Genomic DNA, 72,089 nt, shown 5'->3' with positions numbered 1-72,089 from the left:
GTGGGTTACCCCACTCCCTCGGCATGCATATAGTAGTAGGTGGCCACACCGTAGGTAGCCAGTAGTAGGTGGCTGCAGCATAAGTAGCCAGGGATAGGTGTAGCCAGTAGTAGATGGCCGCAGCATAGGTAGCCAGGGATACAGGGATAGGTGTAGCCAGTAGTAGGTGGCGGCAGCAGCATAGGTAGCCAGGGATACAGGGATAGGTGTAGCCAGTAGTAGGTGGCAGCAGCATAGGTAGCCAGGGATACAGGGATAGGTGTAGCCAGTAGTAGGTGGCAGCAGCATAGGTAGCCAGGGATACAGGGATAGGTGTAGCCAGTAGTAGGTGGCGGCAGCAGCATAGGTAGCCAGGGATACAGGGATAGGTGTAGCCAGTAGTAGGTGGCAGCAGCATAGGTAGCCAGGGATACAGGGATAGGTGTAGCCAGTAGTAGGTGGCAGCAGCATAGGTAAACAGGGATAGGTGGCCGCAGCATAGGTAGCCAGGGGTAGGTGCAGCCAGCCTACAGCATAGGTAGCTAGTGATAGGTGTAGGCAGGATAGGTGCCTGCAGTATAGAGAGCCTGGGGGGTTGGGTGACGCAGCAGCGGGGTACAAACACTCACTTGGCGGCGATTCCTGCACACTGTACTGGCTTCGTTCTTCTTCCTGTTCTTGCGTTTCATCTCCTTGTAACAGCACCCAGAGGGTCTGTGTGTCTCTGTGTTTTGAAATCACTTGTGTGCTGAGTTGTACAGCCCTGCAGCAAGCCCTTCAAGCTGCAGTGGCCTATTTTGTTAAAAATGGTCTGGTCACTAGGGAGGTTTAACACCGCGGTCCTTAAAGAAAACCTGTAATGAGAAAAAGTTCCCCTGGGGGGGGGTAACTTACCTCGGGTGGGGGAAGCCTCCGGATCATTTTGAAGCTTCCCATGGCGGTGGCGAAAATGTAAATATTTACCTTCCTGGCTCCAGCGAGCCTGCGCAGTATCGGCTCTCCGCTCGGAGATAGGCGGAAATAGACGATCGGTCGGGGCCCTCTACTGCACAAACGCAAGTCTCCTGCGCCTGCGTAGTAGAGCAGACCCGACAGAGATAGTCTATTTCAGCCTATCTCCGTGCTGAGAGCCGCAACAGCGCCCCCCGCTGGAGCCAGGAAGGTAAATATATCAAGCCTTGTCGGCTTGTCGAGCCAGGATTGCGGGACACTTCGAGGAAGTCAGCGCTGGAATTGCCTGCAGCTACATGGGAGGGGGAAGCCTTATTGGGACCATGAGGCTTCCGCCTCCCAAGGTGAGTAAACCCCCCAACCCCACCCCTGACATGTTTTTTTTTGTTACAGGTTCTCTTTAAGTGGTTAAGAAACTTGTCCAAGTCATGCAGTGGTAGAATTATATACGGTAGCTGTCATTTATGATAATCCGCACAGTAAGTCAGTACATAAAGAGCAGACACACGTGTAATCTGGTAGAGCATTATATTTATTAATCCATGCCAGATTGTCCAGTAAACACAGCAGGTTTAACATTCTTGAGAAAAATTCTGAAAAATGCACCAATATTATAAATACAAGCCGCCGGGCCGGGAGCTGCTGCTCCGAGGGCGGTACAAATCAATATCCCGCCTCCTCAAGCGGCTGCGGTCAGCAACTCCCAATCAGCACGTTTTATTCAACTTTTACAACATAACAAAAATAATACTCTATAGAACAGCTACAAAATGTAACAACGTTCCCCAAATGCCTGAAATGTCAGATTCAGTGTTAGCAAAAAAATTACAATCAAGCTGCATTTATAGCATTAGCCACACTTCAATGTAGAAAAGCAATAGTATGACTTATCAATAAGCTGTAATGGAAGAGGTCATTAGTTTCGCTCAGTATGGTGAATTGTATGACGTGTGCTTGCATGCTTCCCCCCCACCTTCTCGTGGTACGATCCAAAACACAATCCAAAAGGACCCCTGTCACTAGGCACCTTGTCTAGACTAGACACAGCTGTCGGTCCCACTTCTGGGATCAGAAATATGGATGTAAAGGGACCTGTCAGAATAGAATTATGGAAGCTGCAATTGTTTATAAAGGCATATATGATTCCACAGCTGCACTTAAAGTGGATCCGAGATGAAAAACTAACTATTAACAAGTAACTTGTCTCTATATATCTTATTAATGGTGCAGCACATGACAGGAAGGCCGAGTGAGAGAACAAAATGCCCTTAGTCTACACTCCGCCCCACAGATCCTTCACCAGTGGGGCTCAGAAGCTTCTGCACACATGCTTGATTCTCACAAGAGGCGCCTTGGCCAAGAATCATCTAGTGCAGGCATGGGCAAACTTGGCCCTCCAGCTGTTAAAGGCAAATGCATTGTGGGATTTGTAGTTCCTTATGAGTCATGACTGTGGCAGTCAGACTCCTGCAATGCATTGTGGGACTTATAGTTCCTCAACAGCTGGATGGCCAAGTTTGCCCATGCCTGATCTAGTGTGTACAAGGCTTTAGAACGTATCCATTTAAAGCACACCTGAAGTGAGACTATGGAGGCTGACATCTATTCCATTTTAAACAATACCAGTTGCCTGGCTGTCCCGCTTATCTAATTTCTCTAATACGTTTAGCCAAAGACCCTGAACAAGCATGCAGATTAGGTGCTCTGACTGAAGTCTGGCTGGATTAGCTGCATGTTTGTTTTAGGTATGATTCAGACACTACTAACAGTTCTTACAGGCAGTTGGGTTCAGTGGTAGCCAGACAATGACCTACCACGTTGTTCAAATCTGCTGAAGGTCTGTCAGGCAGACAACTGCTGGCCAAACTGTACCACTGCTCCACCTTAGCCGCCTACTGGAAAACCACCAACCTGCAGTAAATCCACCACCTGTCAGCAGCAGCTTGATGCTGGCCGTACAATGTCCAAATAATGTTAGATCAGGTAAACACTCAAAATGATCCTGATTGTTGATAGTTCATCTGGTCTACCACCTTACACCTCTCACTGGTGCTCTTAAAGCTTGAGATAAGGAATGGACACGTCATAATGTTCCATTAATAAAAACAACCAAACATCAACTGACATCCATATTCCTTTAAACTTAAAGGACAACTGAGGTGGCGTGTGACGCTATGAGATAGACATATATATGTATAGTGCCAAGCACACTAAAAACTAGGCTGTGTTCCTTTTTTTCTTTCTCTGCCTGAAAGAGTTAAACATCAAGTATACAAGTGACAGTTTCTATCCAGGTTGGACTGGGTCAGACTATAGCATAACCCTCACTGATAAGTAATTACAGTCATAAAATACTTTCCTGGCACTAAATGGCTTCCTGGTGCAGGAAAGAGATAAAAAGGATCAATAATTCATATATTTTGCTCTGGCATTCTTAAATAAAGGTGTCATGGAGCAAAGACAATGAAACAGTAAAAACTTAAAAACTAGATTTAAATATAAAACTGTGGGATATCTAAAAAAAAAAAAAAAGTTATTTTTAGGAGAAGGAGGATGGATACAAGTGTTTTTCTCATCAGTTTATTTTCACCTCGGATGTCCTTTAAAGGATACGTGAACTGACATGTGACATGATGAGATAGACATGTGTATGTACAGTTCCTAGCACACAAATAACTGCCTGATAGAGTTAAATATCAGGTATGCTAGTAGCTGACTCAGTTCTGACTCAGACAGGAAGTGACTACAGTGTGACCCTCACTGATAAGAAATTCCAACTATAAAACACTTTCCTAGCAGAAAATGGCTTCCGAGAGCAAGAAAGAGGTAAAAAAAAAAGGGGGAATTTCTTATCAGTGAGGGTCACACTGTAGTCACTTCCTGTCTGAGTCAGGACCGAGTCAGCCACTTGCATACCTGATATTTAACGCTTTCAGGCAGAGAAAGAAAAAAAGGAACACAGCATAGTTATTTGTGTGCTTGGCACTGTACATACACATGTCTATCTCATGTCACATGTCATTTTGGGTATCCTTAGTTTAAATAAATGTTTTTTTTAGATTCTATGTTTATATTGAATCGAACGTCTATTAAAAAATGTCTAACGGTGTATGGCAGCCTTTACACAGCACAGTATGCAGGTTTACCAGAAGTGCAGCGATCCCACTACAAAGCAGCGTGTAGTCTGGTAGGCTGAATTACCTACTACCTCCTGTAGTAGCCTCCAGTGGGTGTCATTTGCTTGTGAAAATGAGTAGTAAAGTTATTCTAGGATCTCACAAACATTCAATCTGCTGCAAAAGATCTCAAAGGGAATGGAAAAGAATATCTCTGCACAGGAGTATGTTTAAGTGAGCACAAATGCAGCTTCACAGTGTTTCTAATAAATCAACCCCCCACGCAGCTCAGAATCCAGATCTCTCCTCTGGAACTGCTGGCTTTGTCCCCAACCACTTTAGATGCTCCCACTGCTTAGTTTCACTAGACATGCTTATAATACAGAACATAAAATAAGTTAAAGGGAAATCTGAAGTGAAAATAAAGTTATGATATAATGAATTGTACATGTTGGTACAGCTAAGAAAAAAAGAACATTAGTAACATAGATGAGTATCAGGGGCGTAACTAGAAATCATTGTGCCCCAATGCAAAAATTCAGTAGTTATCTATGCTAAAAGTTTCTCTAAGCTCTCCGACCAAACTTGGTCAGGCTACAGTGCTATTTTCTGAGGCACTTATATATCTAAGAAACAGTGAAAGACAACTTCAGATAAGATATTACTACAAAAAAGGTCAAAGGGTCATTAGCGCTAATCTGTTGCAAAGTATATATATATATATATATATATATATATATATATATATATATATATATATATATATATATATATATATATATATATATATATATATATATATATATCTGAAAATAAAAGTATGTTTTTTTTCTTTTTTACTAATGTTAGCCATACTACACATACAATTCATTATATAATACGTTTTTTGTTTCCCTTCAGTGACACTTTAAGAGTGTAAGTGGTCTGTATTGCCCTCATCATTGGTAAGGCAGACCTAGGAAACCCAGCCACAAGCCTCCTGCCACTGGAATCCTCATGAGACGAGCACATGGTTTATAGCGCAGGAGATTTGGGCGCGGCCGGCGGCACCATAGACCGTAATATGAATTACGGCAATAGCGGCGCACAGCGAATAACTTCAGCGCTGTCAGAAGACGGAGCTGAAGTTACTTTTAAAACACTGTAATTTGGCCGCCAGCAATAGCTGGAAGCTGAATTACATCATTCCCCACCATCCACGTGGACCTGGAGGGGGAATAGTAATTACCGCCGCCAGGACTTGTGCAGGAGCAGGGTAAGCCGTATATTGGCTGTATCCTGCGCCCAAGTCTCCCGGCTAGTTCTCTTGTATGCCTCATGAGACCCAAGGCAAATCTATCATCTTATTTTCAGGTGGCACTGATATTAAAGTAGTCAGTGGTAGTCAGCTGCATTATCAACCTATCCACAAAAATGGGGATATGAATAAGAATAAATATCACACATAACAATACAAATAAAGTGCACCACTTGGCACAAATAAGGTTTCCTACCAGTTAAAAACAGGATAACACCTGCTGGTTGTTGAAGGTCGGCCATCCATCGCTGATTGCCCTCAAATATGTATTTACCACCAATCATTGCTACGCACAGACAGCGCTAAACAATGACTTGGACAGGAAATGTACCTTTCCTTAAAGTTACTTTGTAGTGGGTCACAGCCCCATCTACCCACAGGGCTGTACAATGAACAGACGTACGACTGATAGCATGGGCTGCGGTTACAAACAGGGCTTCCTGTAACCTGCTAAACACTTCAGCTGGATTATAATCCAACAAGACTATCATCTCCCTCCCAACAGGACACCTGCATGACCTCAGTAATGGTGGAGAAGCCACATGATGATGTCACCAGACAGCTGGGTTCATGGCTTGGGTACGTGGGATGTGCCAGGCGTAGGAGTGGCTACGGTTCACCCAGAAGTCCAACCAACCTCATGCACTCCTGGAGGTTCAACAAGCCTCATTTGCAAGAGTGCAAATGCCTCAGTGGTAGTAAGGCTACTATACAGTCTTACTGTCTTACTGCCACCTACGAAGGTAGTGACTTCACTTTAAGTGCCTGATACACTTCAAACTAGTATTTTTGAGAGAGACCGGCTGGTTGGGCATTCATAGAAATTAAAAATTCTGTTTAGAATCTTAACTTACAAAATGACTGGTGGGTGTGAAGTGGAAGAACTTCAGTGCCAAAACAAGCCATTGCTGGGAAACTGCAGCACCGCGTCTGAGTTTTGACAGTGGTGAAAGCAGCACATGTGTAAATACCCAACTCCCATAGGCCTAGTCTATGTACATATCATGATTTCTGAAAAGATCTGCCTTGGCGAATTTTGTACTCACACAGGCAATGCACTCTCCCCTGCAGGAACCAATGGTGCAGGTGCCTGGCAACCGCCAGACTGGCCCCTAAATTTAAGATAGTTTAACAGACATAACTGTATATACTCTCATATAAGCCTTCCCTCGTATAAGCTGAGGTACCAACTTTTCCCTCAAAAAACAGGAAAAAGTGATTGACTCACGTATAAGCCTCCTCCACAGTAGTCAGATGTGCCCCCAATACAAGTAAGCCACCCTCCCCATAGCCAGATGTGCCCCAAGGATGATACAGCTGTGTCTCTAGATGAAGAATCCTCGATCACTGCACTACTGACACATTGCTTGCAAGCTCCGCTTCACAAGCCTTGAGCAGCACACTCTGCACACCATGTTGCAGGGGATGCAGGGTAAAGACACAGCAGGATGCCAGCTGGCAAGAGCAGGATCACTATTGCCATATCCTTACTCTCCTTTTGCTAGTAACAAAACCTTCTCCACCATCCGTTCTGCTCCACTGACTCGCATATAAGCTGAGGAAGTAACTTTTCAGCACCCTTTTTGCGCTGAAAAATTAGGCTTATATGCAAGTATATAAGGTACTTTCAAGTTTATTATACTGATAGCTCTTATTGTGCTTTGTAAAGCGCTGCGGAATATGTTATGCTATATAAATAAAATAAAAAAAATAATAATAATAGCTGGTACTAGACATTTACTAAGCATTTTAAACAAAGTTTTTTGGAAGAATTTCACTTTCAGCAGAAAGACCTGCTTGGTAGGTTACCATACCCAAATTAATTTCCCTAGGAGGCCACATAAGGCAAGGAAGGCCCACTCTCCAATTGGGTCAGAAGGACACAATTATTCTACAGAATCTCCGCTAATATTTTTTTCACCTTATCTACAGCGTTTCAGTTAAAGCCCCCCGTAAGCAAAAAAGTAAGGCAAGGTAAATAAGGCAAGAAAAGTAATGTGGACGTTCAACCAGAAAAATTAGTTGTGATCTTTTTGTATTTGCTCACAATGTGCTGAAGTTATCTAATAGATAAGGACAGACAACTGTCTAAAAGCCTTATACGCATGCCAGATAATCTATAAACGAGAACGTAGTCATTCACCGTCTAGTGTGTCCAGCTTCCTTCCTACTCCCCTTTCCACTGACAGTACATGCTTCTTGGCTATAGCTCAGAAGTCATACTTAGGTGGAGTCACCTTAGCCAAGACACAGAACTAGTGGTGGATGACAGCCCACTCCCCCCCCCCCCCCCCCCCCCCAAGCCTCAGCCTATACCCAATGTTAAGTTCAAAATCTTGTTCATGAGAGGCCATCAAAACTGAAAAGCGGTGTCCAACAGCCAAAGCTTCCAGTAAAAATAATACCCGTAATTATCTCACATTGTAACCTATATCAGGTAATGGTATGTTTGGTCATAACTGGCTAGTGAGCACTGTAGTATTTAGATGGAAAGAAGAGGAAGAAGGGGCGGCTGGAAGTGAGGCAGGCATGTATAGTGTGTATGGTAAGACATGGAACACTAGGCCAGCATGGTGTGGCTACCAGCTATATTATTGGGTGTTTTTTTTTTTTTTTTTCAAAGTGAGCCCCTTAGGGTCCAGGTGGTGTTTGTTAACTATTAAGAAGCGCCTGCAGACACAGGATCCTCAATTGTCCCACTTTACGGGGTCACAAAAAAAGGACAATAACGCTTTAGGTCATCTTACATTTGTAAGTGCACCTGTAATGAAACTTAAAGGGTATCTGAAGCCAAAAATAAAATTTCATTTTTTATAAATACCGGTGTAAAGGGAAGGCTCTGCATACCATAGAGCTTTTCCAGTCCTCCATTCCTGCACATTCCCTGGTGGAAGCTATTTGCCCTCCTAGGTTGAAAAACGTTTCCACGCTTCTCATGCAGCCTTCAAAAGTACTTGTGTCCCCGAGGACTTCTGAGGATGAACGCATCGCCATGCTGCGCATGCTAAGACTTGCATGTTCACACTGAGTGTGCTCGTTTCAGAATTGCTCGAGCTCTCTGCTGATCAGCACAGGGAGAGGGAAGAATGAGTGGGCCCAACGGCAAGGGAAATACAACAGCAAATAGATGGATAAATTCAACACAACTGTATGATTTTTACCCAAAGCAGGGCTGGTATAAAGGGCAAACTTAAAGAGGAACTCCAGTGAAAATAACATTAAAAAGTGCTTAATTTTTACAATAATTATGTATAAATAATTTAGTCAGTGTTTGCTCATTGTAAAATATTTCCTCTCCCTGATTTACATTCTGACATTTATCACATGGTGACATTTTTACTGCTGGTAGGTGATGTCAGTGGAAGGAGATGCTGCTTGCTTTTTTTAGCAGTTGTAAACTGCTGTTATTTCCCACAATGCAACAAGGCTCCCACAGTGTGATGTCAGGACCTCAGTGCCGTGAGGCACTGACATCACACCATGGGAGAGGTTCCACCACAAACTCAGCCATGCAAAGCCCCCTGATGATCCGTTTGAGAAAAGGTAAATATTTCTCATGGGAAAGGGGGCATCAGCTACTGATTGGGATGAACTTTAATCCTTGGTTACAGTTTCTCTTTAAGCTGGAGGCCCCCTACCCTCTCCCCCCCACCCCTCCGGTATACGTAGGCAGAGTCCCCCCACCCAGTATAGGTAGTCAGAGTCCCCTCCAGGATAGGTTCACAGAGGTGTTTATTCACTAATGTCTACTCTGGTGTGTTGCCTCTTGTACAGGTAGATCCCGGTTAACGAATGAGATAGGGACTATGGAATCTGTCCATAAATCAAAACACTGTGCCATCTCTGTCCTCTGTATCTCCTCTATGCCCCACTGTTCCTCCAGTGTTCCCGTTACCTCTGTTCCCCCATGACTTAATCAGTTTAACCTCCTTGGCGGTATTGACGAGCTCAGCTCGTCCATAACCGCCGGAGGGCACCGCTCAGGCCCTGCTGGGCCGATTTTCTTAATTTTTTAAAAAAAAAATTACGCAGCTAGTACTGTGCTAGCTGCGTGTTGGTGACGATCACCACCGCTCGCCGCCGATGCGCCGTGTTACAGGGCCCCCCCAAGACCCCGTGCGCAGCCTGGCCAATCAGTGCCAGGCAGCGCCGAGAGGTGGATCGGGACTCCCTGTGACGTCTCGACGTTGATGTCATTCCGTTTGTCGCCATGGCGACGGGGGAAGCCCTAAAGCAAATCCCGTTCAGAACGGGATTTCGTTATGGGCATACGAGCCGGCGGCGATCGGAGGGGTGGGAGGGACGCCGCAGGGAGGGGGGCATCATGTAGCTAGCGCTAGGCTAGCTACATGATTTTAAAAAAAAAATATACTGCGCAGCAGCCACCCTGGCGCATTTAATAGAACGCCAGGGTGGTTAAAATCATTTTTTCTTTGTAATTTTGAACATTGATTTTCTCAAAAACTACAAGGTCTTTTTTGGAAAAAAATAAATAAAAAAACCTTTCCCACGGCATCAAATTTCACGCCGTTCATATCAGCGGGTCATTCGTAAATCGGAAATATTGGTACTGTTAATAAGACTATTAAGGTATGAGCTGTCCAATCAGATCCTGGTGCTGACTGGAGGAAGCCCTCAACACACTGCCTCTTTATCTCAATTAACAAGGATTCCAGTTGTAAAGGTTGGATGTTAGAATTCTGTCAGCGGTGGCTTAGGGTGATTTAATAATATGTAGGTTAGTTTATACTCATCTTATCAACAATTCATAAAGGGTGACAAGCAAAAAAAAAAAAAATGTATTTCCCCACCAATACCCCCCCCCCCCCCCCTTTACCCCAATATAATATTTATGCTTTTATATAAAGCAATAGCTAAAGTGAAAACAATCAACATACAACTCAAACCACAGGGCAGGTGCAATAATAAAAAAATAATAAGTAAAAATACAGCAGCATTCAATGCCTGCATCAAGGCCAGCCTAGAGATTACACTTAGAAAAGAGTTCCGTCTGACTCTAAGAATCTTCCATGACAACATACCTGGGGCCAGATGCAATTCACTTTTTCTAGAGTTTTCTCCAATGTGATATGTTCCCATCATATCAATAAAGTGCCTTTTATTCCACCAGCAAACAAGAAATGACACAAATTTTGACTGTACATTTTCACTTACTTTTTGGTGCTTTTTCCATTGTAAAATGCTAAAAAGTTATTTTAAACTGAAGATGAAAAATGATCTCCTAGGGCAGTGATCTGCAAACTTGGCTCTCCAGCTGTTAATTAACGAACTACAAGTCCCACAATGCATTTGCCTTTATGAATCATTACTTTGTCTGTCAGACTCCTGCAATGCATTGTGGGACTTGCAGTCCATTAACAGCTGGAGAGCCAAGTTTGCAGATCACTGTCCTAAGGTAGGGGTGTCAAACTTAAAGGAATACTATCGATTCACATATTTTTTTCAATTGACACAGGAATTGTTTGGGAAGTGCTGCTAAGTACTGGTGTATACATTTTAGTAGCAACTTCTTTGTTTACTGTTATCTATATACATTCAAACTTTACTGACGCCAAAACTGACGGCTGACTGAGCCATGAGGAGAGGGGAAATTCCCCTCACACTTGATCAGTGTAGCTCTGTGTGTGACAGAGAGAGAGAGCTCCTGACAGCTGCAGCTCCTGTGTCCTGTGTTTCTGACTGACTGTCTGAAGAGAGCAGAGGAAATGTAACTAATTGTCACAGCATTTCATACTGTTTTTGCTTTCAGAGTTTAATATGTTTGATATTTGCTTTCTGTAGTCTGATATGCAACGCTGGCTGTGCATTGAAGCAGACACCCCTTCTGCAATTGATTTGTCCCAATATAGCTAAATCCTACCCTCAATAAATTACAGCTTTTGCCTCTGATATTTAACATGAAAAGTAGGAAAATGTTTACACAGCTACTTAGACATTATTTGCACAGTCATTTTAAAACACTTGGGTATCGATAGTATTCCTTTAAATACAAAGCAGGCCAAAATTCAACACAAGACCTAGTTGCGGCCCAACCTCAATGTCTACTGGCCACCTTCCTCCCTTATAAAATTCCCTGGTGTCTCATGGTTCCCCTCCCTCCCATATACAGTTCCCTGTTGTCTAGTGGTCCTCCCTCCCCTATCCAGTTCCCCGGTGTCTAGAGGCCCTCCCCCTCCCCTATACAGTTTCCTGTTATCTAGTTGTCATCCCTCCCCTATACAGTTCCCTGGTGTCTAGTGCCTCCCACCCATCCTCTATTCAGTCCCCTAGTGTTTATTGCTAACTCCCCCATATGGCTTCCCTGGTGTTCTAGGGCTTCACCTCCAATATAGCTTTCCTGGTGGTCTTGAGTGGGCCAAACATAATGCAAAGTGGTGAAACCACTTGGGGGCTAAATGTAATGGCTCTGAGGGCCAGATTTGGCCCACGAGCCAGTGTATGACATGGATGTCTTTGGAGAAAAAGTTAATTGCATATGGGCCCTGGACAGTGAGCAGCTTTCGTAAATGGAAATGAAACAGAATAGTTTCAAACCGCACTTTCCTGCCACACCTCCGCAGGTCACAAAACAACCCCACAATGAAAATGGGGACACTGATCCAACGTCATCATGGAGAATCCACCGAAAATTAATTTACAGGAACCCATTCTCTCTAAACACATTCTCCAAGAGTGGCAACTGGAGAGATTAACTTAAGTTAAAGGACACCCGAGGCGAAAATAAACAAATGAAATAAATGATTGTATCTATCTTCCTTCTAAAAATGACTTTTTAAGATATTCCACAGTTTTATTTTATGTTTAAATCAACTTTTTAAGTTTTAACTGTTTTATCGTTTTTGCTCAATGACACATTCATTGTAGTATGCCAGAGCTAAAATCAATGAACTATTGAGCATTTTTATCGCTTTCCTGCTCTCAGAAGCCATTTTCTGCTAGGAAAGTGTTTTATAGTTGGAATTTCTTAATGAGGGTCACACTGTAGTCACTTCCTGACTGAGTCAGCCACTTACATACCTGATATTTAACTCTTTCAGGCAGAGAAAGAAAAAAAGGAACACAGCCTAGTTATTTGTGTGCTAAGCACTGTACATACCTATGTCTATCTCATCATGTCACCTCGGGTATCCTTTAAACAATAACTGCAAAAACAGCTACTCCAGACAGACTTGCACACACAATAGATAAAAGTAGCTTAAAACATCAGACGGACAGATTTCCCCGTTTCGGACAACAATCACTGTAAAAAATGTAGCTAAATAATAATGATGAGCAACCGATGCTGTCGGATTAATTCAGACAACTATTGGGCAGACATCATGTAGTTGCCCGTGGTGTACAAGTCGTTATAAACGCCACTGTTCCAGAGCATGCGCGCATGTCGTGTGACTTGTCAGTTTGGCTTGCGCATGCAGTTTTCGACCGACATAATTGTTTGAAATATTGGTGTGTGTGAACGTTGTTGTTCAACTACTTGTCATTTCTTTTTGCCAGGTAATGTCGATTGACGGCTCACCCGGCTGCCACTCAAAATTTCCGGCGGCACTAAATACTAATCCCCCTCCGAGTCTTAGCAACCTGGAAGGAAAAGTAATTCAGGGCATTACCCTTGTGCTGGGTGCGTAGTATAGCACTAGTGCTATAGTAGCTGAAACCACCTGCTTCCCTGCAGAAACCACCTTCTTAGACAGCACTCCACGCTCGCTATTGTCGTGCAGGGTCTAGTCTATCTGGCTTCGACAGACTTCTTCAATTCCAAACAAATCGCATGACCAGCATGGACGATTCAAGTAGTAGTATTTAGTCATTTCCAAGATGTGAAGAAATAAAGCCAGGACATCCGACAGCTCAATCAGGATGTAACTACAGCTACTTACAGCTTAATGCCATCACTTGAGGTTTTTGTCCGCTCCAAAAGGCGACAGTCCGTTGTGCTGAGAAGACCTACACTGCAATGTACATGACTGGGTAAGGCTTATCCTCATTTACTATATTACTTCATATTTTTTCCATTTGTCTGGCGGTCTATACAATTATGTAAACTATAGAAGGTGTTTTTTTTTACTCCGCAGTACTAGTCTATACATTTGGTAATACCTGCACCTGAAAATCAACTTGGCTATTGTGCTTATATTATGGATTAGGGTTACACCTGCCATCCTGTGCACTGTATGGTTTTAATAGCTTTTATATATTTTTTTTGGATACATCCTCAATAAACTTGACATTAATCATTACTTGATGTTTTGGTGGCTTGAATATGTATAATGACTGCCTAGATAGACACTTTTTTGTATGTTACGGCCAGAACCGGAAGTGCGGCCACTTTGCGTTCTGGCCGGCCACTTTGGGTTCTGGCCGGTCAATGTGTGAAGTGGCTGCTGCGCTGCGGCCAATGTTAGAAATGGAGTGGTTCCTGTTAAGATTAATGTAATTTCTGGCCGTCTCTGGCCAAACGTAGCAAAAGTTAGTAAATTTAATGAAATTAAGCCGGCGGCATTGTAACGGATGAAACCGCCGGCTTCCGTTCTCTCTCCTCCCCCCCTCTCTCTCTCCTATGGGTAGCCGGGGGACACGCGTGTCCCCGAGAGTCGTTCGTGGTTGCAGGGAAAGCAGAGCGGGAAGGCTGCAGACATCGTTTCTGCCAGCACCCGATCTGCAGGGACGAACAGCAGGATTGCCTGCCGCGACGAACGACTCTGGGGGGACACGCATGTCCCCCCCCCCCCCCCGCTGCCAGTATTGGGGAGGAGAGCAGGCAGGGGGGAGGAGTGAGAACGAAGCCGGCGGTTTCATCCGTTACAATGCCGCCGGCTTCATTTCATTAAATTCACTAACTTTTGCTACACTTGGCCAGAGACGGCCAGAAAATACATTAATCTTACAGGAACCATTCCATTTCTAACATTGGCCGCAGCGCAGCAGCCAATTCGCACATTGACCGGCCAGAACGCGAAGTGGCCAAACTTCGGGTTCTGGCCGTAACATATACAATAGATACTACACTGCAATGTAGACATGGTCCCTGTTCCAAACATACCTTCCTGTCCACAGCCTGTAGCAAGAGCTATATGACAGAGCTGTAGTTACATCCTGATGGAGCTGTCGGATGTCCTGGCTTTATTTGTTCACATCTTGGAGGTGAATAAAACGTACTACTTGAATCGTCAGTGCTGGTCATGTGATTTGTTTGAAACCACCTGATCCTTTTCATTGTTTTTCACTGACCAAACTTGACGAGCAGCATCGGCATCTGCTTGAGATGTACGGTTACTGGGCGGAGCACCGTCCCTGTCTTAGGCCAATGTGACATGAATGGTCCACCTTCAGGGACAAGTTAACCGGCACTAATTATATATGTAGTAGTAACACACATCACTTTCTCTTTTTAGCCTTTTGTGATATTAATTTTAGTTTTCATTTAGTGGATTGTTTTGCACTATGAGGTTATTCTAGATGGGACACAACTTGGTTGTGTTGAGGTAAAAATAGAATCTGATGTTATAGGATTTAGATTTTTAAGAAGAATCCCCTTTGCACCCTCATGGGTGGTATATGTATTTTTCAACCTCATTGATATGTGTGTATTAGCAAATGGAAGGCTATTTAAGAGATTTCCAGCTGCGGATCCTGTCATGTGACATAAGCATTGAAGAAGAATTCCAGGCACATGACTACATCTAACCTGTGGGGAGGAAATACCATCCTCACCTCAACAGGACACCCCGCCTAGTGCTTGGCCCTACTTTCTTTGCTGACTCCCCCTTTTCCTCTTCTGTTACCGATCCCCTGCAAGCATTATTCAGGTCACCATATGGGCAGCACGGTCACTCTCGCCTTGCAGATTTGGGTCCCCGGTTCGTATCCCATCCCAGCCAGGGCACTATCTGCACAGAGTTTGTATGTTCTCCCTGTAGCTGTGTGGGTTTCCCCTGGGCACTCCAGTTTCTTCAGACATCCCCAGAACATACAGGTAAATGGCTTCCCCTAAATTGGCCCTAGATTACGATATATACACCACACGATACAAACATAGACATATGACTATGGTGGGTATTAGACTGTGAGCCTGTCTGAGGGACAGTTAAGTAACAAGACCATATACTCTGTATAGTGCCACGAAAGGGGTTGGCACTATATAAAAATACTAAAAAAATAATGTCCAAGATGGCCATCTGCCTTTTCTAGGATGTGACACAAAGGGGTGCCACTTTAATTGGCAGCAGGAACCCACTGAAGACAGTTTATGACTTGGCCAAGTGTAAAAGCCCAACCACGGGAGTAGAGGGGTCCCAAACAAGAAGAGCGCAGAGTTCCGGAGAGAGACCCCCTTCGGAGGAAACTTCATCTCCACAGGTTAGTTGTTTTAAAAGTTTGCCTGGAGATTAGCTTTCAGAAATATATTATAATCTATCTTAAAATCAATAAATAAATTACCATGGAGTTTAGAAACAATTCTGTTAAGTACAGGGAGCTAAATCTAGTCACAGAAAACAGCATAAGATTCAAAAGTTAGGCATAGACTGCAATATTTAAGGCTCCTTGGCTGCCATTTTCCAAAGACCAGCCCTGGTGTAAAGGGATCTTACCCTTCCAGCATAACACAGTAAACATTTCCCTCCCCAATACGGGATCAAGTGATTTAGGTGCACAGTGCGACTGACAGAAGAGAGCCAACTGGCTATTAGGATGGATAAGATGGAGGTAGTTTGAGAAGCAGATTTGTAGATGATCACTACTAGTCTCTACTACTAATAGCTGATGGGACCCTTGAGTGCCAGGGTTCACTGAATGGAAATAGGAGGGGAGGTTGGTGTTAGACACTAGGAAGTGGGTTAGTGTTAGAAATCAGGAGGGGGGGGGGGGTTAGTACTAGGCAGTAGGAGGAGAGAGTAAGTGTTAGGCAGCAGGAGGGGAGGTTAGGCACTAGGAAGGGGGGTTAGTGTTAGACATCAGGAGAGGTGGTTATTGTTAGGCAGCAGGAGGGGAGATTAGTGTTAGGCATTAGGAGGGCAGGTTAGCGTATAGGCAGCAGGAGGAAAGGTTAGTGCATAGGCAGCAGGAGGGAATGTTATAGTCTATAGTAAAATATTGGTTACATTACCAATATTTTAGCTATCAGAGAAGCAGTGGCGGTTCGATACATACTCCACCAATCCCGAGACTACAATAAGTTTCTGCACTGGCGGGCCACTTATTCCTTCCAACCTAAAGTTACCAGAGACTAGGAGCTTGTTTTCCCACCAGCAGTGAGAGATATCCATGTACTGGGAAGGAAGGGACGGACACAGTAGTGCTGGGTAGTCAGAATTCTCTGGGAGACCTACAATGCTCCACTAGATACAAGTGGAAGACCCTATATGGTGCAAACAGAACACCAAGCAAACATTAGTACTCAGCTAATTCATACCATTAATGTGACCATGGTATAGCTAGTAGAATAATCTTGTGGCAGCATATTGCTGTGCAACAACATTAACACCATACTATGGGCAGGTTCAGAAGAGCATGAAAATCCTCTGCATGCCTAAAGTAAGCGGCTGACATTCCACTTGCAGGTTTTTTTCAGTGCAGAATGGCAACAGAGATGGATTTCATTCTTTACATAAGGCCTTATCCCTTAAAGTGGACCTGAACTCAGAACTTACTCAAGGATCAAAAAGATAAGCAACAGCATAATAACCTTTCAAAAATGTTTACAGCTTAAATAACTTCTGCAATAAAGCTGCAGTGTGTCTATTTCCTACTTTCATGAAAGCAGACAAAGAGTTAACATCCTGTGTTTACATATTAGCTGTGTCTGCCGAGGGGGAGACTTCCTCCTGACACTTTTAGAAAAAATAATTTCTCCTGAAAACAGTCCAGGAACTAAAAAAAAATGATTTTGTCAAACAACTGAAGGTAATATAATTTAGTTTACCATCATGTGCTCGGTGTATAGAGCTCTATTATACTTATATAGGTATAAGTATATAGATATACTTTCCCGAAGCATGGTATGGGTGGCTACGTCCATTATAACGTGGACATATTATAGAAATCGCATGCATGGTCCACTACAATGTTCCCAGGCATGTTGCACTGCAACGCCCAGGAACGCGCTCTGTATTGGGGACATGTTCATAACTAACCCACCACCGACACCAGGTTTTATGGAGTGGCCATACACCCCATCCCTTGAACTAAAAGGGACACAAGGAGCGACAGCATCTGCCCTATTTCTCCATTATCTAAGTGTGAATCTGCCGACTAGAGAGAAGTGCCAGCAAGTTGTCACGTGACCACAGACAGACGAGCGGAATACTGACCCAGGTCCCATCTCCACACTGGTCATGGAGATCAGGTTCAGTTTTTTGGTGACAGTTTTCTGCAGGCCACCAGCAAGAACAGAAGAAAAATGTTGGCTATTGGAATACAAATGTGAGGCGTTTCATTAATCTCAGATCCTGCTCATATAATATGTTCCTGTTAATTAGGCAAAGGCTGAGTGGTTTTTTTATGGAAAGTGCAGCCATGCTAAACATAATCTATCTCATTTCACAAACCCAAATTTACTTCATAGTAAGAAAGTGAAAAATGAACTTACAAGTGGAGCTCCAGGAATGTATAACTTCCCACTCTAACTCCATCCACATTAAAGATGGCATACATAAGAAAAACAAAAAGGTAACATACAAAACACACAATTTTATTCACCCAGAGCCCACAGTTGTGTCCTTTACTGGGTGATTCCACCTTCCCCATCCCGAAATGGAAACAGAAGTAGTGATGGTCGTGTCTAGGAGAACTCATGGAGAAGCATGTGATCAGTTTGATAGATAATATAAGTCTCTGATTTGCTAGTCTTGATCATGTGCAATAGCAGGATTTGATTGCAGCAAATCAGAGCTTTGCAAATCAGCTGATCAAACAAATCACGCTTCTCCATGAGTTCTTCTAGACAGGACTATCACTAAACAGAAGATGCATTATCAGCTAATAATACAGATCACTGCCCGTGGAGTGTGGGGGGTAGTGGGTGGAAAGTTAGAAAGTCTCGAAATTCCACTTTTAAGGGGAACCAGAGAGGAACGATCATTAAAAATAGAAAAAGATTTTATACATACCTGGGGCTTCTTCCAGCCCCATAAGCCTGGATCACTCCCACGCCGCCATCCTCTGCTTCCTCTATCACCGGTCCCGGGTCCCGTCATTTCCAGCGGACGCGGCCAATAGTCCGCATCACAGGGGCTCCCTCCATACACCTACACATGCGGCTGCGCAGTAGGCAGCCGCACGCGTAGGTATATGGAGGGAGCCCCTGTGATGCGGACAATTGGCCGCATCCGCCGGCCGACTGGCCAACTGGCGGAAATTACGGGACCCGGTACAGGTGGATCCAGGCAGCGGAGGACGGCGGCGTGGGAGCGATCCGTGCGTATGGGGCTGGAGGAAGCCCCAGGTATGTATAAAAGCTTTTGTTTGAGTCATCTCTGGTTCTCTTTAAGCCAACTACAAAAAAAGCCAAATTAAGGTTATGCTCAACTGGATTTATATTCTGAAAATATTTTATCAGTTCTGCTGCAACGTTGACTAGATAATCCCCTTTAGGAATGTGTAAACATACATAAATCTGAGGGGGAAGCCAAAAATTAAAAAAGTAAGTAACTTAAAGCTCAATGAATCTTTGTAAGGACTACACATTCCACTCCCCCCCCCCCACCTTCCTACAATCATAAATTATATGCATGTTTGGATACAGGAAGACCTAATACTCCCATTCATCTGTTTTCATGTCCAGATAGCTGAGGATATTGTTGGCAAACTTCACCGCTTGTTTTCTTGCGGTTTTTGAACGGTCATCTCCTTGGGGATCGATAGCATCTAAAGCAAGCAGCTGTTTAGTGATAAATTCTTCCAGTCGCATGTAATTTTTATCCGATCGGTTGCCATCGAAAGAAAGGACTTCTTTCTGAAGCTCCGACAGATTCCAGAGAACTCTCCAAACAGAAGTGTGAGATGGATGTTCAGGGATGGACTGAGCACAGACATTCTGTCTCCTTTCAAGAGCTTCTCTGAGGTCAATGTAGGTGATGACTGTTTGGACCTCCACCACTGCTCTCCTTCTTGCCTCTCGTATGCAAGGATTCTTATCAACGCTCACTTCATCCAGCTGGGCAATGAGAACCTGAAGCTCAGACTTGGTTCCTGTATGACAGTCAGCCATACTTTGACCTCTCTCTATGATGCCAGACTTTATTTCTAAAGATCTTTTACGTATTTCCTCAATTTTGACGATGGACTGGTTTTTAGCCAAGTCATAAGCGCTGGTGAACTGGGCTTCCTCCTCGAGGTCCAGATATTTCAACAAGTTGTTTATTTCCTCCACTACCTCTTTTCTATAGTTCCTCACTTCTACATGACCAGAAACATCTAACGCATCCAGGTCGGCAAGGAGTCCAGAGAGAACGCAAGAGAGGTGTCTGTAGGTTTCACATTCATTTACACCAGCAAGAAGCCCGATGAGGCTGCCCCGGGCCTTATTTACCTCACACATAACAGCGTTAATTTTAGGGATGGATGGGTGAGCATCTGTAGAGAAGGGAAGTGCCAGGACCTGCTGCTTTAGACAGTTTTCTAAGATCTCTTGAATAGCAAGAACTTTAGTCAGGGTGCGATACCGGGCCTTTCTTAAGGAGGCTTTGCCTTCTGTTTTTACCTGTGTTAGTCTCATTAGAATGGTTTGAATTCCTTCCTCAAACTCCTCAGTAACACACCCTCTCCCGCCATGAAGAGGTGCTATTTGCTGGGCTACAAAACACTGAGCCTCCTTGAAGATCTTCTCGATCTCCAACCTGCAGGGATGATTTGCATTCTGCTCCATTTCCTTCATGAGCCTCTCCACCTCTTCTATTGCTCTCTTACGAGCCTGTACTATATTGCCTTTTCCTTCTGTATCAATAGATTCAATTTCAAAGAGCTGCTTGGTCAGGGCTTTCTCCAGCTTTTTGTACTCCGGGTCACTCTGGAGTCCACTGAAGGTCGCCACACTTTGCTCGAGCTCTTTGACTTTCCGTTGTATCTCCTGAAGGGCTGTGAGTGAAGCATGTTGATTGCCCATATCCATACTCATACAGACCTTCCTATAGAGACCGGAACTGAAAAGGAACAGAAAGATGTTAGACCCACGACTGGATGCATGTAAAACGCACATGTATGCGAAAAGCATGAGCAAGTAACTATCTTTTAACATGTATCACAGTTCCTCATCGCTGGATTTCCCACACTCTGGACCAGTAACCTACAGCAACCCAGTGCTCAACACATGATTAAGTGTCCACCACCATAATTAGGAACACAATCAGGTATTTCCAAAAAGGAGGACTCACACTAACCAATAGCTCCCCGCAGGGAAGTTTAGCAGCAGCAGGGAGAGCCGTCAGTTGGCTCTCCCAACACCCAACTCACCCGCGGCATACTAATATGTACTCGGAGGGTGGACCATTAGACACCAGGGAATTGTATAGGGGAGGAAGGGAGAACCACTAGAAACCAGGAAACTTTATAAGGGAGCGAGGTGGCCGCTAGACATTGAGGTTGGCCAGAAACTTGGCCCCAGTGTTCAATTTTGGTCCACTTTGTATTTGAGTTTGACACCCGTCTTATATGGAGATAAGACATACAAACAATTAGACACATGGAGGGACACAAGTTAAGCGTTGTGCACAGAGGCCAGTGTATCTCAGTTACCAAATAAGACACAGGCTAAGTGTTCTGTGCAGTGATCAGTATTACTACATAACAAAATGCAGGGTAGATCTTGTATACAGAGTTCTGTGCTGCTATGTAACAAGACACTGGGCAGGTGTAATGTACAGAGATCAACATTACTACATAACCAGACAAGATAAGTGGTGCATGGAGGTCAGCATTACCGCATAACCAGGCTCAGGATAAATGTCACGTATGAAGCACAGCAGACAGAAGTGTTCTGCTTTGCACGGGCCCTAAGTACTTGTACACACAATGCAGTATTCACTCGTAATTGATAAATGAAGCAGTAGACATTTATGTTAGCAAAACAATGCATCTCCTATTGATGTCCAGTGTATATAAAGCTGCCTGTTCTAACATCTTGTCAGCATACACAGGGCCGGCCCTAGACTTTTTGCCGCCTGAGGCAAAGTTAGAAAAAATTGCCGCCCCAAAAGCCCCCCCCCCCAAGCCGTGGGTGGGGGGGGCCGCTGAGCTGGAGGGGGTAGCGGACAGGAAGGGGGGATTGGGCCTAGCGGTGGAGAGGGAGGTCGGACTCCCCCTCCCTCGCCTGGGTCCCCCGATCTGCGCTCCACCTCCAGCTTTAAATAGCTCCGTAGCTGCCGATAGTAAGAGGGGCGGGGATCACTCACCTCTTCCGGTTCCAGCGTGCGCTCCACTGATGTCGCTTCCTGCAACACCGCCTGCTGAATTGTAAGTGGGCGGCGTTGCAGGAAGCGACGTCAGTGGAGCGCACGCTGGAACCGGAAGAGGTGAGTGGTCCCCGCCCGTCCCTCTTACTATCGGCAGCTATGGAGCTATTTAAAGCTGGAGTGCAGATCGGGGGACCCAGGCGAGGGAGAGGGGGGGGGGGGTCCGACCCCCCCTCCCCACCGCTAGGCCCAATCCCCCCTTCCTGCCTGCTACCCCTCCAGCTCGGTGGCCAAACCCCACACCCACGGACGGGCGGTTGCCGCCCCCCAAGAAGTGCCGCCTGAGGCAAACGTTTCACCCCGCCTCATGAGGGGGCCGGCCCTGAGCATACAGGTACTACTAAAGAAGGATTATTAGCCGAAAGCTTGCTGTTTTGCTTCTAAGTTAGCCAAATGGAATCATTCGGATTTAAAACTTCTTGAGTTTAATTAATAAATGATTGATCGTATGATGATTAGTAGAGAAATCAGCGGACCTGAACTCAGAACTCCTGTCTGCACTAAAAGATACACAACAGCATAATAACCCAAAAAAATGATTTGCTACAGGTGATACAAATCCTAAAATAAATCTGCAGAGTTTCTACTTCCTGATTCATGGAAGCAGCCATATTGTCTACAGCCAGTACTTTCAAATGTACTTATCTGCTTATCATGTGACAATGGGGAGATGAAATTACGACTAGTGATTAGACACAAAAAAAGTGGGCATTACACAGGCTAAACTCTTAATACATACATACAGGGTGCATTTCTGTTATGTTTTCCAGGTGTCCTGTGCAAGAGTTCAGGTCCACTTTGACCACTTGATACAATGGTACTGTAAATGTTCATAGGACCTGCACAGAACCTTTTACATGGAACTGATCTGTATGGTCCTGGTGTGGGCCGGATCCAAGGCTGTGGAGTCGGTACAAAAATCATCCAACTCAGACTCCTCAGTGTATGAAACCACTGACTCTAGGTACCCAAAATTGCTCCGACGACTCTGGCAGGATCTGTGCACCTGTTGAAGTCGCATCAATATCTGCTGCAAGCTAGTGACAGTTACATAACCTGAAAGGACTACCCACTAGAAATATGCTCACGTTCAGGTTTGGGTGGATTCACACCCTAATAAATGGAGTTTCCTGCATAGAAATTCTAATCTGCTGAATTAAGTGGGTTTTTTTTTTAAATTTTCGATTCCTGCTGATACACAGAAAGCAGAAACGGATGTGTCAATGGATTTTAAAGAGAAACTTAGACCAAGAATTGAATTTTATCCCAATCAGTAGCTGATACCCCCTTTTTTCATGAGAAATCTATTCCTTTTCACAAACAGACCATCAGGGGGCGCTGTATGGCTGATATTGTGGTGAAACCCCTCCCACAAGAAACTCTGAGGACCATGGTACTCATAGCAGTTTCCGGTCTGTGAATCTTGTTGCATTGTGGGAAATAGCTGTTTACAGCTGTTTCCAACTGCAGAAAAAGCATGCAGCAGCTACATCACCTGCCAACAGTAAAAAGGTCACCATGTAATAAATGTCTGAATGTAAATCAGGGATTTAAAAGATTTTACAATGGGCAAACACTGACTAAATCATTTATACATAATTATTGTAAAAATGAAACTTTTTTTATTACTTTTTTTTTACTGGAGTTCCTCTTTAAAGGGGCAGTACAGCAAAAATTAGGGTACTGGGATAACCGTAGTAGCATGTTTCTAATAGTATTAGGTAGCGTTTCTGTTTACAAAGGTCGGCTAAATAAGAAAATTTACAGCACATTTACAGATCCTAATGTCAGAAAAAAAAAAATGATGGTTACTGGGGTTATCCCAATAGCTTGAATTTCGCTATAGTGCCCATTTAAAGAGACAATGAAGCGGGAAAAAAATATGATATAATTAATTGGTTGTGTAGTATGGATAATTACAAGAACATTAGTAGCAAAGAAAATATTCTCATATTTTTATTTTCCGTTAGTTTTTTTTAGAACATTGCATCATTCTGTAATATTTGCAGTTTACACACTACTCAGCATCTATCGATATATATAATAGAGTAAGTGCCTCAACCTTCGAGCAAGAAGAAGAAGTACTTTGCATGAGAAAATGTATGCGTGCTCAAACACCAAGTTTTAGGCTTCTTTTCCACGGACTGTTGAGCTGTGTGCTCAGCAAGCAGTTACCAGGCAGCAGCAAGCAGTTACCAGGCAGCAGCAAGCAGTTACCAGGCAGCAGCAAGCAGTTACCAGGCGGCAGCAGCAAGCAGTTACCAGGCGGCAGCAGCAGGCAGTTACCAGGCGGCAGCAGCAGGCAGTTACCAGGCGGCAGCAGCAGGCAGTTACCAGGCGGCAGCAGCAGGCAGTTACCAGGCGGCAGCAGCAGGCAGTTACCAGGCGGCAGCAGCAGGCAGTTACCAGGCGGCAGCAGCAGGCAGTTACCAGGCGGCAGCAGCAGGCAGTTACCAGGCGGCAGCAGCAGGCAGTTACCAGGCGGCAGCAGCAGGCAGTTACCAGGCGGCAGCAGCAGGCAGTTACCAGGCGGCAGCAGCAGGCAGTTACCAGGCGGCAGCAGCAGGCAGTTACCAGGCGGCAGCAGCAGGCAGTTACCAGGCGGCAGCAGCAGGCAGTTACCAGGCGGCAGCAGCAGGCAGTTACCAGGCGGCAGCAGCAGGCAGTTACCAGGCGGCAGCAGCAGGCAGTTACCAGGCGGCAGCAGCAGGCAGTTACCAGGCGGCAGCAGCAGGCAGTTACCAGGCGGCAGCAGCAGGCAGTTACCAGGCGGCAGCAGCAGGCAGTTACCAGGCGGCAGCAGCAGGCAGTTACCAGGCGGCAGCAGCAGGCAGTTACCAGGCGGCAGCAGCAGGCAGTTACCAGGCGGCAGCAGCAGGCAGTTACCAGGCGGCAGCAGCAGGCAGTTACCAGGCGGCAGCAGCAGGCAGTTACCAGGCGGCAGCAGCAGGCAGTTACCAGGCGGCAGCAGCAGGCAGTTACCAGGCGGCAGCAGCAGGCAGTTACCAGGCGGCAGCAGCAGGCAGTTACCAGGCGGCAGCAGCAGGCAGTTACCAGGCGGCAGCAGCAGGCAGTTACCAGGCAGCAGCAAGCAGTTACCAGGCAGCAGCAAGCAGTTACCAGGCAGCAGCAAGCAGTTACCAGGCAGCAGCAAGCAGTTACCAGGCAGCAGCAAGCAGTTACCAGGCAGCAGCAAGCAGTTACCAGGCAGCAGCAAGCAGTTACCAGGCAGCAGCAAGCAGTTACCAGGCAGCAGCAAGCAGTTACCAGGCAGCAGCAAGCAGTTACCAGGCAGCAGCAAGCAGTTACCAGGCAGCAGCAAGCAGTTACCAGGCAGCAGCAAGCAGTTACCAGGCAGCAGCAAGCAGTTACCAGGCAGCAGCAAGCAGTTACCAGGCAGCAGCAAGCAGTTGTAAGAGTTTGAGAGGCATTTTACTGCCTATCAACTGTCCGTGGAAAAGAGGCCTACCCTAGCAAGTCTGGCTTTGCAAATCTGGCCTAATTGGCTATTCATGAGGCAATGCTCATGCAAATATGCATTTGCTTTTGCATGCCAAACTATGCAGGGTCAAAAAACCAATACTGCAAAGCGGTCGCCCTGCTACATGCCAGTGATGAGCAAAAATGCAAAAATTTGTTTCGATACATTTTTACCGAATTTTCGCCTAATTTCATTTTGACAGGCAAATTTTCCATCTAATTTTTTCACGTTAATTTTCGCCTAAGGCCAGTCATTTTCGCATTACTTGCGTATGATTGCGGACATTTTCCACATAAGGGCATTAGCGCCCGCATTCAGAGAAGTTTCTTGCGCATTATTGCGGGCATTTTTCCGTATAAACGTCCGCATAGATTGAATTTCCATGCGGATTATTGTGGACATTTTTCCGCATAAGGGCATAAGCATCCGCATACAATGAATTTTCGATGCTGGTCGAAAACGCAAATATTTCTGAAGATTTTCGTGAAAATTCGCCAAAAAACGAAAACGGGATTTTCGAGGCGAAAATTCGCAAGCAACACTGCTACATGCTACATTAGCACTATCCAGGAGCGCCACGGGGAGGATTCCCAATGCCCCCTTTTATACAACCGGGGGGACCACAGGGTCCCAGGCTCTCTCACTGCCTGCGAACCACAGCGACACCCCGGAGGGGGAGACGCAGGCGACCCCCCCAAGCGTGGCCAGCGTCGGGGAGAGCCGTCCACACCCACCTCCCAATATTAAAAACAGGCACTTACCTTAACGTCCATTGCATTCTGCTACATGCGCATTAACTTGGGGGCACCACATGAGAAAGGAGTGAAGCATGGGTCACCCCGAGCTTTAGAGCTCAGGGCTGGCTCACATACAGCACTCCAGAGGGGGGGGGGGAGGACAGGTGCAGACAACTCACTCCAGGGCTCACACCACCGGAGCAAGCCATCCACCACCTGCCTCCAAAGGATACAAACTGCAAAAAATGCTTTCCATGAGAAAATTGATGCGCATGTAGCAGAATACAATGGATGTTAAGGTAAGTGCCTGTTTTTAATATTGGGAGGTGGGTGCAGACGGCTCTCCCTGGCGCTGGCCACGCTTGGGAGGGGGGGGGGGGGGGGGTCGCCTGCGGCACCTAGCCTCCCCCTCCGGGGTGCCGCTGTGGTTCCCGCGGTCCCTCCGGTTGTATAAAAAGGGGGCATTGGGAATCCTCCCTGTGGCGCTCCTGGATAGTGCTAATGTAGCATGTAGCAGTTTTGCTTGCGAATTTTCGCCTAAGTCATTTTCGCATTGAAAATCCTGTTTTCATTTTTTGGCGAATTTTCACGAAAATCTTCAGAAATATTTGCGTTTTCGACCAGCATCGAAAATTCATTGTATGCGGATGCTTATGCCCTTATGCTGAAAATGTCACAATAATCCGCATGGAAATATGAATGTATTTTGTAGGTACTGATCTTTTGCAGGAATGGATATTTTGCAGATACTGATCTTTTGAATGTATACAGCATCTTTGTGTGCAGCATCTTTGTGTGCAGCATCTTTGTGTGCAGCATCTTGCAAATATTTCTATCTGATGGGGAGTGCAGCTCAATAGAATAGACTGTGTAGGTGTGGCTCTGATACTACATGGAAGGGGGTAAAATTGGTCTGTGATCTTTCATTTTTCCAAAGACTTTTATCTGATGTGTGTAGCCACCTTTATTCTTCTTGCTTCAAGGTTGAGGCACGTACACTATTAGATAGCTAGAAGATGCGGCGTATGCTACGACGCGGGACGGCTAGTTCTAAATTATTTTACAGAACACGGTAGTGAACTTTTGAACGGTTCTCTGTAGAATAAAAAACAATACAGTGGCAGACACTTGAGTTAAGTTTCAGAAGACAGAGCTCTCTGCGACTTAGTCGTGAAGCTCAATGGCTGTTTTGCATAGATAACTGGCGTTTCTTAACTCTTCCTGTACTGGAAACAATACTAGACTTATGTCTCTGCTCCTAATGTTTTATTTCTTAGCTGTACTACACACACAAATCATTTTTTTTTCTCTTCAGTGTCTCTTTAAGTAGTGTATAGATTCCATTCACAGTTGTGAATTTTCAAGGGGTCTGATGGATGCGTTCCAGCAATCGGAACACAAAGTCCCAACCGGTATTTTCTTTTTCTGCATGCTTGGAGAGGGAGTATTTCCATTGGTCTGTTTCAATCCAATGGGAATTCCCAGGAGTGAATAATGCAGGTGCTGGTACTTGCGGCACTTGTCCACAGCAGCAGTAGACCTGAGCAGCAGTGGCAACTGAAAGTGGGAACAAGGCGACGGACAAGGCCACAGACACTGATTTGGCACAGCTATTCCTGTAACCAAAGAGTTGTGCATCACATGCAGTGTGGACCATGCTTCATACAAGCATATGAAGTGTTCAATATTCATGAATTAGCATATGCATTTGGGTGCATATCCATGCAGACACGAACACGCAGAACACCAATACTACATCCCGCCAATACTATTGCCCACTAGGCACAGCCACAATATGGCACGGTGTCAACCTGGACATCACATCCAGTACAATTCCTATAACATTAGATATTTCTAAGATTCAAGCACACCACCTATAACGCACAGCGTGCTGCACTTTCCCAGAACGTGCAGCGTTACTGTGTAACGCAACGTGGGCACTGTGAACAGCCCATTGATTTTTCATTACTGTGAGTTGGGCTGCGTTACAGGCTGCTCTAACGTGCGCCTGTAACGTCCTACTCTGAAAGCAGCTGAAATGCTGACTTTCAGACCACTTTTTAATGACTACCCTAATTACACAGCATTAAAGTTGACCTGAACACAGAACTTTCTCTCTGCTCTAAAAGATACACAACAGCATTACAACCTTCAAAGAAAAATAACTCTTTGTTACAGCTGATACAAATCCTGCAACAAACTTCAGTATGTCTACTTCCTGCTTTCATGGAAGCAGACATGGGGTTAACAGCCTGTGTTTACAAATTAGCTGCTTTGCCATTGCAGCCAGCTGAGACAGTTGAGAGATCAAATTTGAGTTGTGATTAGTCACAGATGAGGGGGAATTAGACAGGCTAAACTCTCTAAATACATACAGGGTGCATTTTTCTAGGTTTTCCTTCTGTCCTGTGCAAGAGTTCAGGTCCACTTTAATTCCATTTCCCAAGATGAGTAAAGGAGTTGAGACGATCAGACATATCTGTGGCAGCTTTGCCAGTGACTGTGTGAGTTAATGCAGAGTGTGAGCTGTGTGGATTCTCATTGCAGGGGTGAGCTTCTAATCTGCAGGCTTGTGCGGCCACAGCTATGATGGAATAAACTTCAGGGGACAGGGACAAGCCGGGACAGGAGAGAGTGCTGCTGCTCCGCAGTGCTTATATAGCTACAAGTCAGCACCTGGAGAAAATACAGCTCAAGGACAATTCGGGGACCAGGCAGGAGAGCAGACTCAGCATTTCTGCAATGTGTCTGCCTTAAAGGAGCCCAGTCATCCAAATTACCACCGCCATTAATTATAAACTTCAATAGGGCAGCACGCTGGCATAGAGGATAGCACTCTCGCCTTGCAGCGCTGGGTCCCTGGTTTGAATCTCTGACAGGGCACTACCTACATGGAGTTTGTATGTTCTCCCCATGTCTGTGCGGGTTTCCCCCGGGCACTCAGAATTTCCTCCTACATCCCCAAAACATAAATTGGCCTTAGACTACGATACACTCACTACACGATACTTACATAGACATATAACCAGGGCGGTGGAGTCAGAGTTGGAGCAATTTTGGGTACCTGGATTCAGAGTCGAGGGGTTCAATAAAGTGAAGAGTCGGATGATTTTTAACCTCCTTGGTGGTAACCCCGAGCTAAGCCGCCGCGGAGGATTTCTCAGGCCCCGCTGGGCCGATTTTCATAATTTTTTTTTAGAACACGCAGCAAGCACTTTGCTTGCTGCGTGTTCGGGTCGATCGCCGCCACTCGCCGCCAATGCGCCGCTACCCGCCACGATACAGGCCCCCCGCATACCCCTTGCGCAGCCTGGCCAATGGCCGCCAGGCTGCGCTATGGGGTGGATCGGGACTCCCTGTGACGTCACGACGTCGATGACGTCACTCCGTTCGTCACCATGGCGACTGGGGAAACCCTGAAGGAAATCCCGTTTAGAACGGGATTTCCGGATGGGCTTGACCGCCGGCGGCGATCGGAGGGGTGGGAGGGAAGCCGCAGGGAGGGGGGAATCATGTAGCTAGCGCTGGGCTAGCTACATGATTAAAAAAAAAATTAGGCTTAAAAAACCTCCCGCGGCCGCACAGCCGCAGAACAATCGACCACCAGGAGGGTTAAACCAAATTCATAGCTTTTGTAAAAATTACACTAAGGAGTCGTAGTCGAGGAGTCGGAGTAATTTTGGGTACCTGGAGTCGGAGGTTTCATAAACTGAGGAGTCGGAAGATTTTTGTACCGACTCCACAGCCCTGCATAGGACTATGGTAGGGATTAGATTGTGAGCCCCTCTGACATAGTTAAGTGATAAGACAATATACTTTGTACAGCGCTGCGGAAGATGTCGGCACTATATACATACTACATAATAATACATGAAATTTAGTAAATTCCAGTGACTGAAGGGTGATAAATATTTTTGAAAAACTGACTACAGTAAAAACAAACCATTTGTTATGCGTGTTGTGTTATGCCAGCGTTTGTCGGTGAAATCCCAGAGCTAGATGGAGATTACTAGTTGCAGCATCAAGCAGCAATTATGATAAATTGAACAGCTGAAGGCACTATTCATGGCGAAAGTAGCATATTTAGCAAATAAAGCTCCAGGCAGACATTAGATCTGTGCTGGCCAATGATTGCAGAAAGGATATTAGCCAAAACAGACAGTGAGAGTTCACACATGAGCAGCTGGGCAGCATGTACTGTACTATGGAGAGGTTAAAGCAAGCCTGGAATGGGGAGGAATTTGGACACTTCCCTCAGTGGTGTGAAGACTCTGGCTGGTCCAGAGGCTTCCCAAATGCTGTGTCCACTGTTCCTGCACACTGTTCCTGCACAGGGTACCCTTTCAGTATTCTCCTCAAAAAAAAAATTCCAGCTAAGTGGCATGAAATAGTTGCCGGGTGGGGCGAGATAAGAGAATGCAGGGCCGGTGCTTCTGTGAGCAACTATGCTTACAGCATAGGCGGAGGTGAGCCGATGACAGCCGGGTGTTCACCAAAACTAGCCAGGTGGAGCACCAGGCTAAAAAAGCCTGGTGAGAACTCTGCCCTTTTACTTGTGACCAACCTCTGGGCTGTGTACAAGCAGATCCAGGCTGGGCATGTGTGACTAAGGTCCACACATGCCTAGTTTAGTCACACATGCCCAGTTGAACGAAGCCACTCAAGCATAGAGGAAAATAGCCATGCACAAGCGGCTTAATTCTACTGGGCATGTGCAGACCTCACTCACACATGCCAAGTTTGGATGAGCTTGTACAAGGCAGGAGCGCAGCCACAAGAAACCTATTCGACAAGTTTTTACAGCTCACAGAAGCATATCTCCTGATTGCCTTCCTTCTCACCAGAACAGACGGGCAAGCTGGGAGCATATCTTTAGAATGATCATTACAAAGATGTCTGCCAAAACAAAAAAACACTTTGAGCAACAAAAATAGCAATTGTACAATGCATGTACTAACAGAACTATGTTACACCAGCCTCTTCTGTAGGCAGAGCGGTTAGGCTTGGTCAAAACTACTGGCGTTCTGTGCCGTGGACAGTGTCACCACATATGCGGAACAGAACACACATGGAACAAGGTTCTGACATGTCCATTGCAACAGACACTGCTATAGTAAAGTCCCAGTTATTCGGCACATTGTCTGATGCCGGATATACAGTGGTGTGAAAAACTATTTGCCCCCTTCCTGATTTCTTATTCTTTTGCATGTTTGTCACACTTAAATGTTTCTGCTCATCAAAAACAGTTAACTATTAGTCAAAGATAACATAATTGAACACAAAATGCAGTTTTAAATGATGGTTTTTATTATTTAGTGAGAAAAAAAAACTCCAAATCTACATGGCCCTGTGTGAAAAAGTGATTGCCCCCCTTGTTAAAAAATAACTGTGGTTTATCACACCTGAGTTCAATTTCTGTAGTCACTCCCAGGCCTGATTACTGCCACACCTGTTTCAATCAAGAAACCACTTAAATAGGAGCTATCTGACACAGAGAAGTAGACCAAAAGCACCTCAAAAGCTAGACATCATGCCAAGATCCAAAGAAATTTAGGAACAAATGAGAACAAAAGTAATTGAGATCTATCAGTCTGGTAAAGGTTATAAAGCCATTTCTAAAGCTTTGGGACTCCAGCGAACCACAGTGAGAGCCATTATCCACAAATGGCAAAAACATGGAACAGTGATGAACCTTCCCAGGAGTGGCCGGCCGACCAAAATTACCCCAAGAGCGCAGAGAAAACTCATCCGAGAGGCCACAAAAGACCCCAGGACAACATCTAAAAGAACTGCAGGCCTCACTTGCCTCAATTAAGGTCAGTGTTCACGACTCCACCATAAGAAAGAGACTGGGCAAAAACGGCCTGCATGGCAGATATCCAAGGACAAACCACTTTTAAGCAAAAAGAACGTTAAGGCTTGTCTCAATTTTGCTAAAAAACATCTCAATGATTGCCAAGACTTTTGGGAAAATACCTTGTGGACCGACGAGACAAAAGTTGAACTTTTTGGAAGGTGCATGTCCCGTTACATCTGGCGTAGAAGTAACACAGCATTTCAGCAAAAGAACATCATACCAACAGTAGAATATGGTGGTGGTGCTGTGATGGTCTGGGGTTGTTTTGCTGCTTCAGGTCCTGGAAGGCTTGCTGTGATAGATGGAACCATGAATTCTACTGTCTACCAAAAAATCCTGAAGGAGAATGTCCGGCCATCTGTTTGTCTACTCAAGCTGAAGCGATCTTGGGTGCTGCAGCAGGACAATGACGCAAAACACATCAGCAAATCCACCTCTGAATGGCTGAAGAAAAACAAAATGAAGACTTTGGAGTGGCCTAGTCAAAGTCCTGACCTGAATCCTATTGAGATGTTGTGGCATGACCTTAAAAAGGCGGTTCATGCTAGAAAACCCTCAAATAAAGCTGAATTACAACAATTCTGCAAAGATGAGTGGGCCAAAATTCCTCCAGAGCGCTGTAAAAGACTTGTTGCAAGTTATCGCAAACGTTTGATTGCAGTTATTGCTGCTAAGGGTGGCCCAACCAGTTATTACGTTCAGGGGGCAATTTCTTTTTCACACAGGGCCATGTAGGTTTTGAGGTTTTTTTCTCACTAAATAATAAAAACCATCATTTAAAACTGCATTTTGTGTTCAATTATGTTATCTTTGACTAATAGTTAACGGTTTTTGATGAGCAGAAACATTTAAGTGTCACAAACATGCAAAAGAATAAGAAATCCAGAAGGGGGCAAATAGTTTTTCACATCACTGTGTATGTAATTTAAGATGCCTAAATTTAACACTGACCTCCCTCCACAAAGCGCGCAGCGGTGCTTACAAAAAGCTCTGGGAGCGGGTCCTCTTTACTTCTACAACTGCTTGCTGCATTCGCTCTGTATGGCTCCTGATGTCAGGTGACACATCAGAAGCCGGACGAGGCAGAGCAGTAGGCAGCTGTAGAAGAGGGCTGGCCTTTGTAAGTGGTTCCACTGTGCATTGCTCTGCATAGTGATAGAGTCTACCCTACTGTGGGCAGCATGGTGGGCAGTAGTAGTTCGCACTCTCGCCTTGCAGAGCTGGGTCGCTGGTTGAATCCCAGCCAGGGTACTATTTGCACTGAGTTTGCATGTTCTCCCTGTGCCTGTGTGGGTTTCCTCCGGGCACTCCAGTTTCCTCCCACATCCCAAAAACATACAAACCAGTTGATTGGCTTCCCCTTAAATTGGCCCTAGACTACAATACATACATACACAATACAAAAGACATAGGACTATGGTAGGGATTAGATTGTGAGCCGCTCTGAGGGACAGTTAGTGTCAAGACTATACTCTGTACTGCACTGCGGAATATGTCAGTGCTATATAAATCAGGGCTGTGGAGTCGGATACATTTTTGGTACCTGGAGTCGGAGTTGGTGGTTTTATAAGCTGAGGAGTCAGAGTCAGATGATTTTTGTAACAAATCCACAGCCCTGGTAAGTATTAGACTAAGGCAGCGATGGCAAACCTATGGCACACGTGCCACAACCGGCACGTGTAGCCGAATCTGCTAGCGCTGCTGCGCTATGTCCTGTCTATTGCATAAACTGGCCACGGCGTCTACTAGACGCCACGCCGCGCCACTTCATAGCCCGCAGCCCCGCTCCAGCCTGCATAGTCTTCTGCAGGCAGAGCAGGGCTACGGGAAGATGACGTCCGAAGCCCTGTACTGGAGACTATTTGTGTCTCCAGTACAAGGTTTCGGGCGCTATCTTCCCGTAGCCCTGCTATTCCATTCCAGCATGGGAGATTGCAGGAGGATCGTCCGGGGAGCTGCGCGCCAGAGGCCGGCCGAGAGAGGAGACTTCTGTCAGGTGAGTAAATTCCCTTTTTTGCAGTTGAAATGTTGCCCACATCGTGTTTTTTTCTGGTGAAATGTTGCCCACTGCGTTACTTGCTGCTGAAATGTTGCCCACATTGTTTTATTTTCTGCTGAAATGTTGCCCACTGCATTCATTTTCTGGTGAAATGTTGCCCACTGCATTACTTGCTGCTGAAAGGTTGCCCACATTGTGTTATTTTCTGCTGAAATGTTGCCCACTGCATCTATTTTCTGGTGAAATGTTGCTCACTGCGTTACTTGCTGCTGAAATGTTGCCCACTGCGTTATTTTCTGCTGAAATGTTGCCCACATTGCGTTATTTTCTGCTGAAATGTTGCCCACATTGCGTTATTTTCTGGTGAAATGCTGCCCACTGCATTTATTTTCTGCTGAAATGTTGCCCACATTGCGCTATTTTCTGCTGAAATGTTGCCAACATTGCGTTATTTTCTGCTGAAATGTTGCCAACATTGCGTTATTTTCTGCTGAAATGTTGCCAACATTGCGTTATTTTCTGCTGAAATGTTGCTAACATTGCGTTATTTTCTGCTGAAATGTTGCCCACATTGCGTTTATTTCTGGTGTCTGGGGTAACTGTTGCTACATTTATTATTTAATAGTCATAGTTGGCTATATTTGCTGCTTTGGGGTTACGGCGGGTATACTAATAAATAGCATCACAGTTTCTGCACATGATGTAAATCCTCGTTTCACCACATCATGGCAGAAACACTGCTTTCTTATGCCTCGCTGTTACATCATTACGCTAGCTCCGCCCATACAATGTCATGGTCACGCCTATTTTTTCGGAAACCCCCCCCCCCCCCCCCCCCCATTGGCACTCAGTGATAAATATGTCGATTTTGGGTCGCAGTTTGGGCACTCGGCCTTTGAAAGGTTCGCTATCACTGGACTAAGGAGTTGGAGTCAGAGCCATTTAGGGTACCTGGAGTCGGAGTTGGAGTCAGAGGTTTCATAAACTGAGGAGTTGGAGTCGGATGATTTTTGTGCCGACTCCACAGCCCTGATATAAATACTAAAAAATAATGTCCCCATAGCGCTGACCTCCAGTTAGTTGAGACTTCCAGATGATTGAGTTCTGAATAAGCGGGACTTTACTGTACAGTAGAATCTTGTTATAATAAACTGATATAGTAAACTCTTTCCCCAGGTTTCAGCAACTGCGTCTGTATAAATATACACTCTATGACCTATACTGCTATAGTAAACTTATGATAAAGTAAATACTTGGACTTGTCCCTCAAAGTTTACTATAAAGGGATTCTACTGTATTATGACCAGTCCAGCATCTGTCCAGTGTCTGGAGGAAATGTGCAGGTTGGAACTTTGCGTTCCGCTACTGAAAAGGACAAGACAACGGACAGAACGGACATGTCGTACATGAACGGATGCTAGGTTGAACATAGGAGCCATAGACCTGTCCGTTTTATCAATTGGAACAGTTTTAGGCTCTACTGTAACCCGAGCCATGGGCATGGGACTAGCACAGACAGGTTTTAGCACACTTTTAGTGAATACGTAGCTGGTTTATGTGTGTATGCAGGTCAGCCTGATGAAAACTCACACATCTGCCACTAATTATGCGAGATACTGAAAGCACTCTGCTGGAGTAAGTGTAATCTGCTGTTCTCTAATAAGGATTAGTATTGTTGATCATCTGTACACAGCCTCAGCATGACAGCACTAGCAATGGAATGTATCCAGTCACGTTCATACATAGCAAAAACAAATGCGTAGCCTGCATAGTCAGCCTTCTATCGAGATGTCACTACCTGCCTACCTGTAAAAAGGGCCTTGGTATTGGGTAGCCAGTGTGGCAGGTAGCCTGGGTTCCTCTCACAGCTGCAGTGGGAGCGGTTAGTAGAAGCACACAGGACCTTCTATATAAGCTTCCTGTTCCCTTCAGGGGATCGCTGCCTGCACGAGTTGTCTGTAGCTTGGGGAAAGCCGGGAGACCCACCAGGAATGTAAAATGCATCTATATCGAGATTCTACCTGAAAGAGGCTCAGCTAGTTCTGTCACTATTTGGTAAGCTCTCAGTCAGGGTGGAGTGCTATTATTATTTTTGGAATCGGATCTGTCAAGTTGAATTTCCTGTCAACTTGGTACAAAATCAAGTTCTACAAGTGGTCTGTACCAGAATAAGGTTATGCTAGCCCAAAACTAGGTATTGTCAAGGAAATGCTGAGAATTTGGAGTTGATGTAAAAGCAATGTTAAAGCAAACCTATAAAGGATAAAAGAGCTGAAACGGTTATTAAAAATGGGGGGGTTCAAGCATGTAGTGGAGATGCAGTCCTCATGCCCACTGCTCCCCCTTTCTCACCTAAATCACCACCACGGCTCAGTCTTGGTTGCATGCAGGCTCCCATGGCCCGGAGCGCTCTGCACGTGCGCACAAGGGCATATTGGCGTCATCGCAGGACTGAACTACGGCGGCAATTTAGGTGAGTACTGCATCCAATACAGGACTTCCGAATGTATAGCAAGTGTCAGAAGAAGCCATTTCTCTCCAAGAAAAACATCAGGGACAGGCTGATACTTTGCAAAGAGTACAGGGATTGAACTGCTGAGGACTGTGGTAATTTTCTTTGTTCAAGTCACTTTACAAATGTTTGGGGCATATGGCAAAATGATTGTCAGCAGAAGAAAAGGTGAGCACTACCATCTGTCCATTCTCATGCCAACAGCAAAGCATCCTAAGACCACTCATGCTGCTTCTCATGCAATAGAGTGGGCTCACTCACAATTTTGCCCAAAGCACAGCCATGAGTAAAGAATGGTACCAAACAGCCTATGACAGCAACTTCTTCACCAAACTGTTCTTGAATGGTTGAAAGAACATCACCAGGCATGTGCTCATGAGTAATTATGAGTGTAAGCACTCAGATTTGTGCTTTAAATGAGCCTTAATTACCTAAGGTGAGCGGTGGGGAAATAAGGGGTTATTTACCCATAAGCCCTTGGTATGTCGTGCGCTCCAAATAGCTTGCACACGTCCTATTGGACGCGTTGCAAGCCTCACCACCGCGCACTTCCTCCTTCCCGGCTTGAAGGAGGAAGTTCGCGTAGTGAGGTTTGCAACGTGTCCAATAGGACACGTGCAAGCAAGGTGGAGCGCACGACATACCAAGGACTTATGGGTAACTAACCCCTTATTTCCCCGCCGCTCACCTGAGGTAATTAAGGCTCATTTAAATCACAAATTCGAGTGCTTAGACACCTGTAATTACTCATGAGCACATCACTGAACACCACCTTTTCCAGCATGATGGGGATTGTGCCATAAGGCCAAAGTGATAACCAAGTGGCTAGGGGAACAAAACATTGAAATATTGGGTCCATGGCTAAGAAACTTTTCAGACCCTTATCTAATGGAGAAATTGTGGTTAACCCATTGTGGTTAGTGCGGCTAGACAAACGAAAACCCACAAATTCTGACTATTTCCAAACACGGATTATGAAAGAATGAGTGGCCAGTCAGTCAGGATTTGGTCCAGAAGTTGATTGACAGCATGATTGGGGAATTGCACAGGTCTTGAAATAGAACAGCCAACACTGCAAATATTGACTCTTTGCATAAACTTGTCAATTGTAATTGTCAATAAAAGCCTTTGAAATGCTTGTTATTATACTTCAATACACCACAGACACAACTGACACAAAGTTCTAAAAACACTGAAACAGCAAACTTTGTAAACAACCAGCAATTGTACCATTCTCAAAATGAGCCATGACTGTACAAATCGATGACCCTAAAAATGGCAATAAGATGCACAAGGAATTGAAATATAAAAAGCTGCAAATCATAATCATAATTGCAGCGAGATTGTAATTTGCAGTGTGTGTGTGTGGGGGGGGGGGGTGTCTAAAAAAACAACAGAGCTTCACTGCGGTTTAGAACATTTAAAGTAGAACTGAGAAACTTTTACTCATTGCATAACTGTGTTCCTTTCATATAGTTTACAGGGCATTCCTCAAGCCAAATACTTTTTTTGTTTTGTTTTAATACTCTAATTCTTTATAAACTAAACAAGCCTCGCCCACAGCTCCTTTTGTGCCTTGTCACTGTAGTAAGGGCTTATGGGAGCAGGAGGAGGAGGCAGGAGGAGGTTACTAGCCATTGATTTCAGAGGCAGAGGGGACTGAATTTACATACAGGCAAGCTGATAGCATCTCCAGCTCTCAGCCTGTGACAATGTGACAAACAGAACATGGCTGCCCTCATTGTATCACAGGAATAAATAATCATAAACTTTTGAAGCTGTTTACAGATAGATATGCTGTGTAAACTATCTACAATTTAGATAAGATATATAGACAAGTTACTTGTTATAGTTAGTTTTTCATCTCGGATCCGCTTTAAAAGTTGCCCAATACAGTCCTACAAAGATTCAGTGCTTTGCAGAAGTTCACCGAGAATTTGCTGCTTTACCTAAATTAAAGCCAGAGGTTTAGTGGGGTGTAAGCAGCACATGACAGGAAGGCGCTTTGGTTTATACAGACCACAGAAAGCTCCAATTATTGCCTGAGGAAGCAAAATTACACCCACGAAACGAGTTGCATAAATCTGTGGAGTGTTTTTTGAATAAATAATCTTTTTCAGTGAATACAAACTGTGGTGTCAGCTTATGGGGAGGTAAGTCCACCATTTCCTCCCTTTTTTTAAAGAGGAGCTATCAGCCATACTATCTCAGAAAAAAATACACATAAGTAGATAAATATTTGCTCTACATACATAACATATGTATTACACTGTCCACTTTTTGATTTTAGTGTAAAGAAAAAGAGAAAATCCTTCTTAGGATTCTCCATTTTAACTATGTCTATCTTGAAGCCAATCCTGATGTAATTTCCTCCCTTACTCTCCTCTGCCTGATTGTGTATGCATTGCCCGCCCTCCTCATAGTCTTCAGGCACTCCCACCCAGCTCTGCATTAGAAAGTGCATTGTCTCAGCAGAAGAGATTATATTGGACAATCAGAGAGGAACAGAGGTGTGGGAGGGGAAAACAGGAGGGAAAGGGGCTTCAGCCAATCAGGCTGCATTAGTTAAGTCTGATTGGAAAGTAAAGAAGCAAAAAAAAGAAGCTTCTTATTTGTATCAGCTGTAATGTTAGGTACACACCATAAGATAGTTTGGCAGATAGTTGGTTCGATACATAATTTCCATCATTTCCGATTTTATTTTCGATTATTTTTCTGATCAATCTCTCATAGAAGCTAATGGAAATTCATAGGGGAAAAAAAAAAAAAAAAAAAAAAAACGGAAAAATCAACCGGACAGTAAATCAGCTGAAAAAAAATCCAGGGATGTTGAGTAGGAGTTTGAGACGAGGAGTCGGATCAATTTTGGGTACCCGGAGTTGGACCCAGTGATTTCATAAACTGAGGAGTCGGAGGATTTTTGTACAAAATCCACAGCTCTGGTAAGTATTAGACTAAGGAGTCGGAGTCGAGGAGTCTGAGCCATTTTGGGTACCCGGAGAATTTCAAACAGCACTACTACAGCCAGGCACGTGCAGGGGGGTGGGGGAGCTCTTTACTCCCCCAGCGGCACCCTTCCTGCCCCCAGCAGCACCCATAGTGACCTCCCTGGCATCTAAACTGACCTCTCTCTCCCCCAGCACCCCCAATCATTTCTCTTTCCTGCAGCACCCACACTGTCCTCTACTTCTCTCAACATTCACCCACACCCCTTCCCCCCATAGCTGGCACCCAGAACTCACACTCACATGACACCAAGTACTTGCACCCAGGCCTGACATTGCACCCAGTACTCACACCTGCACACAGCCTCCACATGTTCCCCACTACCTGCACCAAGCACCCACGTAACCAGTATCCGCACCCAAAGTACCTGCATTTAAAACCCACGTGACACCCATTGCCCACCCATAGCCAGCACCCAGTACAGGCATGGCGCCAAGTATTCACACCCATGTCACACCCAGTACCTGCACCCAGCACCCACACGACATCCAGTACATGCCCCCAGATCTCACATGGCATTAAATACCTGCAATCAATACCCGCATGACACCCGATACCCACCCATAGCCAGAACCCATTTGACACCCTGTACCCGCACCCAGAACCCACATGGCAGCCCGCATCTGCATTCAGCAACCACATGACAACCAGTACCCCCTAGCCAGAAACGAGGAGGGGGGACCGCGCGGCCACCGGTGACAAGTGCGACCGACTCCATACCATTGAATGCAGCCAGGACTCCTGTGACTGAGTGTATGGGGCTCAGGGGAATGGCTTAGGACAGTTGGAGAGCTGGGGGGGTCATTGCATGGCAAGGGGGTTGGGGGAAGGTTCGCCACTATTTTAGCTACTGCTGAGCATCTTTTATTTCTGGGGGGGGGGGGGGGGCGAGGCTCCTTTTTTAAATTTGAGCACCCCCCACTTAAGTACCCTCTGCACGACCCTGACTACAGCATTTGCACCAGGCTGGACAGACGCCAGGAGCAAGGCAGGCAAAAGCTACAGCTTTTCAGGTTCTTCTCTGTATTCAATACACGTGGCTTCTAAAAATCTCCTACTATCTCCTGAATAGCCAATAACAGCTAACCTGATTATTTTGATACAACTATTTGTCTATGGCTTATGCACCGGCAGCCTCTTAAGCCTGGTACACACCTTTGAGCCATGTTCACCGTCAGCCAGGGTCAAGGCTGTACAATTGCGTCCATAGCCTGCAAGCTAATGACATGTTCAGTTCCCAGGTGGCGCAGGTGTGAGGTCACGTGTGGCAGGCAGAGTAAATGGAGAGAACAATGGTCTTGTCAGTCAGTCGAAGCGATCAGCTAAGCCGATCGCTGGCCAAGTGACCCAGAGAGATTGGGGGCTGCTGCATTCTCGGCAGAGCGCCTTGGCCGAGTTTCATCTAGCGTGTGTACAGGGCTAAAGACTGCAGCTGAGGAAGGGAATATATGTGGTTCATGTTCCCTACAGTTATTTTGCTAACATCCAAAATTTTACTTTAAAGAGGAGCTGTCAGCCATACTATCCAGGGCTGTGGAGTCGGAGTTGGAAAGTCGGGGCAATTTTGGGCACCCGGAGTCGGAGTTGATTTCATAAACTGAGGAGTCGGAGCCATTTTGGGTACCAGGAGTCAGAGTTGGAGTCGGAGTTGTGATTTCATAAACTGAGGAGTCAGAGTCGAAAGATTTTTGTACCGACTCCACAGCCCTGATACTATCTCAGAAAAAAAAAACCACATATATAAGTAGAAAAATACTTGCTCTACTTACATAACTGTCCACGTTTTGATTTTAGTGATTTTTCTACATTAAAGAAAAAAAAAAAAAAGAAAGAAAATTCTTCTTAGCATTTCCTATCTTAAGTGTGGCTATTTTTAAGCCAATTCTGATGTAATTTGCTCCCTTAAGGTGTATATATACGCACTACATCCGGCAACGAAGGATCTGACGGACCAGTCGTTGCCAGATGTAGTGCGTGTGTACACACCTTTAAGGTGGCCCTACACTGGTCGATTTGCCATCAGATCGACCAACAGATAGATCCCTATCTGATCAGAGAGGCATCGTATGGCTTCCTTTACTGCAAACAGATTGTGAATCGATTTCAGCATGAAATCGATTCACCATCTGTGAAGCTGCCGCTGCCCCCGCATACATTACCTGCTCCTGCCGGTGCAAGTTCCCTCTCTCTCCGCGGTCTCTTTTCCGCACTGGTGGGTTCTGGGTTACGGACCCGGCAGGCTTCACTTCCCGTCCGGGGAAGTTTAAACAGTAGAGGGCGCTCTACTGTTTAAACTTCCTGGCGGGACAGGAAGTAGCCAGCCGGTCCAAAACCCATCGCGGAGAAGAGACCGCGGAGAGAGCGGGGACTCGCGCCGGCAGGAGCAGGTAATATATTGCCGCTAGCGTTGGTTGTCGGGCATTCGAACACCGCTATCGACGCACTCTTGACCCGCCGGCGATCAAGGGAAATCTTTCACATGGACGGAATGACAGGAATCGTCGGGAACGATCGATTTCGGACGGAAATCGATCGTTCGGTCATCGTGTGCGTGACGATTTCACAGCCGATTCGATCACAGTGATCGAATCGGCTGTATATCGGCGGGAAAATCGGTAAGTGTATAGGCCCCTTTAGTCTCCTCTGCCTGATTTGCCTGCCCTTCACTATAGAAAGTGCATTGTGTCAGCATGAGAAATATTGGCCAATCAGAGAGGAACAAAGGTGTAGGAGGGAAAACCAGGAGGGAAAGAGACTTCAGCCAATCAGGCTGCATTAGTTAAAGGAGAACTGTAGTGAGAGGTATATGGAGGCTGCCATATTGATCTCCTTTTAAGCTATACCAGTTGCCTGGCAGCCCTGCTGATCTATTTGGCTGCAGTAGTGTGAATCACACCAGAAACAAGCATGCACCTAATCTTGTCAGATCTTACAAAAATGTCAAACACCAGATCTGCTGCATGCTTGTTCAGGGTCTAGGGTTAAAAGTATTGGAGGCAGAGGATCTGCAGGATAGCCAGGTAACTGGTATTGCTTAAAAGGAAATCAATATGGTAGCCTCCATATACCTTTTACTACAGTTCTCCTTTAAGGCTGAGGGGAAGTACAAAAGCAAAAAAGGACAACCCAGCATGCCCTGCAACTTCCTTTTTGTGTACTAAATTTTGTATGTACCAAATAAGTGTCAGGTAAACTGGGGAATGATCATTTATCAACAAGGAAAGTAATAGTGATTTTAACTTTTGGATTGCCTGGTTAGCATCCTTATTACTTATTTACCAGATAAAAATAAAGAATTGATTTTTGATTTTATGCCCAACAGTTACTCTTTAAAAACTTTTTGTTATGCATCCTGTAGAGCAGTCCTGTCCAACTTTGTGAACGTGGAGGGCCAAGCTCCTGGGAGTCTTGGTCTGGAGGGGGCGGGGCAGCAACGTCCTGGCTTTGGGGGGGGAAGGGATTGTGGGAGGGCAGAGCAGAGTATAGAAAAAGAGGTGGGCCACGCAGAAAGAGAAAAGGGAGCGTGACACAGGCCGCGACAAGACCTCTCACGGGTTGGATGTGGCCCACTGACCGCCGCCAGTTGAACAACACCGCTTTAAATAAAAGGTAAAATTGGCCCTGCCATGTTAAAGCGGGATTGTCACCATAAAAATCAAATTTCAACAGCAACTGGTCTGAGTGTATTAACCCCCTTGCCGTTGCAATTGTGTCGGTTCAGAACGGGATTTCCTGCTGGGCTTCCCCCGTCGCCATGGCGGGATGATGTCACAAACGTCGGGACGTCAGAGGGAATCCCTATCCACCCCTCAGCACTGCCTGGCACTGATTGGCCAGGCTGCGCAAGGGGTCTGGAAGGGGGGGGGGGGGGGCGCGTCGGGTAGCGGCGAATCAGCGGCGATCGAAATATGCACGCAGCTAGTGCTAGCTGCGTGCAATGAAAAAAAAAATTATGCAAATCGGCAAAGCGGGGCCTGAGAAATCCTCCTGCGCTGGTTACCCCGAGCTGAGCTCGGCATAACCGGCAAGGAGGTTAAGTGATAAAGATGCTAATCCTGCATTCAAAACTTGCAAAACTTTTTCTGCCGTTATGGTTTGGTGTTATCACATACATTAGGAGCACTGGCTCTAGTGCCAAACAGTTGAATGCTGGGAGTTCTTTTTATCTATAATATATTCCTCCTCTTCCATTTATTTCCCTGCCTAGCTGCTTATCAGAAACACCTCTGCTCACTTGTGTTTACAAGCAAGGCTGAGGTGACTCAGCGATTGGAGTATAAGACAGTGCAGTTCCTAGTATACAGCTCAGTGGGAGTGTCTGAAGACTCTGGGAGGAGGGCAGCTAATGAATGCACAATGAGCAAGAGAAGGGAGGGGGGAAAACAAGAGTCAGAGAGGATATGATGTCAGCATCAGCTTGGCAAGTTGGCCACTGCCTAGAATAGGATTTTCTGCTTTTCCTTTATAAAATTCACAGGAATCATTAAGTGGATAGCACAATACATCTGTTATGTAAGTAGAAGTAGTATTTATATACTTATATATGTGTTTTTTTATTTCTAGGTTAGCATGGGTGTCGCTTGTTCTTTAACCTAGCTCAGTGCATGCAGAACCTGACAATCTTGCAATTTCCACATTGTCGCATAAAAAAATAAAATAAAATACAAATGTCTGCACTGTGGTGTGTCTAATACAAGTATCCACTAAGCCCCATGCATGCTATAGCAATGGTTGGTTTTCCCAGGTGAATCTAGTATCTATAGTCACTCATGTCCTCTGCAAGCGACATAACTTAAAATGTATAACATAATAAGAGAGGAATATTCATATATGGAAGAAAGTTCAGGGCACTTTTGCTCAGTCTCACATCCAGGACTTCTCACTTGTTTCACCCCTCCTTTGGAACTCTATTCCACACCCTGTCCGTCATTCTCCGAGCTTTAAAACCTTCATATGCATGTCTTTATGCTGGAAATACACGGCTCGATTCTGAGCCATTTAGATGGCTCAATAGATAATTTCTGTCATGTCCATACATGCAACTGCAGCCAGGTGGAGATGGGGGCAGCAATGCACCTGCAGGCAGGCAGAGATGGCGGTGGCCATGCACCTGCAGACAGGCGGTGGCCATGCACCTGCAGACAGGCGGTGGCCATGCACCTGCAGACAGGCGGTGGCCATGCACCTGCAGACAGGCGGTGGCCATGCACCTGCAGACAGGCGGTGGCCATGCACCTGCAGACAGGCGGAGATGGCGGTGGCCATGCACCTGCAGACAGGCGGAGATGGCGGTGGCCATGCACCTGCGCACAGGCGGTGGCCATGCACCTGCAGACAGGCGGTGGCCATGCACCTGCAGACAGGCGGTGGCCATGCACCTGCAGACAGGCGGTGGCCATGCACCTGCAGACAGGCGGTGGCCATGCACCTGCAGACAGGCGGTGGCCATGCACCTGCAGACAGGCGGTGGCCATGCACCTGCAGACAGGCGGTGGCCATGCACCTGCAGACAGGCGGAGATGGCGGTGGCCATGCACCTGCAGACAGGCGGAGATGGCGGTGGCCATGCACCTGCAGACAGGCGGAGATGGCGGTGGCCATGTACCTGCAGACAGGCGGAGATGGGGGACAGACTGCACCTGCAGACAGGCGGAGATGGGGGTGGCCATGCACCTGCAGACAGGTGGAGATGGGGGACAGACTGCACCTGCAGACAGGCTGTGTAGGAGGAAGGGGAGCAGCCACACACTGCAGACAGGTGTTTGGGGGAGAGGGGAGCAGGCTAGCGGATAGCTGACACGTGTATGGCCGCATGGCGCAGGCCTGTCATACATACACAACTCTCTATGCTCACCTCACGCCCGGCAAGTCCTCTCTTTTGTCCCCCGCCCCTCCTCTGTCTCCCCGGCACACCCTCGGCGGGCCCCGGGTCAGTGGCGGCTCATCGGGGCCCCAGCTATCTCGGAAGCTGGAGCCGTCTCCTTCGTTACCATGGCGATCGCGCAGCTGACGTGCTGCCGTAAAGCATCGCACGTACCGCAGTAGCCGGAAATCGGTGATGGCGGCGCGCTGTACGCGTGTGACCTCCCTGCGTCCCCACGACGGCTGTCTCCTCCTCGCCTTCTGCCGGTGCCGACATGAGCGGAGCGAGCCTCAGGTGACGTCATATGCCTGACCCAGCAACCCCCGCTCCGGCCAGAGCCGTGCTGGGATTTGTAGTGCCACAGTATATATATATATATATATATATATGTGTGTGTTTGCTTGCGTTTTTTTTTTTTTTGAGGGGGTGGGGGGGGTGTGGAGTAGAATTATTTATGTCTGAGGGGTAGGGAACCTACTGCTCGAGAGCCAGATGGCTCTTTTGATGGCTACATCTGGCTCCCAGACAAATCAGTAGGGGGTTGATTCACTAAGCTGCACTGCTCAAGCAGCACAGCTTAGTGTGGCAGTGCAAATAAAATTTTCCACGTAGGCACGCTACTGCTGTAGCATGCACTACTAACTTACTCGCACTCCCCCCAAAACTAACGGCTGCTCCAGTTATCCCACCCTGGATTCAGTCAGGTCCAGTGACTTTGTAGGATGAGATCCCTGCACTTTGATTGGCAGCCTTTTGGGCCAAAGTGCAGGGATCTCATCCTAAAAAGTGAATCAACCCCCAAGTCAGCTAGCTAATTGTACAAGCTGTTTGACCATATTTCTCCTGTCTGGCTCTCAGGGAAATTACTGATGTTGCTGAAGACATGTCTGACACTTCCGCTACTCGAAGGATCTACTGTATACACATAACCATGGCAGCAGGGGCGTTAAGTCTCTGTTGCGCATGCGCACTGTCCCAGTTTGAAACTTATTGTATGGCTTTCACAGCATTACATTTTAAAATGTGGCGTTTATGGCTCTCAGCCAAAAGGGTTCCTGACCCCTATTGTAGAAATAGGGACTGCTGCAGAGGGGACACACACACACTATTCCCAATTTTTCAGACTGACTGACTTTCATTTCTTAAAGTAATGATGGCCACTTGTTTTTCTTTACTTAGCTGCTTTTTTCTTGCCATAATACAAATTCCAACAGTCTATTCTGGACTCTCAGCTTTGTATCCACCTGACTTCTCCACAACACAACTGATGGACCCAACCCCATTTATAAGGCAAGAAATCCCACTTATTAAACCTGACAGGGCACACCTGTGAAGTGAAAACCATTTCAGGTGACTACCTCTTGAAGCTCATCAAGAGTGTGTAAAGCAGTAATCAAAGCAAAAGGTGGCTACTTTGAAGAACCTAGAATATGACATATTTTCAGTTGTTTCACACTTTTTGGTTATGTACTATACTTCCACATGTGTTAATTCATAGTTTGGATGCCTTCAGTGTGAAATAAATCTATTTACTTGGGGCTTCCTCCAGCCCTGGGAAGGCTATGTGTTCCTTGCCGCAGCTCCGCTCCCAGTAGTTGTTCCGGGGTCCCTTCTGTAGCAGCCTATGCGCGAGTGCGCGGCCAGGAGCTTTGTGCGCAGGCATTACGCAGAACGCTCCTCGCTACGTGAGCGCGAGTGGAATGGCCACACACTGGATCGGCGGTTGCTACAGAGGGGATCCCGGTAGACCGGCTTGGAGTGAAGTGGCATCGAGGGACATGTAGCGGAAGCCCCAGGTAAGTAGATCTCATTTTCTTTATATTGCTTGATATCTCCTTTAGGCCTCCTTTCCACGAACTGTTGAGCTTTGTGCTCAGCAAGCAGTTACCAGGCAGGAGTAAGCAATTATCATGCAGCAACAAACAGTTACCAGGCAGCAGTGAGCAGTTGAGAGCGTTTGAGAGGCATTTCACAGCCTATCGACAGTTTGTGGAAAGGAGGCCTTAAGGTAAGAAAAGTAATATTGAAATGAAATTAATCAGGAACAACTTGCTTTGAGTCATTACTTTGCTTGTAAATGTGCTGATTCCATTGGGGCTCCTAGACCCGAGTCAGGTCAGTTTGGTACGTAATTTTAACTACAGAGATGGTGGCACGGGGGAATGTCTCTAAAATTTCTGAAATTCAGGTGCCTGTGTGGTGCCGGTATTCCCTAAATTGTTAGCGTCTCCTTAATGTCGTGCCGTAACCATATTGTGTCATCACGTTTCAATAGAACCTTCAGTCTCCAAAAAACAGCTGACGGACAGCTGATTACAGTAATATGCGCATAACCTTTATAATAGTGCGCGGCTGCCCATCCTGAAAGCAGCGCAAGAAGCTCCAATTAGGACTGCACCATTCTCCATATGGAGTGTACCATTAATTAGGTACCTCAGCAAGCAGTAGCTAAGATAAGAGGATGTTAGTGATGTTCCACCTCCTTCTGTCTCGGCTCTTGCTTGCTGCGATACTAAAGTAATGGTGCATCCTGTACGGAGAATGGTTCACCCCCATATGGAGAATGGTACAGTCCTAATCAAAGCTTCCAGGCTGGGTAGTGCACTACTATAGGGGAACTGCGCATGTGTCTGATATTAGCTGTTGGTACTTATCCGTTAGCCGGGCGCATCCGGCAGGTGGTGCTGTTGATCTTAATTCCAATCATAATTACTTCACGTAAACCTGTGAATGTAAACGCCGGATGCGCCCGGCTTAACAGATCAAGCCGCCGGCTTGCTTCGTGTCTCGCTCTTCTCCTCCTCTTGCCCTCTCTCCTATAGAACACTGGGGAGGGGACATGCGTGTCCCCCCAGAGTCGTTCGTCGCAATGCCGCGACGAAACCACTCTGGGGGGACACGCATGTCCCCTCCCCAAGGCTCATACGAGAGAGGGCAAGAGGGGGAGGAGAGCGAGACATTCACGAAGCAAGCCGGCGGCTTGATCTGTTTAAGCCGGGCGCATCCGGCGTTTACATTCACAGGTTTACGTGAAGTAATTATGATTGGAATTAACATCAACAGCGCCACCTGCCGGATGCGCCCGGCTAACGGATAAGTACCTAGCTGTTCTTCAGAAACTGAAAGTTCTATTGCACATGAGTAACGTGGCCCTAATGTGATGACACAATATGATGTTAAAGAGTCTCTAACAATTTAGGGCATACCGATACTCAGTTGGCAATAGACGGACCCCGAATTACGTGTCCAAAAGGACAAATTAGGTAATCCGTAGGGGGATATAATTCTTATATAGCGCAGGGTAATCCGAAACTTTATGGAGGGTCCCGGCAAGGATCCGGAAGACCCAGGTAGCCTCTATAGCAGGGGCCCCTGGGCCTGGCCTCTTTATTTTCTTATAGAAGAGTAATGTTCTGCAGAGCGTCAGCAGGTGGCGCTGTCCTCTCATTACAACATCAGCTGTTGTGCATCTTCCTCTGTCCAGCCCCAGGAGGCACCTAACACTGGGGGAACATCTGTGCCTTTGTGAGGAGGGAAGCCAATGGTTTTCCATGATGCTGTATCATACCCCTGCCCTGCTCCCTGGGAGAAGACTCCCCAACCATGCCAATGCGGTTAACACCTGCAACACTTTGGCCTAGTGCACACCAGAGCGGTTCGGCAGCATTTTGCGATCCGCTTGCGGCTGCGGATACGCCTGGTTAATGTATTTCAATGGGGGTGTGCACACCAGAGCAGGAGGCGTTTTGCAGAAACGCATACTCCCGGGCTGCTGCAGATTTTGGATTGCGGAGGCGTTTCTGCCTCCAATGTAAGGTATAGGAAAACCGCAAACCGCTCTGAAAAACGGCACTTCAGAGCGGTTTTGCAGGCGTTTTTGTTACAGAAGCTGTTTAGTAACAGCTTTACTGTAACATATATGAAATCTACACCAAAAACGCTTCACAAAACAGCAAATTGCTAGCTGAAACGCTACAGAAAAATAAGAAAAAGCGTTTCAAAATCTGCTAGCATTTTATGGATCTGCTAGCAGTTTTCGGGCCTTTGAACTGACTGGGCTTGATTGGCCCAATTCAATTGGCATACAATTTTAATTTTGTATGAAAGTCAAGAGTTATCTCTCTGGCCAGCTCTGCTACATTGTAAATTCGGCAATCTCACTTTTATAACTGACGGAACTACACTTAAGAATTCTGAGTTGAATGCAAACAAAATGCAATTGGGCCAATGGAATGCTTTTTTTGTCCCAATACCAAACTAATTTGCATGCAAGGTGGAAAAATTAGCATCTCATTGGCTAACTAATGGCCAGATAGTTCTGGGCCCCCTGCTTTACAGGGCCTATATCAGTGGCTTGGTCTGCAATGGCTATATGCACTCCTGGTGATGCCAGTATAGTGTGACAGGAGTGTGTGAATCAAGATTACATTAACAGGGTTACAGATATCTTGGAAGATGAAACCGTTTTTCTATTCATTTGTATTCCTATCATTATTGCTTTGAGTTTCTGTTCCAACCGGTTCGGCCTGTTCTAAAATAGCTGCGGAAGTTGACAAGCCCATTCAGAGCTGGGTGTAAGCAAATGTTTTTTGCTGTTTGTTTCTTCTCCTGTAGATGGCACTGGTGTTACTGCTAATTATTTCACTATTGGTTTACTGTAAAACCTTGGATTGCTGGTGAGGTAAATAGATTTAAAGAGAACCAGAGATGAACCACCCTCTCGTATTTTACCTTATAAATCAGTGGGAACATGACAGTAAACACCTAATCTGCCCTTTGTTTCATTGTTCTCTGTGTAATCTGACCGTTATCACCTCTGATAAGAACCCCCCCCCCCCAGCAGCATGGTAAGTGTTTTCTCTAATGTTCTTACTGATATACATGGTAAAATACACAAGGGTGCTTCGTCTCTGGTTCCCTTTAAAGAACCCCTGTGAGTAAAAAATAAATAAATAAAATATGATACCTCGAGAGGGAGAGGCGATAATACGGCTTCCCCTGTCCTCCATGGCCAGCACGATCAAGCACTGGGATCACTACACAAATGCCAACAACAGCGTTCCAGCAGTGACAGGCCACTAGAGCGGTTTTGGTCACATTTTAGGATCACCGTCAATCGCCGACATTTCCAAAAATTGCTCTGCCAATGTATTGCAATGGTGGTGACCCCACTAGTGCCATTGTGATTAGTGTCAATCGCAATTGCATCATTTTAGGCACTCAATGCAATGTGTAGAACCGCAAAATGATTTTGAAAAGCAAGCTGCAGCTGAACGTTCTGTTTTTTTAAATAAAGTTTGTTCTACTTACTGAGTATCCTGGTGTCCAGCTTCCACCCGTAGCTCTGCCTCCTAGCAGAAGAGGTCACAGCCACTTCTCTGATTGGTGCTAGAAAAGCCTCTTCAATTAGGGGGTGGGGCTACGGACAGAAGCCAGACATGGTATGTATAATAAAGTTTAAATAAAAAAGAAAAATTAAACACTTCAAAACGCAGGGAAATGCAATCAGCCTAGTGAGTCCCTTTCCTGACTCTGCTATACACTATTCAAAACTACAGAATGTTTTTATACCAGTGCTTTTGTTTTCCTTTTTTGCATTATGTCGCATGTTTGAGTCACACCAAGTATTTTCTTCTTGCAGGCCATCAGCTTCTGTCCTCCAGCTGATTCTAAACATGATTGGGTCGGCCCTCCCGATAGATCCTCCAACCTGCGACCGATAAAGTACTTTATTCCCGTAGATGAATCCCATCTGGAAAGAAGACTCCGGGAACTGCGGCAGGAAACGCAGGAATGGAACCACACTTTTTGGGCAAATCAGAATCAGACTTTTACCACTGTGAGTTTAAATATGCCTCTGAATCTGATCGCGTGTTCAGCTCTCAACAATTATCTTCACTGTCAAGATTTCTTGACATTTTTGGGGATTTGTAGTTTAAATATTGAGCAATCATTTAATTACTACCCCTAGCCAATAAGACCTGTGCTACATTATAATATTACAGGCAATGCAAACCCTGCATGTTCTTCTTGCCAAGCTTTAAACTGTTAAAATTCTATTACTTTAAGTGGACCTGAGCTCAGAGCTTCCTCTCAGAGTGCTCTTAAAAAAATTAAACAGCATAATAACCTTTAACCTCCTTAGCGGTATGCCCGACACTGTCGGGTTACCGCTCTGTGGCCCCAGGAGTCCCCCATAATTAAATATAAGTGCCAAATGTCTGTAAATCCTCTAGCTAGCACTAGGCTAGCTAGTAAGAGTGTCCGGCAACCCTGGATCCCCGCGATCCCCCGTTTATACATTACCCCCCCCCTGGATCCAGCGATCGCGCACCCTCCCGGCACAGCTCCGGTCTCTCTATGGGGAGAATCGGGTTTGAGCATGACGTCGGCGATGTCATGACGTCATCTGCGATCTTCCCCATAGTGAAGACCGCTCCGGTCTTCACTATGGGGAGGATCGCAGATGTCGTCATGACATGCACAGGGAGGCTGCGCGATCGCTGGATCTAGGCTGGGTAATGTATAAACAGGAGAGTGGTGGCGATCGGGGGGTGCCGGAGACTTCTTCTGGCTAGCCTAGCACTAGCTAGAGGATTTATAGCCATTTAGCACTTTTATTACAAAATCGGGCAAAAAGTAACACAACCTCCTGAGCGGCGTAACGCTCAAGAGGTTAAAGTGACTCAGAGATGAATAATTATACAAGATTTATACACCTTGGGCTTCCTCTAGCCCCATCCACACGGATCGCTCCCATGTCGCCGTTCTCAGCCTTCTCCATCTTCTACACCAGGAACCCGTAATTTCCGCCAGTTGGGGCCAGCCTAAGCAAGCGCAGTGTGCTCCCTCTGTACTGTGCAGGCGCATGCATAAGGCAGGTGCCGGAGAGACAGAGGGAGTCACTGCGCATGTGTAAAACTGGCTGCGTCTGGACGAAGTTATGGGACCCGTTACAGAAGACTGAGGACGGTGGCGTTGGAGCGATCCGTGCGGATGGGGCTTGAGGAAGCCCCAGGTGTATAAAGATTGTATAATTATTAATCTCTGAGTCTCTTTAAAGAAAAACATTTCCTGGTTATGATTTATAGAAATTCTGCAGTGTTTACTTCCTGGGAGCAGAGGAAGGGTTAACCTTCAGTGTTTACATATTATCACAGACTTGTGGCACAGCTCATAGCCCTGATTAACACTTGCTGATTACTTGCTGGTAACCCCTAAGGAGACAGGCTGATCTCTCAAGACACACACAGAGTGAACTTCTTAGCAACTACAGCAAAGTCCCTAATATCTGGCACAGGCGGAGATTGCCTGGTGCTGGATATGTGTGCTTGCCGGTTGCTTGAACCTCCACCTGTGCAGCAAAAACTACTTATTGATCCTCCAGGCGTCGTCTTCTACACTCCATGTAGATCCCAGGTTTTCCTATATCCTTTGTGTACGTCTCCCGACGTGTCGCCTGCACGCTTTGGGTCAGGTGTCACCCCGGGAGCCGTGCATGGACGCAGGAAAGCTGCAGAATGTGTAGAAGACAGTACCCGGAGGATCGGTAAGTAGTTTATGCTCTGCAAACCCCCAGCAGTTCTGTCCTCATTATCTCCCTTTGGAATGTCATTTAGGTGAGATTTCTGGTTGCCTGAGTTCTGGATTAAAGTGGACCCAAACCAAACATTTTTTTAATTTAAAATATTTAGTTGCACCACTCTGACACATACAAAGATAAATAAACACTCCTTCAAGCCTATGAGCATTTCAGTGCATGCTTTTCACCCTCCTCTTTGCATAACTAGGGTTATACAGGTGGCAGCCATTAGCAATTCCTCCTTTGCTGGACACCATCTACTCCACCAGTTTGCCGGAAAAATCCCGGCAATTTGAAAGGAAGGGAGGGGTTCCTCCAATAAATGTAAAATATTTTATATTTTTCATCATGCAGCTGAAAAAATGCTGCTATTTATTATTCTAATTTAGAAAATAGATTTTATTTCTGAAATCTTGTATTTTTAATTTGGGTCCACTTTAAGGTGCCAATAGGCCTAAAGATTATGGGCAGATTTGACATTCGAATCTGATTAGAGATAATTTTGTCTTTTGTTAATTCTGCCCATTCACTACAGGAGATTCCCATCCGACTTCAGCATGACATCTTCAGTGAATCGCCTGAGCCTGCTGACCCCGCACTGCCGCTGCCCCCGCAATGTATAAATGTGCCCCCCGTGTGAATCTATAAGTTACCTGTCCTGTTGCAGGTTCCGCGCGGTGTCCCGTAACCTTCGGGCAGTATTCCGTATGCGCTACTGGCGCATAGCATCTGACGTCGGCGCATAGCGTCTGACGTCAGATGCTATGCGCCAGTAGCGTGTACGGATAGCCACCCAGAGGTTACGGGACACCGCGCGGAAGCTGCAACAGGACAGGTAACGGGGGGCACATTTATACATTGCGGCGGGGGCTTTGTCGTCTTGTCGCTCGCTCGGAAATCGACGCCGTACCGCCGCGTACCCGACCAACTGACTTCAGCCCGACATCTTGCAGCATGCGCGATAGACAAAGCGACCAATTTCTGTCCCGAAATTGGTCGCTTTGTTGGTCGGGCATGTACTTGGCGGCAACAATTTTCATCCAATTCGATTATAATCGAATTGGATGGTCAAACAGCCACCAAGTCGTCTGATGTATGGGCACCTTAACGGGGACTTCACTATATATGTGTTTTCATTGTCTGCTGTACAAGAGTTTAGATCTGCTTTAGGCCTGGAACCCACTAGAGCGTTTTTTTGAGCGTTTAGGGAGTGCTTTCAATCTCTAGCGATTTTCCCTAAACGCTCTGCCAACGTAAATGGATGGGACATATTCCACTACAGCGACTGCGATTAAGAAAATCGTAATCGCAGGACATGCAGCACTTTGGGAACGTTTCCATTCTAATGAGTTGTATAGGAGCCGGGAAATCGCTCCCAAAATCGCTTGCAAAACAATATCACAAATCGCTAGCGATTGCTGTAGCGCTTCTAGAGGGTTCCAAGCCTCAAGCGCTTAGAGGAAACCTGAAGTGAGAGGGATATGTCCCATATTTATTTACTTTTAAACAATACCAGTTGCCTGGCAGTCCTGCTGATCTTTTTGGCATTGTGGGAATCACTCACCTGAAACAAGCATACAGCTAATTTTGTGCGATTTTTGTTAGAAACATCTGCTATGCATGCTTGTTCAGGGTCTATGGCTAAAAGTATTAGGGGTAGAGGATCGGCATGACAGCCACGTAACTGGTATTTTTTAAAAGGAAATATGGTAGCCTCTAGGGCTGCACGGTTTTTCGGTTTAAAACCGAAACCGCGGTTCGAGGCAAGACGATCTGCTGATCGTCAGTACCTTCGATTTTTCGGTCCGCTGTCTGTAATATCTTGCTTATGGCCCCGCTGTGCGTGGATTGGCCAGAAGCAGTGAATATGTATAAGTGTTAATGAGCGGGGGGCGGATCCACTAGAGCGAACGGCCGGGCACATCATACAGCATTACCAATCACTGGCTAGCGATGGAATGACGGCAGTGGTAGGCGGAGCTGTACAGAGCATACAGCTCCGCCTACCGCTGCCGTCATTCCATCGCTAGCCAGTGATTGGTAATGCTGTATGATGTGCCCGGCCGTTCGCTCTAGTGGATCCGCCCCCCGCTCATTAACACTTATACATATTCACTGCTTCTGGCCAATCCGCGCACAGCGGGGCCAGAAGCAAGATATTACAGACAGCGGACCGAAAAATCGAAGGCACTGACGATCAGCAGATCGTCTTGCCTCGAACCGCGGTAAAGAGAAACTGTAACCAAGAATTGAACTTTATCCCAATCAGTAGCCGATACCCCCTTTCCCATGAGAAATCTATTCCTTTTCTCAAACGGATCATCAGGGGGCTCTGTATGGGTGATATTGTGGTGAAACCCCTCCCACAAGAAACTTTGAGGACCATTTCCCTGGCAGTTTCCTGTCTGTGAACCCTGTTGCATTATGGGAAAAAGCTTTTTACAGCTGTTTCCAACTGCCAAAAAAGCAAGCTACAGCTACATCACTTGCCAGCAGTAAAAGTGTCACCATGTGATAGATGTCAGAATGTAAATCGGGAATTTAAAAGATTTTACAATGGGCAAACACTGACTAAATCATTTATACATAATTATAGTAAAAATTAAGCCTTTTTTTTTTTTTTTTACATTATTTTCACTGGAGTTCCTCTTTAAGATACTTACCTAGGTAGAGAGAAGCCTCTGAATGGTCCACAAGCTTCCCATCTTCTCCTCAACCTCCCCAATCCAGCTCCTGAACCCTCTGAACATAGCCTACAAGGGCTTGTCAGATATGTTGTCGTGGCTGCATTCCCCTTCGTGAACCAGTGTGGCCGCAGTATTGCGCAGATGCGGTACGGTCGCACTCATTCATGAAGCAAGCAATCTCTCCCTCTGTGAACTCTCAGTAACGAACATTCCGTACAGATCACCTGGCAGAATTAAAGATGACACCACCAGTGATACATTTCAGAATGTAAATCAGGGAGAGGAAAGATTTAACAATGGGCAAACACTGACTAAATCTATAAATAATTATTGGAAAAAATAGCAATTTTATTGTTATTTTCGTTACATTTCGTCTATAAGGAGCTGCAGGTTCACCTTAATTCTGCAATCATAATATTTTCTTCTGTTTTATGTTTTCAGGAAAAAGAAGAATTCATCCGTTCAAAACTCAGCTCTTTAGGATTAGGCTTGAGAGATGAAGAAGGTGAGATCCCTTAACCCATTCAGGTTCCGTCGTTTTCACGTGAGAAATGTTCACCTCCCATTCATTAGCCTATAACTTTATCACTACTTATCACAATGCACTGATCTATATCTTGTTTTTTCCGCCACCAATTAGGCTTTCTTTGGGGGGTACATTTTGCTGAGAGCCACTTTACTGTAAATGCATTTTAACAGGAAGAATAAGAAAAAACGGAAAACATTCATTATTTCTCAGTTTTCAGCCATTATAGTTTTAAAATAATACATGCCTCCATAATTAAAACTCACGTATTGTATTTGCCCATATGTCCCGGTTATTACACCGTTAAAATTATGTCCCTATCACAATGTATGGCGACAATATTTTATTTGGAAATAAAGGTGCATTTTTTCCGTTTTGCATCTATCACTATTTACAAGTTTGAAATAAAAAAAAAATATAGAAATATTTCATCTTTACATTGATATTTAAAAAGTTTAGACCCTTAGGTAAATCTTTACATGTTTTTTTTTTTTTTTATTGTAATGGGGTTTTTTTTTTGACAGTAAACATTTTATTTGGGTAGTTTTGGGAGGGTGGGAGGTAAACAATAGATTTATAATGTAAATGTGTGTTAATTTTAATTTTTTTTTTTTTTTTTTTTACAGGTGTAGTATTACTTTTTGGCCGCAAGATGGCGGCCATGAGTTTTACATGACGTCACTCTAAGCGTAACATACGCTTACAGTGACACATCGGGAAGGGAACGGCCAGAAAAGGCGCAGCTTCCGAGAGAAGCTGTCGCTTTTTCAGCAGGGGAGAGGAGTCAATGATCGGGCACCATAGCCCGATACATTGATTCCCTGGCTACCGAATCCGCGGCCGGGAGTGCGCGTGCACGCGCGCGATCGGCCGCGGGAGCGCGCATGGTTCCTGGACGTAGAAACTACGTCCAGGAACCAAAATAGGTTAATGAACTCAGACTTTAGACACTTGTCCTCTTGCCCTTCAGAGCAGGAAAACCAAGGGCCGCGCCTGCTTGAGTGCTACAGATGAAAAGAATGTAGCGGTCATTGGCGGGAATCTTGGAGCTAGTATGGTTTAGGTGACCCAACGAGGAAGTCCATAGGGAACAGATCTCCAATCACAGCATCTTCTATAATTTGAAGCATTGTCATTACAGTGCTAATTGCAAATAGCCGACCAGCAAAGGGAGGCTCCCTTTGCTTATCGGCTATTTGCAATTGGCACTGTTATTGACCTGAGGATGCGGGCTTAGACCCGTGAAACGCGTTGCCTGTGCTAAATAAATATTTCTGTGTGTGTATATAGATAGATAGATGTCGTCATTGAGGTAAGCCACCATTTTTTTTTTCGATTTATCTTGTTTTTAATCCAATTTTTTTCACACTGGGGTGCCTCTTTACCCAAATTGTGCTTTACATACCCCCCAACATGCACTGCTTGAGGGGTCTAGACAGACTACACATGGTTTTAACCATAGCAATAATCTGTCACTTTTAACAAGGAGAGCAACCACACCCAGGTCCGGCTGGACCACCCTGATTGGAGTCGGGTTTGTTGTCTCCATCTGCTTCTTGTGGTCAGTTGCCCCTTTGCAACCCGCCTTTGTGAGTAGTACAATTACCTTACCTGTTGATATCCAGTATATGAAAACCTTGCGCTATTTGGCTGCCGTTTTTTATCTCCTGTGTCTTTTTTTTTTTTTTTTTTTTTCCTCTAGGGTGCTGGGACACCCCTAATACAGGTTGAATAGTGTGGGAATTTTATTACTACAATCTATCTGAATCCTAGCTGTTTCAGAGGGTGCTGTCCACTTAATCACGTTAGTGGTATTTCCCTATGAAGTTACCTGCTGGGTCACCTATACCAGTGATCTGCAAACTTGGTTCTCCAGCTGTTAAAGGATACCACAACTGAACATGTGTGGTTACAATGAGTGCGGCACTGTATAGGGTGTAATACGCACATACCTACTGTTCCTCCCGCCCCCCCCCCCTCCGTCTGCCGCCGTTCACACTCTATACACTCCGGTGTGTGGCGACTTGCTTGACCTCTGCCCCGTGCATACTGCGCCCTGTGTGCGCAGTATGTCCTTCCCCCTTCACTTCTGGCCGTCGCACAGCGCGAGGCTCAAAAGCTGCTGTCCCCTCTGTGCTGCGTGTGCGCTCCATTACACCGAGCGTCACATAATTAGCATGTGACGCTCGGTGTAATGGAGCGCACACGCAGCACAGAGGGGACAGCAGCTTCTGAGCCTCGCGCTGTGCGACGGCCAGAAGTGAAGGGGGAAGGACATACTGCGCACACAGGGCGCAGTATGTCCGGGGCAGAGGTCAAGCAAGTCGCCACACACCGGAGTGTATAGAGTGTGAACGGCGGCAGACGGAGGGGGGCGGGAGGAACAATAGGTATGTGCGTATTACACCCTATACAGTGCTGCACTCATTGTAACCACACACGTTAAGTTGTGGTATCCTTTAAGGAACTAAAAGTCCTACAATGCATTTGCCTTTATGAATCACGACTGCAATGCATTGTGGGACTTGTAGTTCCTTAACAGCTGGAGAGCCAAGTTTGCAGATCACTGATCTATACCATACGACCTCCGAAATATTATCACTCAGTAAATGTGACGCAGAACAAACGCCCAAGTGGTCGTTTTGCCTTTGGAGCTACACTTTGACCTTCATTTTATTGATAGAAAAGCAACTGTTTTTCATGGAAATAATTGCAATGACTCTCTTATCAATGAGCCCTGACATTCTACATGCACAGTTGGTGATTAGAGACCTTCATCATGATTTTTCTGGCTCTGCATATAAATTGTATGCAGTTTAGGATTGGGCCGATCAAAATCATCAGGAAATGTTTTTGATTGGCTCAGTTTCAAGCCGAGTACAATTTGCATTGAATTTGCATGCAAGTCAGAATTGGTAGTATCTCATCAGCCATATCTAATGGTGACATTTATTCCAAGTTTATTGTCTGATAACAAGAACGGCCCAGTCAGACCCCAGTCACCCCTCTCTTCCTTCCACAGGACGCAAAAGGAAGTTGGATGCAGAAGTAATGGCGGATTTCTACAAGGATTTCCTAAGCAAGAACTTTGAGAGGCACGCCTGCTACAACAGGTGATTATACCCCTTTCTAACAGTCATGATTTTTTCTTTAGGGGAGCTTTATCATTTAAAGAGAACCTGTAACAAACAAAAGTTACCCAGGAGGGGGGAGGGGGGTTCTTACCTCGGGAGGGGGAAGCCTCATGGTCCCAATGAGGCTTCCCCCTCCCCTGTAGCTGCAGGCAGTCCAGCTCTGGCTCCCCCAAAGTGTCCCGGAATCCTCCCTCGACATGCGCTGATTTATTTACCTTTCCTGGCTCCAGCGGGGGCACTATTGCGGCTCTCCGCATGGAGATAGGCGGAAATAGCCAATCTCCGTCGGATTAATGTGAATTTTCCTGTCGGATTAATGTGAAATTTATCATCGATTATTTCCAACACGTCCGATCTGCCTACAGTTGATAAAAGGATGGATCAGTTGTGTGCAGTACTGATGTCAAAATCAATCCTTTTATCAGACGTTGGAACTTATTGATCTGGAAATTTCCCGGCGAACTGATGGAAAAATTGCATTGTGTGTACCAGCCTTGAGATACAAGGGCCAACCTTATTCCCTCCATCTCAGGTTTACTTTAAGGTCCATACTCAACTTAAATTAAAGACTTGGGCAAGGCAAGAATCTAGTGTGTGTAAGGGGGCCCAGATACGTTGGTGAGAGATCCAGCATACCAAGTCATTCTGGCCGAACGTAGCCTGACTCCATTGTTCTCTCCCGCACTGTGCCCCCTCCATTCTGCGCCGCACACCTCTTCCCCGCTCTCCGTAGTGACAGAACACACTGTTAGCCTAAAGACTAGGAACGCCACTGTACAGCTTTGATCATAAACTGTCGCCCGAAGGATTGTGCCCTGAAGTGAGGTATATGGAGGCTGCCATATTGATTTCCTTAAAGTGGACCCAAATTAAAAATACAAGATTTCAGAAATAAAATCTATTTTCTAAATTATAATAATAACATAATAATAGCAGCCTTTTTTCAGCTGCATGATGACAAATCTAAAATATTTTACATTTATTGGAGGAACCCCTCCCTACCTTTCATATTGCCCGGACAGAAACCGGCAAACTGAGTAGTGTGAAATTTCTCATCGATTATTTCCAACGTGTCCAATCTGCTTACAGTTGATAAAAGAATGGATCAATTGTGTGCAGTACTGATGTCAAAATCAATCCTTTTATCAGTCAGACATGTTGGAAATGATTGATCTGGAAATTTCCTGTCGAACTGATGGAAAAATTGCATTGTGTGTACCAGCCTTGAGATACAAGGGTCAACCTTATTCCCTCCATCTCAGGTTTACTTTAAGGTCCATACTCAACTTAGATTAAACTTCTCCAAAGCGGCCGCTAAAGACTCGGGCAAGGCAAGAATCTAGTGTGTGTAAGGCGGCCCAGATATGTTGGTGAGAGATCCAGCATACCAAGTCATTCTGGCCGAACGTAGCCTGACTCCATTGTTCTCTCCCGCACTTTGCCCCCTCCATTCTGCGCCGCACACCTCTTCCCCGCTCTCCGTAGTGACAGAACACACTGTTAGCCTACAGGCTAGGAACGCCACTGTACAGCTTTGATCATAAACTGTTGTATCCTGATCCCTGCCGGGCGACAGTACTCAGAAATGTGTACGAGGCTTTAGTATTGTTATGCTGTTCAGGCAACCAAAGGGCAAGGCACAATCAGCTGTCTTAAAGAGAGTCTGAAGCGAGAATAAATCTCGCTTCAGACCTCATAGATAGCAGGGGCACGTGTGCCCCTGCTAAACCGCCGCTATCCCGCGGCTTAACGGGGGTCCCTGATCCCCCAAATCCCCTTGTTTCAGTGGGGGAGCGCTTCCTGGTTGGGGCAGGGCTAACCGCCGCAGCCCTGCCCCACGCGCATCTGTCAGCGCGTATCTCCGCCTCTCCCCCGCCCCTCTCAGTCTTCCTTCACTGAGAGGGGCGGGGGAGAGGCGGCGATGCGCCGCTGATAGACGCGACTGGAGGCAGGGCTGCAGCCGTTAGCCCTGCCTCCAGGAGCGACCAAGTCTGCGACCAAGTGTCGCAGTGGGGGGTTTGGGGGTGAAGGGACCCCCGTTTAGCGGCGGTTTAGCAGGAGCACACGTGCCCCTGCTAACTATGAGCTCTGAAGCGAGATTTATTCTCGCTTCAGAGTCTCTTTAAGAATATTACAGTCTGTGCTGCAGAAAATGGCTGTTAAAGGGGTACCTAACCAAGTACCTAAAAAAGTTATTTTTATAGCCATATAAACATGCATATTGGCAGTGATGTGCAGGATCCAAGGCTATTACATTGAAAGATTATTTAAAGGTGTTGTCAAGCAACTCCTGCTACCCATAGTACTACTTACCTGGGGCTTCCTCCAGCCCCTAGAACAGGCACGGGCAAACTTGGCCCTCCAGCTGTTAAGGATCTACAAGTCCCACAATGCATTGCAGGAGTCTTACAGCCACAGTCATGACTCATAAAGGCAAATGCATTGTGGGACTTGTAGTTCCTTAACAGCTGGAGGGCCAAGTTTGCCCATGCCTGCCCTAGAAGCTGCTATGTCCCTCACCGCAGCTCCGCTGGCCCCCATTCCTCGATGGTGTGCAGGACGACCTCTAGGTCATCTTCTACTGCGCCTGCATGAGTGCCGCTGTCAATCACCTCCCATACGTTCTGCAACGTACTGTGGCGGTGATTGACAGTGGTGCTCGCGCAGGCTCAGTAGACTACGACCTGAAGGTCATCCTGCGCACCATCGGGCAACGGGGGCTAGCGGAGCGGCTGCCAGGGGCTGGAGGAAGCCCCGGGTAAGTAGTACTATGGGTAGCAGGAGTTGCTTGACGACTTCTTGACAAGCTGCACATGAAATACACTTAAAGCGGATCTGAGATGAAAAACGAACTCTAACAAGTAACTTGTCTATATATCTAATCTGAAGTTTAGAGAGTTTACTCAGCAAATCTAGCTGCAAACAGCTTCAACCGTTTGATTATTTATTCCTGTGATACAATGAGGGCAGCCATGTTCTGTTTGTCACATTACACACAGGCAAGCTGATCTGTATCTCCAACTCTCCTCTCCCACTCCCTCCTCCCCTTTGCCTCTGAAATCTCTGGCTAGTAACCGCCTCCTCCTGCCCAGACTGAACTCCCATAAGCCCTTGCTACTAAGACTGAGAGTGCCAAGGCTCTCTGGAAAAGCTGTGGGCGAGGCTTGTTTAGTTTATATGGAATAAGAGTATTCAAACAAAGCAAAAAAAGTATTTGACTTGAGGAATGCCCTATAAACTACACGATAGGAACACAATTATGCAATGAGTAAAAGTTCGGATCCACTTTAAAGGACACCTAAAATGAGAGGGCTATGGAGGCTGCCATATTTTTTTTTTCCTTTTAACCACTTGACCACTGAGGGTTTTTTTTCTCTTGAGGACCAGAGCAATTTTCACCTTTCAGCCCTCCTCCCTTTCTTTAGCCAATAACTCAATCACTACGTACAACTAAATGATCTATATATTGTTTTTTTAGCCACCAGTTAGGCTTTCTTTGGGAGGTACATTATGCTAAGAATTATTTTATTCTAAAAGTCTTTTTACCACCGGGCGGCGCTGTAACACTGACCTATCTTCTTAGCCTTAAAGTGAACCTCCGGACTAAAAATCGACTCAGCAGCACTGAAAAGGCTTGGTGTTTCTTTAACAGTTTCACAGCATCAGAACTTGGTTTCTCTTATACAAGCCTTTATTTTTAGCTGCACAGAAGAAAACTGCCCGGGCTTTTTTCCCCTGATGCTGTGCAAAGCATGATGGGATTTCTGAGGTTGTTGCTCTTGTTCTGCTGTTTTGGTGCAATTTTTTTTTTTTTACATTTTGAATTTGACATTTGAAGCCTAATGTGTGCAGCTGGGAGGGGTTATCAGGACACAGGACAGTTGTAACTGTGTCTCCTGCTCCTTGTCACCTCCTTTCAACCAAAAAGATGGCTGGCCCCATGAATCACAAACATTTGCCTGTTCTTTTAAAACAGGGTGGGTAAAAAATTATATTACCTATCTATTCTAATTAACATAACTAATGTAACTTAATGACAGTATGTTTGTTTAGGCTGAAGTTCCCCTTTAAGACGATGCCGAGATTGCATTGCTGCGAATGGAGGAAGAGAACAAGCCAATCCAACGGTCAGGACAGGAAAAGATAAAAACGCTCCCGCATAAGGCAGCAAAATAATTTTACCCAGCAGCGGATGCCCTGCCACGATTTGTCTAAAACGATACAACTCGTGCAGTGCTGTTTGAAGGACAACTGTAGTGAGAAGAATATGGAGGCTGCCATATTTATTTCTTTTAAACAATACCAGTTGCCTGGCAGCCCTGCTGATCTATTTAGTGGCAGTGGAGTCTGAATCGCACACCAGAAACAAGCATGCAGCTAATTTTGTCAGATCTGATATTATCAGAAACACCTGATCTGCTGCATGCTTGTTCAGGGGCTATGGCCAAAAGTATTAGAGGCAGAGGATCAGCAGGACAGCCAGGCAACTGGTATTACTTAAAAGGAGATAAATATGGCAGCCACTTAAAGGTTAAAGGAAACCAGAGCTGAGGAAAAAAAAGTGTTATACAAACCTGGGGCTTCCTCCAGCCCCATGCGCTCGGATCGCTCTCACGCCGCTGCCCTCAGTCTTCTCCCTCTTTTGCACCGGGTCCCGTTACTTCGGCTAGTGTGCGCAAGAGAAGTGTGAAGACGGAGAAGACTGAGGATGGCAGCTCAGGAGCGATCGGTGCGCATGGGGCTGGAGGAAGCCCCAGGTATGTATAACACTTGTTTTACCTCAGCTCTTATACACAGAACCTGCTTTGCCCAGTTTAATAATTAAAGGACTTCCAAATAGTACATAGATGCAGGTGTTACCTATTGAGGTTCCCATCATTCATTCCTGATCGCAGGAAATTACCGTCACCTCAGCGATGGCTGGCACTATGAGGCTCAAGCTACGTACACACATGCAACAACGATCGTTCGTTGTCAACGATGAACAAACTTTTAATTGACGACAGAACGACCTAAGTAAAGTTAGTTTTAAAAGGTGTGTAACGATCTGATCGTTAGAACGAACGTTACATCAGGTAAAAGCACCTATTGCGCCTGCGCATAAAAATGAAAAGTTCCATGGAGAAATAGTGAAATGCGCATGTCAAGCCTAGTATGAACGATCGTTTCCAACGATGTACTACTTTTGCAAACGATCGTCGTTGGGAAAAATCCGCCAAGCTAGATCGTTCGTTTTTAACGATCTAGCTCGTCCGTCGTTAGACTTAATGGTCGTTGGCTGCTTTTTTTTAAACGATCGTCGTTTGAAATGATCGGGGAACGATCGTTTCAAACGACTATAGTCGCATGTGTGTACGCACCTTCAGACTTGCTGCACCTTTACTGTTTCTGGCAGTCCTGGCTCTCATTTATTATCATTAGGCTGCATATGCATCATTAGGCTGAATGAAAGCTAGGACCATCAGATAAACCAGATGCACTGGAGATCTTCTTCACCACAGGGACAGCTGCCGAAGCAACGAAGGTGACTCCTCCCCTTGGAAACCGGTAACCCCTCCATCCATGTACTCTGATGTTTGAACCCCTGGGAGAGTCTAGCATTAAAAGTTCAGTTGTGCATTATTCACGCTTATTAGTGCGAATTCCACCTGCAGTTTTCAATGTTGAGCAATATTTCAGGTTTTTGTCCTTTGATTTTTTTTTTCCTCCTCTGCAGTTTTGGGATTTTGTGTATGTTTTGTATGTGCATTTTCTGTGCATATCAATAAAATTGGTTTACATGAAACCGTACCTAACATCAAATTCGCATGTAAATTTTGCAAAACAAATACGATTTTTTTTCATTTCAATTGACATACATTACATGCAATTCGCACATCATACACACAAAAAAGTATCACTGTATCATAAATTAAAAATGCAGAAAAATCATAAAATGTACACACAAAAAATGCAATGCCAGTAAAGGACATCTGATCTGATGAAGTGGACCCAAATGAAAAATACAAGATTTCAGAAATAAAATCTATTTTCTAAATTATAATAATAACCTAATAATAGCAGCCTTTTTTCAGCTGCATGATGATCAATATAAAATATTTCAAAACACAAACACTGGAGGGCGCTCCCTAGGTAATTATATTGCTGGCATATATCACAACCCGTAATATTATGCTTATGTAGTTCTGCCTCCTGCTGCAACTGGCTCAGGACGGGATTACCCCCTTCTCCCACCTCCAGGGAAGAAAAAAAACTGTATATTGATGAGAAGTGCGCAGCATATAAATGATCACAATCTATTTTTCTAGTCAATGGGACAATTTATTAAACAAAAATGAGTTTGTTAAACCCAAGGATCTTAAAATGTCAGTATATATCACACGCTACACACATGCACTCAGGCGCACACGTACCGGAGCATGCTGGTTCCCCTTTAAAAATATATATCTAAAACACACAAAAAAAAGTAAAAAAAAACCTCAGTTCCTAAAATTTTCTGCACATTGCCTACATACACCTTCCGTAATCTGCAAGTTCTCACGACAAGAAGGCTCCCAGAGAGGAATTATTCAGTGCCAGTCTCCAATAATCTAATCTATCCCTCACAGGGAGACTATAGACACTACTGCATATACAATCCGGGCATAGAGCGTAACATGAATCTCACCATCCGAGCGGTTTCAGTCCGTCCTGCGGGTGCTCATCGTCTACACTGGTTCCTCTCAATGTCCTGGAGTTTTACCTTAAAATATTTTACATTTATTGGAGGAACCCCTCCCTTCCTTTCATATTGCCGGGACAGAATCCAGCAGACTGGTGGAGTAGGTGGTGTCTGACAAAGGAGGAATTGCTAATGGCTGCCACCTGTATAACCCTAGTTATGGAAAGAGAAGGGTGAAAAGCATGCATTGAAATGCTCATAGGCTTGAAGGGGTGTTTATTTATCTTTTGTGTGTGTCAGAGTGGTGCAACTAAATATTTTGAATTAAAAAAGTTTGTTTTGGGCCCGCTTTAACCCCCTTGGCGGTATGAAAAATACCGCCAGGGGGCAGCGCAGCAGTTTTTTTAAATTTTTTTTTTTTTTAAATCATGTAGCGAGCCGAGGGCTCGCTACATGATAGCCGCTGCTCAGCGGCATCCCCCCAGCCCCGCCGATCGCCTCCGGCGATAGGCGATCAGGAAATCCCGTTCAAAGAACGGGATTTCCTGGAGGGCTTCCCCCGTCGCCATGGCGACGGGGCGGAATGACGTCACCGACGTCAGGGACGTCATTGGGAGACCCGATCCACCTCTTGGCACTGATTGGCCAGGCAGCGCAGGGGTCTGGGGGGGGGCCGCGCGCCGCACCGGATAGCGGCGATCGGGCGCGCGGCGGCGATCGGGGTGCTGGCGCAGCTAGCACTTTGCTAGCTGCGTCCAGCAAAAAAAAAATTATGTAAATCGGCCCAGCAGGGCCTGAGCGGCACCCTCCGGCGGCTTACCCCGTGTCACACACGGGGTTACCGCTAAGGAGGTTAAAGGAGCCATCAGGGAAAATAATGTAAAATCAGTGCTACTTACCGGAGGCTTCCTCCAGCCCCAAGCTCCCAGCATGTCCCTCGCCGCAGCTCTGCCCGCAGCCGTTCGCCGCAGCTCCATCCTGGTCCCCGGCGATGACGTCAGAGCGACCGGCAGGTCGCTCTGTACTGCGCCTGCGCGAGCGGTGCTGTTAATCACCGCCACGTGGGCCGGAGCGGACTGCGCAGGCGCAGAACTACAGTTGCCTGGCAGCCCTGCTGATATCTTAGGCTGCAGTAGTGTTTGAATCACACACCTGAAACAAGCATGTGGTGAAGTCAGACTGCAGTCAGAAACATCTGATCTGCATATGCTTGTTCAGGGTCTATGGCTAAAAGTATTGGAGGCAGAGGAAATATAAAAAAATGAAATATGTCAGCTAGTGATGTTTGCTAATAGTAGCTGTGAGTTTGTAGCTACCATAATCGAAATTTAAATGAGCAATGCCCACGGAAGAAGGGAGGGAGGGTTAAACTCACCAATGCCACCACCTATAGCCAATGTGTTCCACTTCCGGTCCACGTAACTCCACTACTTCCTCCTTTAAACCCAAAAGATGGAAGTAGTGGCGTTACGTGGACCACGAGTGGTAAGCATCGGCTATAGGTGGCAGCATAGGTAAGTCAATAACTCTGCCGTGGACATCGCTCACTTTATAAATACAATACATAATATCTCATTTAAAGAAGACCTGTAACTAAATAAAAAAACTCCCCTGAGGGGTACTCTCCTCAGGTGGGGGAAGCCTCCGGATCCTATTGAGGCTTCTCCCGTCCTCCTCGATCCCACGGTGGCGGGGATGTAAATATTTACCTTCCCGGCTCCAGCGCAGGCGCAGTATCGGCTCTCCGCTCAGAGATAGGCAGAAATAGCCGATCGCTGTCGGGTCTCCTGCGCCTGCGTAGTAGAGTGGACACGACAGAGATCAGCTATTTCCACCTATCTCCGCGCTGAGAGCTGCAACAGCGCCCCCGCTGGAGCCAGGGAAGATAGACAAATCATGCCCCCCCCCCCCCCCCCACAGGGGAACTTTTTTTGTTACAGGCTCTCTTTAAATTTTGGTTACGAGTAGCTACACACTCCTAGCGAACATCACTAATGTCAGCCTCCATATCCTTCTCCCTTTTGGTGTCCTTTAAAAATACATTAGAATGTGTGACAAATGTGAAATCGCAATGCTGCACAATGTACCTGAAATGTGATATCCGTAAACTGTGCCTTGAGAAAATGTACTGAATAAGTGATGGAGAAATTGTGCATTATTGGGACATACAGAATAATCTTCTGTTTTGTGTTTTTTTGTGTTTTGCAGAGAATGGTATAAAAGGAATTTCACAATTACAGTTCTTATGGGAAAGGTCAGATTACAGAGATTATTGAAGAAGATAGGATGGCAATGATGCAATGTGGATGTACTGTCAGAATTCAGAAAATGAGTGTTTACAAGATTACAGCCATGCCTGCAGACGTGGTGTCCGGACTGTTTATATTTCCTAACAAACTCTCCAGTGACTGCACATTGACATTCTGCTGATGTCTTTCCATAAGACACGTATACAATTGAAAAAAGTAGACTGGATCAGAAAGTGTCTGTATCATATCAACACCATCCAGAGAAACAGCAAGCTTGCCATTCAGAGAAGCAGCAAGGACGCCAAATCTATTCATTCATCTGGGAAAACTGAACGCTAAAATGTAATTTCAGTTGCCTTAACATTAAAAAATGCCATACAGTGATTTGTGCTCCCTCCTCCTTGTGTCGCCGCTGCTAGGATTTGTCAGTCATTGTCTTCTTCTGAAATGTTTGAACAGAGGTGCTGGTAGCAGATGGGAGGCTGCTGCTCATTTGTGCATTAGGATGACACAGGATTGTAAAGAGGTGACTGGCTGAGAGAATAGCATGAGGCTTGCTTGTGAAATGACGTTTCAGTATCCATAATTGTATTTTCAAGATAGTCATGGATGGCAATTTTTTTTTTTTTTTTTTTTTTAAGCATACCTTAAGTGAAAAAAAAAACTTAGGAGTTAAACAATTGTATCTATTCTGTTTGGAAAAAACAAAATCTGTGTGTCTCAGGCCTTTTCCACTACACAGCGAAATCGTTAGTGATTTTTAAATCACTAGGGTTGCTACTTTGTCATAGAAATCATGTGAAGTATGCAGTTATGGGCCCTTTTCCACTAGAGAGCTAGCAATTTGCGATTTAGCAATTGCAATCAATTTTAAAATCGCTAGGGTTTGCTAAATAACATAGGAATCGCGGTAGGTAATTTCCACTACTGCGATTCTATTTTTACAAAAGCGCGATCGCGCCGCGGAGCGATTATTGCTACGATTTTGCTATGCTATGCAGTGCATAGCAAAATCGCAATCGTTGGGGGAAAAAAAAGGACTTTGCTGAATCGCAAACGCTAGCGATTGCTAGTGGAAAAGGGCCTTTGCAAATCGCAATCATTTTCTGGAGCGATTTTAAAAGTGATAATGCAATGCAAATTAAAAATCGCAATTGCATAACAAAATGAATGAAAAATCGCAATCGCTGGCGTTTGTAATTGGGATTGCTAGTAGAAGAGGGCCCACTGAGAGCGCTTTCTGAGAGCTTTTTTGACCATCAGCGCTGTCTGAGCATTTAAAAAAACTAAATAAATAAAAAAAAGCTTGCTTTGACTTGCATTAAAATCGATGTGATCACAATTTTTTTTTTTAATTGTGATCGCTGCGACTTTACCGCAATTAATGCAAGTCAATGGGAGCGTGTTTTTTTTTTTTTTTTAAACGTTTAGACAGCACTAGTGGTCAGAAACGCTCTCAAGGTGCTCACAGTGGGCTTGACTCACTAAGACAAATAGCACGCCTTATCAGAGTAGCATAGCGAACTTATGCCTGCTAATTGGCAATGATGAGAGCTCCACTCGTCCTGCCCTGAGCCCCTGCGGATTCGTAGCGCTCGCTATGCTACTCTGATGAGGCATATTAACTTTGATAAGGCGTGCTAACTTTGATAGGGCGTGCTATTTGTCTTAGTTAATCAAACCCAGTGTGTCTACATCCTGAGGGCCCTTTCACACTGGGGGGTGCATCAAATTGACGCACTGCTACCGCATTCCAATGCAAACCTATGGGGGAAACCGCCTTACCTGCGTTGCGGTGTTGTCCGGAAGTCCTCTCTCTGACGCAGCTCCAAAACTACATTAACGCGCTCGATCTGCGTCGGCCCAGAAGTCATGTTAGTCTATGGCGATGCAGGGATTTTGAAACCTTTTCTGATGTGGCGGCGCGCATGTGCGGTAGTGTATTTTTTTACAATACGCTTTGCACACATGATGACTTGGCAGGCAGGAAGTGAGCGTCACTTTCTACTTGGCCAGATGGGGAATACCGCGTAATAATGCGATATTTACTGAAGTCCTATTTCTGCAGTTAAAATCTGACAGAACCGATGGGTTTTGGACTACTCCATCTCAACATGGGGGATTTTCTTTATTTTTAAAAGCATGTCCTGAATGGCAGTTGAACTGCCAAAACAGTAAGATACCAGCTCAAAACACGGGGGACACACACAGGAAGTGTAGGGATGCAGAGACACTTGCACATTATTATATTTTGTGTGTGTGTGTGTGTATGTAAAACTGGCGATTAAAAGCCAGGATCCCGGTGGGGAGTTGCGGAAACGGCAAAGAGGGATCCAGGAGATCACAGTGACTCGATTGGTATGTTGTTTTTTTTAAATGTACAAATTGGACAGTACAGATTCTTTTTAAGCAATACCAGTTGCCTGGCTATCCTGCTGATCCTCTGCCTCTAATACTTCTAGCAATAGGCCCTGAACAAGCATTCAGCAGATCAGGTGTTTCTGACATTATTGTCAGATCTGAGGATTAGCTGCATGCTTGTTCCTAGTGTTATTCAAACTGCAGCCAAATAAACCAGCAGGGCTGCCAGGCAACTGGTATTGTTTAAAAGGAATTAAATATGGCAGCCTCCATATTCCTCTCGTTACAGTTGTCTATCAAGATGACACATTCCAGTGGTACTGGAGGTGTGTTTAGCTTTCAGGGACAACGAAGTGATGATTAGCATATTCAACAGTGATGCATTGGGGGAGGCAACATGTGCTCACGCTAACCTGAATAATCGCAAATACCGTCTGTTTGAAGAAGGCAAATTTCTGTTTCGCATAACCTTTTAGTAAGGAGGATTTTTGGTCTCCTTCAGCCCCTTACACACTCCTGGGAGTTCTGGTTCACCATGAGCCTGCTGGGCAGTCTGTAACTGTATGGAGGCATGCTGAAAGTTGTAGTGCTTGAATGGGAGGGGGTCCACTAGAAGGTCAGGTAATGGTTTGGGGATCTGCCAGATAACCTGGTGGCAGGCTAGACCAGCCTGCATGGAAGCAGGTAACTGTCTAGTTATGTTTAAGTGACTGTAACGATCGGTGTAACACAGAGAGGATCTGATTACCGGTGATCTGCAGTATCACCGAGAATGCAGATATATACCCGATTTATTGATGATCTGCAGTATCACCAATAATCAGATATATCTCTAACCTCTGGACACCTGAGTAATATGAGTGTTTGGTGCAACAGTATACTTTGAGGAGAGCACCCGCGTAGAGGGTGCTGGGCAGTACAAGATACTGCTCAGAGAACAGGTTCCTTCCACTGGTCTGAAGCTCCCCAAGGGGCGGAGCCAGGCTGAGAGTGGGAAGGATGAGAGTGAGTGACACCAAGGTGAAGTGTCACTGACAGGACTGGGAACTATCTCCCAACAGGGAAGATAGTTCTCGAGGTCGGACAGGCCAGGTCGTTAACACACAGACAGATTAGGTACAGAGACAGGAGACAGATGCGGAATCCTAAGACTAGCAGAGTTTGGCAACAGAGTATCAGATATAGCGTAGTACCTAATCAGAGATCAGAAGAGTGGTCAGGAAAGCAGAAGGTCATAACAAATAATCAACAATGCCTAGACTTGGGTGTGAGCTCCTAGATCATCAACACCCCGGAACTGGTCTAGATAATAATACAGATGGTAACAGGATTCCTAGACTAAGGTGTGAGCTCCTTGGTCATCAACACCTTGGAAACTGGTCTAGATAATAACACAGATACTGACAGAAGGTCTGAGTGCTACCACGTAGTGATCGCAACGCCAGACACCAGAGAAATGACCAGCACCCAGTATATATACCCCAGCGCTCTCCAGCGCCACCCCTAAGTGCTGGACCAATGAAAACTGCTAGAATTGTCAGCTAACCGGCTTGGTCAGCTGACGCCCTTCTGACTGTCATAAAGGCTCTGCCACTCCGCGCGAGTCTTCCTGAACCTGTGTGGAC

The 72,089-nt window shown here is 45.7% G+C and overlaps 2 protein-coding genes across 3 annotated transcripts; one reads left to right on the top strand and one right to left on the bottom strand.

The window, feature by feature from the left end:
- Window positions 1–18,720: 18,720 nt before the first annotated feature.
- BAG5 (BAG cochaperone 5) lies at window positions 18,721–45,425 on the bottom strand. The gene is made up of 2 exons (XM_068254342.1): window positions 45,256–45,425; window positions 18,721–20,501 (listed from the first exon to the last, which is right to left on the bottom strand). The coding sequence occupies exon 2, from the start codon at window positions 20,474–20,476 to the stop codon at window positions 19,112–19,114; it is 1,365 nt and encodes a 454-aa protein (XP_068110443.1). The 5' UTR covers window positions 20,477–20,501; window positions 45,256–45,425; the 3' UTR covers window positions 18,721–19,111.
- Window positions 45,422–68,487, top strand: COA8 (cytochrome c oxidase assembly factor 8). 2 transcript variants are annotated; one of them, XM_068254343.1, is made up of 6 exons: window positions 45,422–45,558; window positions 50,906–51,103; window positions 55,975–56,038; window positions 59,082–59,172; window positions 63,247–63,320; window positions 68,063–68,487. In XM_068254343.1, exons 1-6 carry the CDS (start codon window positions 45,460–45,462, stop codon window positions 68,128–68,130), a joined length of 594 nt encoding a protein of 197 aa, XP_068110444.1. In that variant the 5' UTR covers window positions 45,422–45,459; the 3' UTR covers window positions 68,131–68,487. The 2 variants fall into 2 exon arrangements, with proteins under 2 accessions (XP_068110444.1, XP_068110445.1); XM_068254344.1 differs by lacking the exon at window positions 63,247–63,320 and having other exon boundaries at window positions 45,423–45,558.
- Window positions 68,488–72,089: the final 3,602 nt, after the last annotated feature.

Source organism: Hyperolius riggenbachi, chromosome 9 (genome assembly GCF_040937935.1).
Source record: "Hyperolius riggenbachi isolate aHypRig1 chromosome 9, aHypRig1.pri, whole genome shotgun sequence".
NCBI classification, from domain to species: Eukaryota; Metazoa; Chordata; class Amphibia; order Anura; family Hyperoliidae; genus Hyperolius; species Hyperolius riggenbachi.
This window is presented reverse-complemented; position numbering and strand designations above follow the sequence as displayed.

What these genes read in the sequence shown, in the direction of transcription:
- BAG5 (XM_068254342.1), bottom strand. Translation starts at nt 20,476, where the DNA reads ATGAGTATGGATATGGGCAATCAACATGCTTCACTCACAGCCCTTCAG.
- COA8 (XM_068254343.1), top strand. Translation starts at nt 45,460, where the DNA reads ATGGCGGCGCGCTGTACGCGTGTGACCTCCCTGCGTCCCCACGACGGC. An exon ending in AGAATCAGACTTTTACCACT is followed by an intron (nt 51,104 to 55,974) that starts GTGAGTTTAAAT and finishes TTATGTTTTCAG; the next exon opens with GAAAAAGAAGAATTCATCCG. An exon ending in AGGCACGCCTGCTACAACAG is followed by an intron (nt 59,173 to 63,246) that starts GTGATTATACCC and finishes ATGTTTGTTTAG; the next exon opens with GCTGAAGTTCCCCTTTAAGA.